A 66,260-nucleotide genomic window follows, 5' to 3' on the forward strand; every position below is an offset into this window, starting at 1 on the left:
CCAATTTACTATTATTTCTTCCAAAGTGGATAACCTCACATTTGCTAATGTTATATTCCATCTGCCAGATCCTCGCCCACTCGCTCAGCCTATCCAAATCTCTCTGCAGACTTTCCGCGTCCTCCACGCAATTCGCTTTCCCACTCACCTTCGTGTCATCAGCAAACTTGAATACCCTAGATTCAGTCCCCTCCTCCAGATCATCTATGTAAATGGTAAACAATTGAGGCCCCAGCACCGATCCCTGCGGCCCAGCACCGATCCCTGCGGATAGCGAATAGAGTCAACATTTTGAGTCTAGATTACCCTTCGTCAGAGAGGAAAGAGACCATACTTTTAGTCAGACAAATAAATGTGTCACAAAAACAAAAAATGCTGAAAAATCTCAGCAGGTCTGACAGCATCTGAGGAGGCATGGTGGCACAAATAGCTCGTGGGCCTAAAGGGATATGGGGAGAGAACCGGGATCACGTATTGAATTTGCTGATCAGCCATGATCATAATAAATGGCAGAGTAGGCTCAAAGGAGTGAATGACCTACCCCTGCTTCTAGTTTCTATGTATGTTTCAATGTAACAAGGCCTTTAACTCAAATATAACTGTTAATTATCAATGGCTGGGGAGTTAACAGTTCCAGACCTTAGCTCATCCAGACTTGATGGGATTCACAGTCCGTACTCTGTAATTAAACCATAAAAAGTGTAACTCTGCACCATCCACGGGCCATGTGATGTATTTCGCTTGTCAAATAAGGATGCAGCTACAGACAAAGAGCCAGTCACATGATACTAATGTCTTACACCGATTCCAATTGAGCAGAATATCACATCAGGTTAAATGATTAATATAATTCAATTACTTGATCATTACACATAGCAAGTATAAACTAACTTAAACATGAGCTTTCCTCCAGTCTCTCAGTTGAGTCAAGCAACAGGTGGACACGGAGACAGGTAGGAAAGCAAGTTGTGAGGAGGTTACAAAGAATCTGCTAAGGGACAAATATAGTTAAGTGAATGGGCAAAAATCTTAGCAGATGGAGTTTGATGTGGGAAAATATGAGAATGTCCACTTTAGCAGGAAGAATGGAAAAAAAACTGACTATAATTTAAATAGAGTGTCGAATGCTGCAGGGCAGAGGGATCTGGGTGAACTTCTAAAAGAATCACAGAAAAGGAACATGCAGGAACAGCAAGTAATTAGGAAGGTTTTCTGTAATGGGGATGGGAAATAAAAGTAAAGAAGTCTTACTACAACTGTACATGGAATTGGTGAGACTGCACCGAGACATGTGGAATTCACTTCCCCAGAGAGCAATGGAGGCTGTGGGTCATTGAACATATTCAAGGCTGAGTTAGACAGAGTTTTAATTAACAAGGAGTCAAGAATTATGGAGCAGCAAGAAAGTGGAATGAAGGCCACAGTCAGATCAGCCATGAGTCTTATTGAATTGTGGAGCAGGCTTGAGGGCTGAATGGCCTGCACCTACTCCTAATTATTGTGATCATATGAGACAAAGTCCCATCTTCACACTGAGAATACCCTCCATCATCTTGTGTGGCACTATCACCATGCTAAATGAGATAGATTCAGAATAGACATAGATCAAAACTGCACATCCATGAGGTGCTGTGGGTCATCAGCAGCACAATATTCAACCACAATCTGTAAACTCATGGCCCGGCACATCCCTCACTCTACCATCACCATCAAGCCAAGGGACCAACTCTGGTTCAACATGGAGTGTAGAAGAATATATATCAGGAGCAGCACCAGGCACCCTAAAACTGAGATTCCAATATGGTGACTATAACACGGGACTTTAAGCATGCTAAGCAGCGGAAGCAACATGTCCGAGGCAGGACCAAGCAATCCACAAACAACGGATCAGATCAGAGCTGCTGTCCCTTCACATCCAGTCGTGAATGGTGGGGGACAATTAAACAAATCACACAGAGAGTAAGCTCCACAAATATCCCCATCCCCAATGACTGGGGAAAGAAGCGGATCAGTACAAATATCTGTGTTTTGTCTTTAGTGACCGCGGATGTGTTACTGATACCTTCCCTAGATTCTGAGGCCAGGAAAGACACTCTGGAAGAGATGGGGAGCTGGGACTTGTCCATAAGAGTAACTGAAGGTGTGGGAACTGAAATAACCTAAAGTTAGAAAAGAGAAAAGGCCAGAAAATGCAACAATAAGTCACAAAACATTGATTAATCTCCTCTTATCCTGGAGAAATGAAGGTCCCAGCTTTGTGTCTTCAACAATACTAGTTCGTTTGAAATTTATCCAGAGTACTAATCTCCAGCTGAGTTATAGCGATCACTAACATCAGCAGAAACAAACCCCAACTGTCAGACATGGTTCAGTCCTGGATAACAGCAGAATCCAACCCCTCCAGACACTTGTCAATTTGCTGGTGAGTTGGAAGATGGGTTGACTGAGTGAACCCCATCTCACACTCAGAGAAGGTGAACGGTCTCTCTCCATTGTGAGTATGTTGGTGTCTCAGCAGGTGGGATGAATGAGAAAATCCCTTCCCACACTCAGAGCAAGTGAATGGTTTTTCCCCAGTGTGAATGTGCTGGTGTGATTGCAGGTTGGATGAGTGAGTGAATCCCTCTCCACATTCAGAGCAGGTGAACGGTCTCTCCCCGGAGTGAACTTGTTGGTGTCTCAGCAGAATACTTGAGGTCTTAAAGCTCTTCTCACATTCAGAACATTTGAAAGGTTTCTTATCCGAGTGAACAAGTTGGTGTGATCTGAGGCTGGTTAAGTAAATGAATCCTTTTCCACACAAGGAACAGGTGAATGACCTCTCCCCAGTGTGAACTCGCTGGTGTTTCTGGAGGCTGGATAACAGAGTGAATCCCTTCCCACACACTGTACATCTGAATGGCCTCTCCTTGTTGTGAACTCGCTGGTGTATCAGCAGATCACTTGTGGTTTTATAACTCTTCTCACATTCAGTACATTTGAAAGGTCTGTTATCAGTGTGAACCAGTCAGTGTGTAGCGAGGTGGGATGATCATGTGAATCCCTTCCCACACACAGAGCAGGTGAACGGCCTTTCCCCAGTATGAGTGCGTTTGTGTTCAATGAAATTCTGTGATCGCTTAAATAACTTCCCACAGTAAGAGCAGCAGAACTGTTTCTCGGTGTGAATAGATTGGTGCTTTACCAGGTCCTCAGAGCTTTTAGAGTTGTGATCACCGTCAGCATGGTTAAAAAGCCTCTCTTCAATGTGAACTTGCTGGTGGGTCAGCAGGTGGGATGACTGAATGAATCCTTTCCCGCACATGGAGCAGGTGAATGGTCTCTCCCCAGTGTGACTGCGCCGATGCATTTCCAGCAGGGATGGGTAACTGAATCCCTTCGCACAGTCCCCACATTTCCATGGTTTCTCCATGGTGCAGGTGTTCTTGTCTGTTCAAGTCTTGTCCACACACAACATGTGTATTGCTTCTAAGTAAGGCTATTAAGGGTTATGGGACAAGGCAGAAAATTGGATTGTCATATCAGATCAGCCGTGATCTCATTGAATGGAGGAGCAGACTCGATGAGTCCAATGGCCTAATTCTGATCCTAATTCTTATGGTCTTATTGTTCTCTGCTGTGAATGGTGTGATGTTTCTTTCAGGCTGTGTAACTGGTTAAAGCTCTTTCCAGTCAGTTCACTCTCACTCAGGTCTGTGTCTCGGTGCTTTTCCAGTCACACTGATGTTTGAAATTGTTCCCCACCGCCAGAACAGACAAACATTTCTCCTTCCACATTTAAAGGTCGATGATATTCAGGTTCTGATGAATTGAGTGACTCTGTCGGATCTTGATGTGATGTTTGGTTTCAGTTTCCCATCTGCAATTCATCGCCCTTGTGGACCTTGTAAAAGACATTGACAGAGTCAGTATCACTGTCAGCACAGGACAGAAATTCAGAACAAACAATTCTAGTTTCCATGGAATATTATATCAAATCTTGTTTCCCCAAATCTTGTGGTCCAATCGAACTTTCATCTGAACTAAACCAGAACTTTGTTTCCAGTGTTTGTGAGACACTCTGTACCCTGAGTTGTGGAAGATATCGAGTGTTCCAGTCGACACTGTCTGCTCCCTCTCCAGGACCACACGAGCACGGACAAGAAAGTTAAAGTTTATTTTTATTAGTCACAGGTAAGGCTTGCAGCAACACTGTAATGAAGTTACTGTGAAACCACAGAAGAGGGGCCCACAGCCAAGTTACCCTCTGCTGAACTACAAATTACTGTTTTAACCAGCCCCAAGAGCAGATCCAGGAAAAGATCCTCTGCCCTCCCCAGTCTCCTTCACTGGAGCATGGGGCAGAACAGAAGTGTAACTAAAAGTGGAAAAGCAGCTACTTCAGGGGTTGCAATCTCTCACACTGAATATGTACATGGCTCATGGATTTCTCGAGTCTGCAAATTAATTTAAAGAGGAGAAAAAACAGTGATAAACACAAAGGCAGGTTGTGAAATTGAGCTGAATGAATTTGGTAATTTGTGGAGCCGGCACAAGGAAGAAGTGACTCCGGAAGCTGCTGGATTGTGATTAAAAACCCAAATGGTTTGCTAATGTCCTTCAATGCAGGAAACCTGCCACCCATCCAGATCTACACAAGAATTCAGCCTCAATGAGAGGAGAAAGATGAAGATGAAACAGGGAGGGAATGAATGGTAAGGACTTTATACATCTACAACTGGACAAGAACTTTGACAGAACCTGCCAAACCACAACCTTCACCAACTCAAAGGATGCAGGAAAACTATCACCTCCAAATGTCGCTTTCAATCTCAAAACAACTTGTAATCCTGAGGTAACCTGCATCCCCCTGCATTTAAGGGGCAATTTAGCATAGCCAATCCACCTAACCTGTACTCCTTTGGGGTGTGGGAGGAAACCGGAGCACCTGAAGGAAACTCATGCAGTCACAGAGAGAACGTGCAAACTCCACACAGTCACCCAAAGCTGGAATCAAACCTGGGTCCCTGGTGCTGTGAGACAGGAGTGCTGACCACTGTGCCACCCTGTGCCACTGTACTGTGTTGCTCGGAAATAAGTTTTAGGATTTTGGCTGAGTGATTATGAAGGCAGAGCAGTATACTACTAAGTCAAAATAGTGCGAGATTCTGAAGAGTAAATGCAGGTAGTGGGGTTTCTGGGCATAAACTGCCCTTATCCATGTTGGAGAAGGTGCTGTCAAAGGAGGTTTAGCCAATTGCTGGTAATTCTAGTTATGTACATGTTCCGGTTACTTGTGAACTCGCTGGTGCCTTAGCAGTGTGGATGAACGACTGAATCCCTTCCCACTGAAAAATTTGAAATTCTTCTAACTGTAAATTTAATGAAAATACCCGACAGAACTACTTTTTCCATACTTGAAACACAGCTTTAAATGGTCCGTTTGTTTCTAGGCTCGGTTCCATGAGCAACGCCTTCAACTAAACAAAATCAAAACACTGCAGCTGCTGGAAATCTGAAATGAAAAGAGAAAACGTTGTAAATACTCATCAGGTTAGACAGCACCTATGGAGACAGAAGCAGAGTTAATGTTTGCAGTCACTGACGCTCCTCTAATGAAACACATACCAATAGCTGCTGTTTTATGGGGCCGTGAATCCCACAATCCCCTGTGCCCCAGAAACAGCTCTATCCATCACACACATTTCCCATTATGACACTTCTATGTCAACAGGGCAAGCTGTTTAAAAGTCATCAAGTTCCATTTTTGCGTGTTGATGTTCATTAAAGATACAGATCGACTTCCCCCTTATTATGTTATTATGTATCAATTTCAGATATTTTGGTCGGGAATTTCCATTCCCTTACTTTTTGGTGGATAATGAATGCCTTGAGTACTTAGGTTACAGTATAATTTGATTCCTAATGACTGCACCACGATCCCTAATTTTCACATCGCAGCAGGAAAAGTTCACTGTTCACAAATGAGGCGTCTCGATGGCGTGTGCTTTACCCACCATTCCTCGCGGTAGTGAATGTCCCCTATCCACAGCACGGGAGAGAGCTGCGCATCCGCAGTCAGGCAGTGTGTGGCGCATGCGCAGCGTGAATGATGGCAAAGGGGAGAGACATTCCTTTGTCTCATCAGCAACCGGTAAGGATGCGGATACATGGAGGGAGGATTGGAACCGGCAGATGGACGGAGAGGGTTTCTAAATATCTGCTGAAGGTCTCAAACCTCTAATAGTAATCCGCAGGTCCCGTGTTTGCAGCTTTGGATCTTTTTCCCGAGACGAGGCTCAGGTTAACAGCCGCCATCTTGATTCAGCAGGGAGCTCACAGGGAGCGCATGCGCTGGTGTCTTGATGACGCAACAATAAGGGGGTGGGGCTTCAGCGTTTTATGGTCCCAACCGGGTCCTAGTGACCGGATCGCACAGCAGTTTGAGCAACAGGTTTTCAACAGCTTCACCCACTCCCAGGGAAAATTGGAGTATGGAAGTAAGCTGGCAGGGAACATAAAAACTGACTGTAAAAGTTTCTATAGATATGTAAAGAGAAGAAGATTGACAAAAACGAATGTTAGAAATGGGAGAATTCATAACGGGGAATAAAGAAATGGCTGAGGGATTAAATTGGTACTTTGCTTCAGGCTTCACAAAGGAAGACGTGAATAATGTACCAGAAGTGCTGAAAGAAACATGTTTTAGTGAGGGGGCTGAAGGAAATCAGCATCTGTCGAGAAATGGCTTTGGGGAAATTGATGGGATTGAAGGTGGATAAATCTCCAGGTCCAGATAATCTTCATCCCAGAGTACTTAAGGAAGTGGTCCTGGAAATAGTGGTTATTTTCCAAAATTCTTTGGAATCGGTAATAGTTCCTACAGATTGGAGGGTAGCTAATGTAAACCCACTGTTCAAAAAGTGAGGGAGAGAGAAAACAGGGAACTATAGACCAGTGAGCCTAACATTGGTACTGGGGAAGTTGCTGGTGTCTATTATCAAGGATTTCACAACTCGGCATTTGGAAGGCAGTGGTATAATCAGACAAAGACAGCATGGATTTACAAAAGGGAAATCATGCTTGACGAATCTATTGGAATTTTGTAAGGATGTAAGGAGTAGAGTTGACCGAGGAGAACCAGTGGATGTGGTTTATTTAGATTTTCAGAAGGCTTTCGACAAGGTCTCACATAACAGACTGCTAAGTAACGTTAAAGGACATGGTATTGCAGGGAATGTCTTGAGATGGATAGAAAGCTGGTTCGCAGATGAGAAGCGAAGCATTGGCATAAATGAGTCTTTTTCTGATTGGCAGTCAGTGATTAGTGGGGTTTGGCAGGGATCTGTGCTAGGACCCCAACTCTTCAAATTATATATTAATGATTTGGACGAGGGAACTGAATGTATTATCTCCAAATTTGCAGATAATACAAAGTTGGGTGGGAGGGTGAGCTGTGAGGAGGCTGCAGAGGTGCTTTAGCGTGATTGGGACTGGCTGAGTGTGTGGGCATCTGCATTGCAGATGCAGTATAGTGATGATAAATGTGAGATTATCCACTTTGGCAGCAATAATAGGAAGACAGATTATTACTTGAATAGGTGTAAATTGAGGGAGGTGTATACTCAACAAGATGTTTGATTCCTCGTGCATCAGTCGCTGAAAGTAAGCGTGCAGGTACAGTAGGCAGTAAAGAAGGCAAATGATATGTAGGCCTTCATAGCGAGAGGATTTGAGTATAGGGATAGGGATGTTTTGCTGCAGTTGTATAGGGCATTGGTGAGGCCACACCTGGAGTATTGTGTACAGTTTTGGTGTCCTTATCTGAGGAAGGATGTCCTTGTTATAGAGGGAGTACAGCGAAGGTTTACCAGGCTGATTCCTGGGATGGCAAGTCTGTCACATGAGGAGAAACTAAATTGGTTAAGATTATATTCACTAGAGTTTGGAAGAGTGGGATCTCATAGAAACTTATAAAATTGTAACAGGGTTAGAAAGGGTAGATTCAGAAAGAATGTTCCCAGTGGTGGGGGGAGTCCAGAACGTGGGGTCATAGTTTGAGGATAAGGGGTAAACCTTTTAGAACTGAGGTGAGGAGAAATTTCTTCACCCAGAGCGTGATGAATGTGTGGAATTCACTGCCTCAGAATATAGATCAAGGAATATGGGGGAACGGGAGTGGGGTGGGGGGGTGGGGATTAGGATATTGAATTTGATGATCAACCATGACCATAATGAATGGCGGAGCAAGCTCGAAGGGCTGAGTGACCTACTCCCACTTCTAGATTCTATGTTTCAGTGAGAGAAGTTGCCTGAAGCGGTGGCAAAATATTTGGTTACACTTCAGGCTCCTCGTGTTTACATAGAAACATACGAGAAAATAGTGAAGTTCAACCGGGATATTGGGTTCATGTCACACTATTTGTAACTCCCACAGTTGCGTGGACCTGCAGAGTTTCACTGGCTGTCTTGTCTGGAGACAATACACATCTTTTTAGCCTGTCTTGTTGCTCTCTCCACTCACATTGTTTTGTCTCTTAAAGACTTGATTAGTTGTAAGTATTTGCATTCCAACCATTATTCATGTAAATTGAGTCTGTGTCTTTATAAGCTCTGTTTGTGAACAGAATTCCCACTCACCTGAAGAAGGGGCTAAGAGCTCCGAAAGCTTGTGTGGCTTTTGCTACCAAATAAACCTGTTGGACTTTAACCTGGTGTTGTTAAACTTCTTACTGTGCTTACCCCAGTCCAACGCTGGCATCTCCACATCGTTATTATATGGGACAGATTTACTTCTGGTCCTGTAATAAATGCATTTATTATTTCCAGTCTTGTAATATAGTCCTGTAGCTACGTTATATATTTCCAGTCATAGAGTCATTCCAGCACAGAAGGAGTCCATTGGATAACTCGAGTCCATACTGACTCTCACAGTAATTTCATAGTTTTTCATGATATTCACAGTGACTTCATTGCAGTGTTAATGTCAGCATCCTTGTGACACTAGTTAATAAATTATCAAAAATAAACTGTAAACTGTCTGTCGAGCAATTCTGTCCGTCTGGAGTGGGTCCCATTCTGTAACCCTGCAGCACCCATCCAATCTCATTTAGAAATTATTGATCATCTCTGCTTGACTACCCCCACAGGCAGCAAGTTCAAGACCATCATCAATCGCAACCCCCTGTATCTTCATCAACTGGAGCCATCCTATCCATTAAATATATTTTTAGTTCAATCATAGCTGAGGTATTTGTATCATCGATAGTCACAGGTGAGGTGCCTGAAGATTGGAGGGTGGCAAATGTTGTGCCTTTGTTTAAAAAGGGCTGCAGGGAGAAGCCTGGGAACTATAGGTCAGTGAGCCTCACATCTGTGGTGGGTAAGTTGTTGGAAGGTATTTTGAGAGACAGGATCTACAGGCATTTAGAGACGCAAGTACTGATTAGGGACAGTCAGCATGGCTTTGTGAGTGGAAAATCATGTCTCACAAATTTGATTGAGTTTTTTGAAGGGGTAACCAAGAAGGTAGATGAGGGCAGTGCAGTCGATGTTGTCTACATGGACTTTAGCAAGGCCTTTGACAAGGTACTGCCTGGTAGGTTGTTGCATAAGGTTAATTCTTACGGGACCCAGGGTGAGGTAGCTATATGGATACAAAATTGGCTTCTTGACAGAAGCCAGAGGGTGGTTGTAGAGGGTTGACCAGCGGTGTGCCTCAGGAATCCGTGCTGGGTCCACTGTTATTTGTCATTTATATTAATGATTTGGATGAGAATATAGGAGGCATGGTTAGTAAGTTTGCAGATGACACAAAGATTGGTGGCATAGTGGACAGTGAAGAAGGTTATCTCAGATTGCAATGGGATCTTGATTTATTGGGCCAGTGGGCTGACGAATGGCAGATGGAGTTTAATATAGATAAAGGCAAGGTGATGCATTTTGGTAGATTGAACCAGGGCAGGACTTACTCAGTTAATGGTAGGGCGTTGGGGAGAGTTACAGAACAAAGAGATCTCGGGGTACAGGTTCATAGCTCCTTGAAAGTGGAGTCACAGGTGGACAGAGTGGTGAAGAAGGCATTCGGCATGCTTGGTTTCATTGGTCAGGACAATGAATACGGGAGTTGGGATGTCTTGTTGAAGTTGCACAAGATATTGGTAAAGCCACACTTGGAATACTGTGAACAGTTCTGGTCACCCTATTATAGAAAGGATATTATTAAACTTGAAAGAGTGTAGAAAATACTTACTAGGATGCTACCCAGACTTGGTGGTTTGAATTATAAGGAGAGGCTGAATAGACTGAAACTTTTTTCTCTGGAGCGTAGGAGGCTGACGGGTGATCTTATAAAGGTCTATAAAACAATGAGGGACATAGATCAGCTAGCTCGTAAATATCTTTTCCCAAAGGTAGGGGAGTCTAAAACTAGAGGGCATAGGTTTAAGGGGAGGAAGGAGAGATACAAAAGGGTCCAGAGGGGCAACTTTTTCACACAGGGTGGTGAGTGTCTGGAACAAGCTGCCAGAGATAGTAGTAGAGGCGGGTACAATTTTGTCTTTTAAAAAGCATTTCGACAGTGACATGGGTAAGATGGGTATAGAGGGATATGGGCCAAATGCGGGCAATTGGGATTAGCTTAGGGGTTTAAAAAAAAGGTGGCATGGACAAGTTCGGCCAAAGAGCCTGTTTCCTCTATGACTCTACAAAGACATATATCTGTCTGGCCACCTGCATGGAGATTTTCAGCTCTCTGTGTCCAGGACAGGAAGCAGTGAGCATGGATCTGTCAATCAGCCTCAATCAGCCCCTTCAGGAGAATTGGGAGGGTGAATATTAGATACAGCAGAGTGAGAATGGAGGGAGAGTGTGTGGGATGGAGATTTACAACTTTGGGAATGAGATTAGTATTAGTGAAAAAGTAGCACTGGAGAAATTAATGGGGTTGGAAGTGAATAAATCCCCAAAAAACTGCTGATCTACATCCCAGAGTGTTGGAAGAGGTGGCTGTGGAGATAGTGGATACATTGGTGGTCATCTTTCCAAATTCTATAGATTGTGGAATTTTTGCTGCAGATTGGAAGGTGGTAAATGTAACCCCACTGTTTAAGGAGGGAGAGAGAAAACGGGGAACCACAGACCCATTAGCCTGACATCAGCCGGAGGGAAAATGCTACAATCTATTGTACAGGATGTGATAACAGATGAATATGCATATTCAGAACAGGGGTACGTCCCTCGCACCTGCTCCACCATTCAATACGTGCACAGCTGATCTGATTGTAACCTCAACTTCACATTCCCGCCGACCCCCTGATAAACTTTCACCCCCTTGCTTATTAAGAATCTATCCAGCTCTGCCTTCAAAAGATTCAGAGACTCTGCGTCCACTGCCCTTTAAGAAAGAGAGTTCCAGACATTCAGACCCTCTGAGAGGAACAAGTTCTTCTGTTATTTGTTTTAATCAAGCCGCCTCTTACTCTTCTAAACTCCAGTAGATACAAGTCTAGCCTGTCCAATCATTCCTCATTAGACAAACCAGCCATTTCAGGTATTAGTCCAGTAAACCTTCTCTGAGCTGTTTCCAATGTGTTTACATCTTTCCTAAGTGAGAGCCATACTGTACACAGTACTCCAGATGGTTTCACCAATATCCTGTATAACTGAAGCATAATCTCCCTACTTTTTTATTCAATTCCCTTCACAATAAACATTCTATTAGCTTTCCCAATTCCCTGCGGTACCTGTATACCGGTCTTTTGTGATTCATGCACTGGGACACCCAGATCCCTCTGCAATCCCAGCTCGGCAATCTCACACCATTTAAATGATAAGCTTCTCTTTTATTCTTCCTGCCAAAATGGATGATTTGACTTTTTGCCACATTATATTCCATTTGGCAGATCTTTGCCCCGGTCTTAACATGTCTATATATTTTTGTAACCAAAAAGAGAAGATGCTGGAAAATCTCAGCCGGTCTGGCAGCATTTGTAAGGAGAGAAAAGAGCTGACGTTTCGAGTCCAGATGACCCTTTGTCAAAGCTAAAAGGCAGAGAAAGTGGGAGATATTTATACTGCCGGGTGAGGGAATTAGAAATGAATCATAGCCACAGAAACCAGGGGAAAAGACTGCTCATAGCTGTCCACAGAGAGAATAAAGGGTATGAATGGCCAAAAGAGAGAGGGGGTGGCTGGGGGGGGGGGGGGGGGGGGGGGGAGGGGGGAGGGAGAATGAATGGGACAAGGTAAGATTTAGGAAAGGGGGAGAAAAGGTAAGGGAAGGGGAATAAATTAGGGGGAAAGAGTGGGAGGGGGGAAGAAAAATGAAGAAACACAATAAAGAAATAAAAAGAAATTAAAGAAATAAAAATACATATTTTTGTCGTCTCCTTATGTCATCTTCACAACTTTCCTACCTATCTTTATGCCATTAGCCAAATTAGCAACCACCCACTCAGTCCTTTCACCGAAGTCTAAGGGCTAAAAGGGGTCACGAGAAAGCATTGGGCAGCAGGATTAAGGAAAATCCCAAGGCTTTTTATACATATATAAAGAGCAACAGGGAGAGGGTCGGCCCACTCAAGGACAGTCGAGGGAATCTATGCGTGGAGCCAGAGGAAATGGCGATGTATTAAATGAGTACTTTGCGTCCGTATTCACCAAAGAGAAGGACTTGGTGGATGATGAGTCTGGGAAAAGGTGTGTGGATAGTTTGAGTCATGTTGAGATCAAAAAGGAGGAGGTATTGGGGTTCTTGAGAAACATTAAGTTACTCAAGTCCCCAGGGCCTAAAGGGATATACCTCAGAATACTGAGAAAGGCAAGGAAGGAAATTGCTGGGGCCTTGAGAGAAATCTTTGTATCCTCACTGGCTGCAGGGGAGGTTCCAGAGGATTGGAGAATAGCCAATGTTGTTCCTTTGTTTAAGAAGGGTAGCAAGAATAATCCAGGTAATTACAGGTCGGTGAGCCTTACATCAGTGGTCGGGAAATTATTGGAGAGGGTTCTTCGAGACAGGATTTATTCCCATTTGGAAATAAGTGGACGTATTAGCAAGAGGCAACATGGCTTTGTGAAGGGGAGGTCGTGTCTCAGTAACTTGATCGAGTTTTTCAAGGAAGTGATGAAGATGATTGATGAGGGCAGGGCAATGAATGTTGTCCACATGGACTTCAGTAAGGGTCCCTCATGGCAGACTGGTGCAGAAGGTGAAGTTGCATGGGATCAGAGGTGAGCTGGCAAGGTGGACACAAAACTGGCTCGGTCATGGAAGACAGTGGGTAGCAGTGGAAGGGTGCATTTCTGAATGGAGGGCTGTGACAAGTGGTGTTCCTCAGGGATCAGTGCTGGGACCTTTGCTGTTTGTAATATATATAAATAATTTGGAGGAAAATGTAACTGGTTTCATTAGTAAGTTTGTGGACGACACAAATGTTGGTGGATTTGCGGATAGTGATGAGGACCATCAGAGGATACAGCAGGATATAGATCGGTTGGAGACTTGGGCAGAGAGATGGCAGATGGAGTTTAATCTGGACAAATGTGAGGTAATGCATTTTGGAAGGTCTATTACAGATAGGAAATATACAGTAAATGGCAGAACCCTTATGAGTATTGATAGGCAGAGGGATCTGGGTGTACAGGTACACAGGTCACTGAAAGTGACAACGCAGGTGGAGAAGGTAGTCAAGGAGGCATACGGCATGCTTGCCTTCATCGGCCGGGGTATTGAGTTTAAAAATTGGCAAGTCATGTTGCAGCTTTATAGAACCTTAGTTTGACCGCACTTGGAATATAGTATTCAATTCTGGTCAGCATACTACCAGAAGGATGTGGAAGCTTTGGAGAAGGTACAGAAAAGATTACCAGGATGTTGCTTTGCATGGAGAGCATTAGCTATGAGGAGAGGTTGGAGAAACTTGGTTTGTTCTCACTGGAACGACAGAGGTTGAGGGGCAACCTGATAGAAGTCTACAAGATTGTGAGAGCGGATAGTCAGAAGCTTTTTCCCAGGGTGGAAGAGCCAATTACTTAGGGGGCATAGGTTTAAGGAGTGAGGGACAAGGTTTAAAGGAGATGGATGAGGCAGGTCTTTTTACACAGAGGGTGGTGAGTGCCTGGAACTCGCTGCCGACGGAGGTAGTGGAAGCAGATACAATAGTGACTTTTAAGGGGTGTCTTGACAAATACACGAATAGGATGTGAATGGAGAGATATGGTCCCTGGAAGGGTAGGGGTTAAGTCGGGCAGCATGGTAGGTGCAGGCTTGGAGGGCCGAAGGGCCTGTTCCTGTGATGTAATTTTCTTTGTTCTTTGTAAGTCATCTATATCAATTATAAAACATTGGAGCCCCAGCACTGTAGTCTTTGACAGAGCACTCATTACATCTTGACAACCAGATAACGACCTACATATGTCGAGTGTTTCCTGCTAGCTAGCCAATCTTCTATTCACGTCAATATGTTATCCCCACAGCATGAACTTTTATTTGTTGCAATAACCTTTGATGTGGCACCTTATCAAATGCCTTCTGGAAATCTAAGTACATTAAAATATACTTTAGGGAAGGAAATCTCCCATACTTACCGAGCCTGATTCTCAACTGTGCTCCAAGGGCACCTGGGGATGGGCAATAAATGCTGGCCAGCCAGCGACGCCCATGTCCCACGAATGGATAACAATGTGTGGAATGTACAGACTGGGGGAACAATGGGTGGGGGCGGGGCTCCCGGGTCCGCGCGCCTGAACCCGGAAACGTCAGCGCGGAGCTGAGTGATTGCTATTGGCTGATTCAGGCAGAGCTCCATTGTGCCCTCACAATGAGAAGTTTAACAACACCAGGTTAAAGTCAAACAGGTTTATTTGGTAGCAAAAGCCACACAAGCTTTCGGAGCTGCAAGCCCCCCACTCACCTGAAGAAGGGGCTTGCAGCTCCGAAAGCTTGTGTGGCTTTTGCTACCAAATAAACCTGTTGGACTTTAACCTGGTGTTGTTAAACTTCTTACTGTGTTTACCCCAGTCCAACGCCGGCATCTCCACATCATGACCGTCACAATGACTCAGAGGGGCGTTCCCAGCACACACTGTCCCATTGACAGCAATATCACTGGTTACAGAAGCAGCACACTGCGGATTGGACACCAGCTCAGCGCGGCTGGCGGTCACCGCCCCGCCCACCCCCACGTGGGCTCGGGTTCCGCCCCCTCATTGTCCACATGCGGCAGATTGACCAATGGCAACGCCTGGAGGACCGGATGAACGCTGGTCCTCCAGCCAATCAGAGTCTGGGTCTTGTGTTAGTGGCTGCATGGAGCTTCCATTGTCTGTCGAACAAAGCTGCTGCTCTCTGTCTGAATGAAGATTGAGCTTCAGACAGACTCAAACCTCCTGTCGCCAACACCTGTGAGTAAAACACTTTTCTCCCCTTTCCATTTCTTTTCTCATTCTGGGGGAAATTGGGGACTTGCAGCAACTGAAGGGAAAGGAAGTGAATCCAGGGAGGCTGCAGACTCTGGAAAGATTGGCCCAGGTCTGTCTGTCTCTCTTTTTTAAAGACATTGACATCCTTTGCTCCCTCAGCTTGACTCATTTATTTGTCTGGATAAAGCATGGTCTCTTTCCTGATGTTCACAATTAAAAGGATGTTTTCTCCAGGAGATGGCTGACATTTAAGGGCACAGTAAATTAATATTGTGCACATGAATGACCGAGACATGTCAGACTTATGATCAATAGAATCATAGAGTAATCGAATCCGACAGTCCAGAAGGAGGCCATTCGGCCCATCGAATCTGCACTGACCACAACCCATAGAGGTTTACAGCACGGAAACAGGCCCTTCGGCTCAACTTGACCATACCGCCCTTTTTTTTTAAACCCCTAAGCGAGTCTCAATTGCCTGCATTTAGCCCACATCCCTCTATATCCATTGTAACCATGTAACTGTCTAAATGCTTTTTAAAAGACAGAATTATACCCGCCTCTACTACTACCTCTGGCAGCTTGTTCCAGACACTCATTATCCTCTGTGTGAAAAAATTGCCCCTCTAGACCCTTTTGTATCTCTCCCTTCTCACCTTAAACCTATGCTCTCCAGTTTTAGACTCCCCTACCTTTGGGAAAGATATTGACTATCTAGCTGATCTGTGCCCCTCATTATTTTATAGACCTCTATAACATCACCCCTCAGCCGTCTACACTCCAGAGAAAAAAGTCCCAGTCTATTCAGCCTTTCCTTATAACTCAAACCATCAAGGCCTGGTAGCATCCTAGTAATTTTTTTCTGCACTCTTTCTGGTTTAATATCCTTTCTATAATAGGGTGACCTGAACTGAACATAGCATTCCAAGTGTGGCCTTACCAATGTCTTGTACAACTTCAACAAGACGTCCCAACTTCTGCATTCAATGTTCTGACTGATGAAACCAAGCATGCCGAATGCCTTCTTCACCACTCTGTCCACCCGTGTCTCCACTTTCAAGAAGCTATGAACCTGTACCCCCAGATCTCTTTGTTCTGTAACTCTCTCCAATGCCCTACCATTAACTGAGTAAGTCCTGCCTTGGTTCAATCTACCAAAATGCATCACCTCGCATTTACCTAAATTAAACTCCATCTGCCATTCGTCAGCCCACTGGTCCAATTGATCAAGATCCCATTGCAATCCGGGATAACCTTCTTCACTGTCCACTATGCTACCAATCTTGGTGTCATCTGCAAACTTACTAACCAATGCCTCCTATATTCTCATCCAAATCATTAATATAAATGACAAATAACAGTGGACCCAGCACTGATCCCTGAGGCACACCGCTGGTCACAGGCCTCCAGTTTGAAAAACAACCCTCTGCAACCACCCTCCGGCTTCTGTCATCAAGCCAATTTTGTATCCATTTAGCTACCTCAGCCTGGATCCCGTGAGATTTAAACTTATGCACCAACCTACCATGCGGTACCTTGTCAAAGGCCTTGCTAAAGTCCATGTAGACAACATCAACTGCACTGCCCTCATCTACCTTCTTGGTCCTTCAAAAAACTCAATCAAATTTGTGAGACATGATTTTCCACTCACAAAGCCATGCTGACTGTCCCTAATCAGTCCTTGCGTCTCTAAATGCCTGTAGATCCTGTCTCTCAAAATACCTTCCAACAACTTACCCACCACAGATGTGAGGCTCGCTGGCCTGCAGTTCCCAGGCTTTTCCCTGCAGCCCTTTTTAAACAAAGGCACAACATTTGCCACTCTCCAATCTTCAGGCACCTCACCTGTGACTATCGGTGATTCAAATATCTCTGCTCGGGGACCCGCAATTTCCTCCCTAGCCTCCCACAATGTCCTGGGATACACTTCATCTGGTCCCGGGGATTTATCTACCTTGGCCCTATCCTCTTAACTCCAACTAGCTTTTACCCTACTAGTCCCCCAACACTAAGGGGCAATTTAGAATCCACCTAACCTGCACATGTTTGGGAGGAAACCGAAGGACGCGGAGGAAACCCACGCAGACATGAGGAGAACGTGCAGACTCCACACAGACAGTGACCTAAACCGGGAATTGAACCCATGTCCCTGGCGCTGTGAGGCAGCCGTGCTAACCACTGTGTCACTTTGCCGCCCTCTAATTTCACTGATGTCACCAAAATTGATGATGTGATAAATAGTGAGGAGCAAAGCCTTAGATTACAGGAGGATGTAGACAGGCTGGTTCGATGGACAGAGCAATGGCAAATGGAATTTAACCCTGGAATGTATGAGGTAGTTCATTTATGGAGAACTAACAAGACAAGGGAATATACACTGAATGGTCGGATGCTAGAAGTACAGAGGACCAGAAGGACCTTGGGGTGCATGTCCATAGGACCCTGAAGGTGCCAGGACTGGTAGATGAAATGGTTAAGAAGGAATATGGGATACTTTCCATTCTTAGCTGAATATAAGAACAAGGAGGTTATGATGGAGTTGTGCAAAATGCACACAGCCAGAGTTCTGTGTGCAAATCTGGTCACTACACAAGAGGAAGGATGTGATTGAATGAGAGAAGGTGTGGAGCAGATTCGCCAGGAGTGTTTGCCTTGGCTGGAGTGTTTCAGGTATGAGGAAAAGATGGTCAGGCTGGAGTTGTTCTCCCTGGAGCAGAGAAGACTCAGGAAGGGATTTGATTGAGGTGTACAAAATTATCAAGGCCGTAGATCGGAAGGAACTTTTCCCTTTGCAAACGGGTCCATAACCAGGGGGCAAAGATTTAAGGTAAGGGGCAGAAAATAAAGAGGGGATTTGAGGAAAAACATTTTCACCGAGAGGGTGGTGGGGATCTGGAACTCTCTGCCTGAAAGGTTGGTAGAGGCGACAACCTTCACAACATTTAAGAAGCATTTAGATGAGTAATTGAAACATGATAGCACACCAGGCTATGGAGTAAGTGCTGGAAAATGGGATTGAAATAGATAGGTGCTTAATAGGCGGCACAGACAAGATGGGCCAAAGGGCCACTTGCTATGCTGTAAAATTGTATGACTTTATCAAGACAGAGATGTGTCTAGTGTTCTTATATGGCACAGATTAGATAGATTATTCATGGCTTCGTAATAAAGTACATTCTGATTATTTCTAGTCATGGTCAGTACAGCACAGGAGTCCATTCAGCAACCTGAGTCCTTGCTGACTGTCTGTCGAGTAATTCTGTCAGTTTGGAATGGCTTCTGTAACCTGGCAGCACCCATCCAATCTCATCTCGAAATTATTGATCATCTCTGCTTGACTACCCTCATAGGCAGCAAGTTCAAGACCATGATCAATCACAACCCCCTGTATCTTAACCAACTGAAGGAATCCTAGACATTAAACACATTGTTAGTCCAGTCAGATAGACATATATCTGTCTGGCAGCCTGCATGGAGATTTCCAGCTCTCTGTGTCCAGGGCAGGAAGCAGTGAGCATGGATCTGCCAATCAGCCTCAATCAGCACCTTCAGGAGAATTGGGAAGGGTGAATATTAGATACAGCAGAGTGAGAATGGAGGGAGAGTGTGTGGGATGGAGATTTACAACTTTGGGAATGAGAGAGAAAATAATGTTCTGTCCTGAATTTCTATCCTGCACCAACAGTGATGACTTTTGTAAACTCCTTTTACTCCTGTATCAGAAGGTGAGGATTTACAGACAGAAATCTCAAACCAAACCATCAACATCTGACAGAGTAACTCATTCATCAGGACCTGAATATCATTGGCCTTTGAATCTAGAAGGAGAAATGTTTCTCTATTCTGTCTGCTTCATAAAAGTTTAAACATCAGTGTGACTGGGATAGCACCGAACAACACACACACACCCGAGTGAGAGTGTTCCAGTGCACTGAGTGTGGAAAGAGCTTTAACCAGTTACACAGCCTCAAAATACATCGCAGCATTCACAGCGGGGAGAGACTGTACCCACGTTCTGTGTGAGATTTAAGTGATTGTTTAACCTGGAGAGTCACAAGGACACCCGCATCATGGGGAGACTGTGGAAATGTGAGGACTGTGGGAAGAGATACAGAATTCCATCTGAGCTGCAAATTCATGAATGCAGTTACAAGGCGGGGACACCATTCACCTGCCCTGACTGTGGGAAGGGATTCACTTTGTCATCCAGCTTGCAGAGACACCAGCGAGTTCACGCTGGGGGGACACCATTCACCTGCTCTGACTGTGGGAAGGGATTCACTTTGTCATCCAGCTTGCAGAGACACCAGCGAGTTCACACTGGGGAGACACCATTCACCTGCCCTGACTGTGGGAAGGGATTCACTCTGTTATCCAGCTTGCAGAGACACCAGCGAGTTCACACTGGGGAGAGGCCATTCACCTGCTCTGACTGTGGGAAGGGATTCACTCAGTTATTCCAGCTGCTGAGTCACAAAGTCACTCACAGCCAGGAGAGACCCTTTAAATGCTCTGACTGTGGGAGCGGATTCAAAAGCTCTCGGGTACTGATTTCCCACCAGCGCATTCACACTGGGGAGAGACCGTTCAGCTGCACTCACTGCACAAAGAGGTTTAGAACATCATCCAACCTGCGCGTACACCGGCGAGTTCACACTGGGGAGAAACCATTCCTTTGTTCTGAGTGTGGGGTGGGATTCGCTCAGTTATCCACTTTGCTGAGACACCAGCGAGTTCATACCAGGGAGAAGCCGTTCACATGCTCAGTGTGTGGGAACAGCTATGTTCAATTATCCAGCCTGCTGAACCACAACGTCACTCACAGCAATGAGAGACCCTTTAAATGCTCTGACTGTGGGAGCGGCTTCAAAAGCTCTCAGGAACTGGTGTCCCACCATTGCATTCACACTGAGGAGAGACCGTTCAGCTGCTCTCACTGCACAAAGAGGTTTAAATGGTCATCCACCCTACGGACACACCAGCGAGTTCACACTGGGGAGTGGCCGTTCACCTGCTCTCAGTGTGGGAAGGGGTTCACTCAGTCATCCCACCTGCTGAAACACCAGCGAGTTCACACTGGGGAGAGACCGTTCACCTGCTCGGTGTGTGGGAAGGGATTCGCTCAGTTATCCAACTTGCTGAGGCACAATCTCACTCACACCAGTGAGAAACCCTTTAAATGCTCTGACTGTGAGAGCGGCTTCAAAAGCTCTCGAGAACTGAAGTCCCACCAGCGCATTCACACTGAGGAGAGACCGCTCAGCTGCTCTCACTGCACAAAGAAGTTTAAATTGTCATCCGGCCTGCGGGCACACCAGCGAGTTCACACCGGGGAGAGGCCATTCACCTGCACCGTGTGTGGGAAGGGATTCACTCAGTTCTCCAGCCTGCAGACACACCAGCGAGTTCACACCGGGGAGAGACCATTCACCTGCTCCGTGTGTGGGAAGGGATTCACTCGGTCATCCCACCTGCTGAGACACCAGCGAATTCACAAGTGATGACAGGGGTTGGATTCTGTTGTTATTGCTGCTGTTAATCACATCCAGGACTGAAGCATGTTCATTCTGACAGTGGGTGAAGTGGGAGGGTTGGAGGGTATCTTTCTGCTGGACTGGCCGGTCTCATGACTTTGCTTCCAATGGGCTGATGCTCTTTGAGCCTGGGAGAGCACATTTCCACTGAAATGCTCCACAAAGGCTGATGAAAGACATATATTTTATCCTGGATGTAAATAGTTTTTCCCACCACTACAGACAGATCTAAAATAAATAAACTTGTCTCTGTTCCATTGAGTCGACAGCACCGGGCCGGGTCAGTCGTGTAACTAAGTCTGCACGCTAGATTTTAGTGAAACCCAACCATTTTCAGGTTAATTTCAATTACATTCACAGAAATGAAAGGTCAAAATGTCATTTTGTTCTTGCACTGAGATAAGAAGCCGTTTAATGTTCAGTATAATCACTCGCATGTATTCATGAAGGGTTATTACATCAATAGGAATCAGCCAGAAACAGGCGACTGACCAAATAGTGAACCTCAGTTAAGTTTCAATTGAAGGATAAGTTATTAATAATCAGCAGTTAATGGGAAGTCACTTTGGGATATTTCTGTATTTCTCCATCAGCTTTTCTTATGAGGACATGAAGGTGGTGTCAGAGCTGGGAAAGAAATGGGATGAGCCTTGGACTCTCTCCCTATCAGGAACACACACACTGTCCTTGACTGTTGAGTCTGTCTGAATGAATGGAACTCCTGTAAAGACATCAAGATAACAGACAGAGCTGAAAGGAAGGCATTGTCCTAAGTTGAAGAGCTTGTGAGTGATTAGCTGGAACCAATGGAGTTGACTCTATTGACAAATTATAGACCAATTAGCCGTTTCCAACCACTTAGAGTCATAGAGGTTTACAGCATGGAAACAGGCCCTTTGGCCCAACTTGTCCATGCCGCCTTTTGTTTTTAAAAAAACCCTAAGCTAATCCCAATTGCCCGCATTTGGCGCATATCCCTCGATATCCATCGTACCCATGTAACTATCTAAATGCATTTTAAAAGACAAAATTGTACCCGCCTCTACTACCACTTCAGGCAGATTGTTCCAGACACTTATCACCCTCTGTGTGAAAGAATTGCCCCTCTGGACACTTCTATATCTTGACATGTGCCTGAGGTGGGCTCACAACATCTTTTGAGTGTAAAGAGAGGGATCCACCTTTGTGAACATGGAGTGTGGAGAAGCGATTTGGATCTTCAGGGACAGTTGAGCTTCCTCCTATCAGCGTGAAGGTTGTTTCCAATACAGCTCAGGGGCAGATGAGTAGTTTGTCCTGGCACTGGTTCAGTGATGGGTTCCCTGCCAGTCGAAACCCCAGGAAGGTGCCGCCTGTGCTTCTCAGAGGCAGTGACTGTTTCTCTGTCAGCCCCAGGAGTTCACGTTGTCGTCCACTTCTCTTGGATTGATCACTGATTAGAAAGTGTGGAGTTGGTAGAGTTTCATTGATGAGTAAACTTTACCTTATTTCCCACTCCGTTAGTTAGGTGATAAAGAACAAAGAAAATTACAGCACAGTAATAGGCCCTTCGGCCCTCCAAGCCTGCAACGACCATGCTGCCCACCTGAATGAAAACCCTCTGCCCTTTCCGGGACCATGTCCCTCTATTCCCAAGTTATTCATTTATTTGTCAAGACACCCCTTAGAAGTCACTATCGTATCTGCTTCCACTACCTCCCCTGGGAAGGGAAGTTTCTAAATGTTACATATAAACAATAAACTTTGATAGTATTGACTGATTTGGTGTCTGACTCTTTGCTTGATGGTTGAGTCGGTGCAGACTCAATGGGCTGAGTGGCCTCCTTCCGCACTGGAGGAATTCTATGATTCTCAATGGAGATCACAAATGCTGACAATACCGGAGATGAGGGGTTTGGATTATGAGGAGAGGCTGAGGAGACTGGGTTTGTACTCGTTGGAGTTTAGAAGGATGAGGGGGGATCTTATGGAGACTTATAAGATAATGCGGGGGCTGGATAGGGTGGAGGCGGAGAGATTCTTTCCACTTAGTAAGGAAGTTAAAACTAGAGGACACAGACTCAAAATAAAGGGGGGTCGGTTTAAGACAGAGTTGAGGAGGAACTTCTTCTCCCAGAGGGTGGTGAATCTCTGGAATTCTCTGCCCACTGAGGTGGTGGAGGCTACCTCGCTGAATATGTTTAAAGCGCGGATGGATGGATTCCTGATCGGTAAGGGAATTAAGGGTTATGGGGATCAGGCGGGTAAGTGGTACTGATCCACGTCAGATCAGCCATGATCTTATTGAATGGCGGGGCAGGCTCGAGGGGCTAGATGGCCTACTCCTGCTCCTATTTCTTATGTTCTTATGTTCTTAATACTCCCAGTGCAGTATAACCATGCTTCTAAACAAGTTGAATATAACATCCCTGCTGTTCAATTCTATCTCTCGAGAATAGAACCCTATTTCTGGGCCCCAGACCTGAGGGAAGATGTGAAGTTCTTAGAGAGGGTGCAGACGAGATTTGCACGAATGGCAACTCACATCATTAAAAAGTAGCTGGATCAGCACTTGGCAAGTCAGAACATTTAAGGCTATGGGCCAGGTGCTGGTAAATGGGATTTGGTGGGAGGTCAGGTGTTTCTTGCGTGTCAGTGCAGACTCGATGGGCTGAAGGGCCTCTCCTGCACTGCACGATTCAATGATGAGGCAATTCAGTTCGTTGGAGAGACTGGAGCAGCTGAAATTTCTCTCTTTAAATCAGTCAAAACATTAGGGTCTAGAATGGGGTCATTCAATGCTGGCACTTTGCATGTCAAACTCTTGTCCGTTCTATTTATTGACAGATCCATGCTCACTGCTTCCTGTCCTGGAGTGGAGATGCCGGCGTTGGACTGGGGTAAACACAGTAAGAAGTTTAACAACACCAGGTTAAAGTCCAACAGGTTTATTTGGTAGCAAAAGCCACACAAGCTTTTGGAGCCTTAAGCCCCTTCTTCAGGTGAGTGGGAATTCTGTTCACAAACAGGGCATATAAAGACACAAACTCAATTTACATGAATAATGCTTGGAATGCGAATACTTACAACTAATCAAGTCTTTAAGGTACAAACAATGTGAGTGGAGAGAGCATCAAGACAGGCTAAAGAGATGTGTATTGGACACTTTCAGCTCTCTGTGTCCTGGACACAGCTGGAAATCTCCATGCAGGCGGCCAGACAGATATATGTCTATCTGACTGGACTAACAATGTGTGGAATGTACAGACTGGGGGAACAATGGGTGGGGGCGGGGCTCCTGGTTCCGCGCGCCTGAACCCGGAGATGTCACCACGGAGCAGAGTGATTGCTATTGGCTGATTCAGGCAGGGCTCCATTGTGCCGTCACAATGACTCAGAGGGGCGTTCCCAGCACACAGTGTCCCATTGGCAGCAAACGCACCGGTTACAGAAGCAGCACACTGCGGATTGGACGCCAGCTCAGCGCGGCTGGCGGTCAAAGCCCCGCCCACCCCCCACGTGGGCTCGGGTTCCGCCCCCTCATTGTCCACATGCGGCGGATTAACCAATGGCAACGCGTGGAGGACCGGATGGGCGCTGGTCCTCCAGCCAATCAGAATCCGGGCCCTGTGTCAATGGCTGCGCGGAGCTTGGTCCATTGTCTGTGAGTAAAGTGTTTGAATTCTGCGCTCCAGAGGACTGCGGAGCTTCAGTCATCAAATATTTTCAAGAGAGAGATTGGTAACTTTTGAGGCATTGAGCAACCTGGGGGATAGTTTGGGAAATATTGGCCCTATGGAAATAGTGTGAGGTAGATCAGCCAATTCTCAATCAATGGTTGAAGCAGTTCGATGGGCTGAATGGCCAACTGCAGCTCCAATTTGTTATGATTTCTGTGCTGGACAGGAAGCAGTGAGCATGGATCTGTCAATCAGCTTCAATCAGCACCTTCAGGAGAATCGGGAGGGTGAATATTAGATACAGCAGAGTGAGAATGGAGGGAGAGTGTGTGGGATGGAGATTTACAGCTTTGGGGAATGAGAGAGGAAAGAATGTTCCATAGAAACTAGAATTGTCTGTTCTGAATTTCTATTTCTATTTCTAACTCATTTTACAGGATATTGAAAGAGGAATTACAGACTGAAATCTCAAATGTCACGTCTCGATCTGGCAGTCATATTCCTTGGGAGCAAAATATCATCGGCCTTTGAATCTGGAAGGAGAAATGTTTGTCCAGTCTGTCGATTTGAAAAAAAATTCAAACATCAGTGTGACTGGAACAGCAGCAACACACTGTCACACTCGAGTGAGAGTGTTCCAATGCACTGACTAAAGAGCTTTAACCAGTTACACAGCCTGAATAAATATCACACCATTCACAGTGAGGAGAGACCGTACTGGTGTTGTGCCTGGCCGAGGCTTCAACTGATTGTCCACCCAAGAGAGTGGCAAGGACACCTGCACCATGGAGAAACCATGGAAATGTGTGGACTGTGGGAAGAGATACAGAGCCCCATCTCAGCTGGAAGCTCATCGGCGCAGTCACACTGGGGAGAGGCCGTTCATCTGCTCTCAGTGTGGGAAGGGATTCGCTCTGTTATCCACGTTGCAGAAACACCAGCGAGTTCACACTGGAGAGAGACCGTTCACCTGCTCTCAGTGTGGGAACAAATTCACTCGGTTATCCAATCTGCAGGCACACCAGCGAGTTCACACTGGGGAGAGGCCGTTCACCTGCTCTCAGTGTGGGAAAGGATTCAGTCAGTTTTCCAGCCTGCGGACACACCAGCGGGTTCACACTGGGGAGAGGCCGTTCACCTGCTCTCAGTGTGGGAAGGGATTCAGAGCTTCATCCAGCCTGCTGATACACCAGCGAGTTCACACTGGGGAGAGGCCCTTCACCTGCTCTCAGTGTGGGGAGGGATTCAGAGCTTCATCCAGCCTGCTGATACACCAGCGAGTTCACACTGGGGAGAGGCCGTTCACCTGCTCTCAGTGTGGAAAGGGATTCACTCGGTCATCCAGCCTGCGGACACACCAGCGAGTTCACACTGGGGAGAGACCGTTCACCTGCTCTCAGTGTGGGAAGGAATTCATAACTTCATCCAACCTGCGGACACACCAGCGAGTTCACACTGGGGAGAGGCTGTTCACCTGCTCTCAGTGTGGGAAGGGATTCACTCAGTCATCCCACCTGCGGAGGCACCAGCGAGTTCACACTGGGGAGAGGCCATTCACCTACTCTGTGTGGGAAGCGGTTCAGTGATTCATCCAGCCAGCAGAAACACCAACAAGTTCACACTGGGGAGAAACCGTTCACCTGCTCTGTGTGTGGAAAGGGGTTCTTTCGGTTATTCTGCCTGCAGACACACCAGGGAGTTCACACTGGGGAGAGACCGTTCAGCTGCTCTGTGTGTGAGAAGAGATTCATTCTTTCATCTCAGCTGTTGGTACACCAGCGAGTTCACGAGTGGTTCCAGTGGTCGATTTTGCTGTTATTGTTTCTGCTTTCAATTATATTGGTCAATGGGGAGGGTCAGAGGGTTTCTTTGTGCTGGACTGGCCGGTCTCACAACTTTGCCTCCAGTGGGCTGATGCTCTTTGAGTCTTGTTGCGAATACCTGGTTTCAAATTTCACACGGATCACAGAGTGACAGGGTGCTCGGAAGTTCTGAGATATTAAGTCAGCATTTCTGTTTGAAACCTCCCAAATGCCCATCCAATTTCCTTTGTAATTGTTTATTGTCTCCACTTCCTCCTCCCTCGTAGGCAGCGAGTTCCAGGTCATTACCATTCACTGCATCAAAATATTCTTCCTCACATGGGCAGCACAGTAGCACAGTGGTTAGCACTGCTGCTTCACAGCTCCAGGGACCTGGGTTCAATTCCCGGCTTGGGTCACAGTCCGTGTGGAGTTTGCACATTCTCCTCGTGTCTGCGTGGGTTTCCTCCGGGTGCTCTGGTTTCCTCCCACAGTCCAAAGATGTGCGGGTTAGGTTGATTGGGCATGCTAAAAATTGCCCCTTAGAGTCCTGAGATGCGTAGGTTAGAGGGATTAGCGGGTAAATGTGTAGGGATATGGGGGTAGGGCCTGGGTGGGATTGTGGTTGGTGCAGACTCGATGGGCCAAATGGCCTTTTTCTGCACTGTAGGGTTTCTCTGATTCTATGATCCCACCCAAATCTTTAAATTTGCTTGTCATCCTTGTCCCATCAGCTAATAGGAACAGATTTTCTTTGTCCACCTTATCTAAACCTGTCAGAATCTTGTCCACCTCTATCAAATCTCCCCTCAACCTCCTTTGCTCCAAGGGGAACAACCCCAGCCTGACATTGACAATACAGATCAATCCAACAGAATATGTTACCTTCTGAAATCAAATGGGAATGTTCAATTTCTGTTTTAAAGATACTGTGAATATATTGTCCTGGACAATAAAGGAATTGGAATAACTCACCTTGGCTGTGGTTGAATGGAATATATCAATCTGGGACCCACTTACATTCTAATGAAAGTCTGGAATGTGTAGCTGGAAATCCCTCCCGAACAGCACTTTGGGTTACCTATACCTCAGGCATTGTAGCAGTTCAAGAAGGCAGTGTTGGGGTTGACCACGGCCGAGGCAGCTACATACAGCCACAGATTCTGTGATAATTGATGGACTGTAGTTTGAATGTGAGGCATTATGGGACTGGACTATGGAGTCATAGAGGTTTACAGCATGGAAACAGGCCCATCGGCCCAATTTGTCTATGCTGCCCTTTTTTTAAAACCCCTTAGCTAATCCCAATTGCCCGCATTTGGCCCATATCCCTCTATATCCATCGTACCCATGTAACTATCTAAATGCTTTTTAAAAGACAAAATTGTACCCGCCTCTACTACTGCCTCTGGCAGCTTGTTCCAGACACTCACCACCCTCTGTGTGAAAAAATTGCCCCTTTCGACACTTCTGTATCTCTCCCCTCTCACCTTAAACCGATGCTCTCTAGTTTTAGACTCCCCTACTTTTGGGAAAAGATATTGACTATCTCGCTGATCTGTGCCCCTCATTATTTTATAGACCTCTATAACATCACCCCTCAGCCTTCTACGCTCCAGAGAAAAAAGTCCCAGTCTATCCAGCCTCTCCTTATAACTCAAACCATCCAGTCCCAGTAGCATCCTAGTAAATCTTTTCTGCACTATTTCTAGTTTAATAATATCCTTTTCTATAATAGGATGACCAGAACTGCACACAGTATTCCAAGTGTGGCCTTACCAATGTCCTGTACAACTTCAACAAGACATCCCAACTCCTGTATTCAATGTTCTGACTGATGAAACCAAGCACGCCAAATGTCTTCTTCACCATTCTGTCCACCTGTAACTCCACTTTCAAGGAGCTATGAACATGTACCCCTCAATCTCTTTGTTCTGTAACTCTCCCTAACGCCCTACCATTAACTGAGTAAGTCCTGCGCTGGCTCAATCTACCAAAATGCATCACCTCGCATTTGTCTAAATTAAACTCCATCTGCCATTCGTCAGCCCACTGGCCCAATTAATTAAGATCCCATTGCAATCGAAGATAACTTTCTTCACTGTCCACTATGCCACCAATCTTGGTGTCATCTGCAAACTTACTAACCATGCCCCCTATATTCTCATCCAAATCATTAATATAAATGACAAATAACAGTGGACCCAGTACTGATCCCTGAGGCACACTGCTGGTCACAGTCCTCCAGTTTGAAAAACAACCCTCTACAACCACCCTCTGGCTTCTGTCAAGAAGCCAATTTTGTATCCATTTAGATACCTTACCCGGGGTCCCGTGAGATTTTAACCTTATGCAACAACCTACCATGCGGTACTTTGTCAGAGATCTTGCTAAAGTTCATGTCGACAACATCAACTGCACTGCCCTCATCTATCTTCTTCGTTACCCTTTCAAAAAACTCAATCAAATTTGACTACAGCTCAGCTTCTGCAATCATGGACCATTAAAGCTGCTTAGCAGTGCCCTGACAGAGGACCTGGTGAGAATATTTCCTCATTGAGTTAGAATTAAACTTATTCCAGGACTGGCTGGTGTTCAGCGGCTGAGATACCTGAATCTGTGAAAAGGGGGTCTGACCAATCAACAAACAGTGGTAGGTAGTTGATTAAGAAGTTAAGAAGCGTTCTCAGGCATTGTTTAAATCAGGGGTCTCCAAACTTTCCAGTACGAGGGCCACATCGTATATTTCACACATTCTCGGGGCCCAAAGAAAAAAAATTAGTTAATAAATGAATGAATAAAATTTAAATGAATGAATAAGTTTTACTTGGATCACCTTTGTAATCAGCATGATATGATTCAGAACAAAAGAGAAATGTGACAATTACAAAGAAACAATGCCGTGCTTACACTGAGAAATGCTATATAATGAGTAAAAATGTCAAACATTAGCAAATGCTCTGACAAAATAATCAATTACTTAACGGCAGATGAGAAAAGCAGGCTATTCATTTTTAATTAATTTTATTTACTGAAATTTTACAAATGTTTATTGAAATGAGAATTTGCCCCATTTTGTGGCACACAATAAGAAAAATAAACTCGCCCCAAGAAAGAACTTCAGTAAAACAAAGCAAAGAAATTCAAAATAAACTTGAACCATTAATAAAGGTCGAACAAAAATAAATTCAGTCTGCACCTTTCTACACAATTCTGGCAATTGGAGTTTTCAATCGTCACCAACAAATCATGACGTTTTGCACAAGATTAATGGGAATGATGGAACTGCTTTTTTAATTTCAAAATATTGCTGAACTGAGGTTTCAAGCTTGAGGAGCTGTGGTGAACCATCGTTGGTTCCCACTGTGGGTTATTCCTATGTTACTGTTGGGTTAGGGTGTTGCCACTGTGAGGGTTGTATAATGTTGTTGGGTTAGGGTGTTTACCTGTGGTAGATGTTGTTATGGCACATCCCGGTCGGGCCCCGCCTCCTGGGGAGAGGTATAAGACCCTCTGCTCAGGCGGGACCCCTCCAGTCTGAATTGGTGTATTCGTGTTAGTTAGTTCCATTGTTTGCTAATAAAAGCCTTCAATAGCTGAAGCCTTGTACCTCGTGCTTGATTGTCGCGTATCAGGAGCCAATTATTAGAATGGACTTCAAATGCTCATCAGATAAATTTGCTCGATATTTGGACTTGAGATACTTCATTTTTGAAAATATTTGTTCACACAGGTACGTTGTACCAGAAACCGATACAAATCCACAAGCAAATCGCTTCAAATTTGGAAACTGCTCAGGCTGCAAAGATTTATAAAATTGGATCAGATTTCCTTCTTTATACTTGTCTTTCAGCGTGTCATCCGATTGGAGATCAATAATTTCCATTTGAAACTGACTTAGGAGTGTTTCAACATTGCAGTCAAATGGATTTTGAAACAGCTTTATTTCATCTGTGTTTCCATCAAGATCAGAAAATTGTTCCTGAAATTGTTTTTGCAAGTCCTTAATGATTTCTGTTGCAAATGAAGGAAATTCTGCTTCACTTTCTTCATGAAATTTTTCACAACATGGAAAATGAACCAAGTTATGAACTTTCAGCTGTCCTTGAAATAGCATCAGTTTTGCCCTGAATGCCTTGACATGCGCGAATAAATTTGCTGATGACACCAAGATTGGTGGGGTAGTGGATGAGGTGGAGGGGTGTTGTAGGCTGCAAAGAGACATAGATAGGATGCAAAGCTGGGCTGAAAAATGGCAAATGGAGTTTAACCCTGATAAATGTGAGGTGATTCATTTTGGTAGGACAAATTTAAATGTGGATTACAGGGTCAAAGGTAGGGTTCTGAAGACTGTGGAGGAACAGAGAGATCTTGGGGTCCATATCCACAGATCTCTAAAGGTTGCCACTCAAGTGGATAGAGCTGTGAAGAAGGCATATAGTGTGTTAGCTTTTATTAACAGGGGGTTGGAGTTTAAGAGCCGTGGGGTTATGCTGCAACTGTACAGGACCTTGGTGAGACCGCATTTGGAATATTGCGTGCAGTTCTGGTCACCTCACTATAAGAAGGATGTGGAAGCGCTGGAAAGAGTGCAGAGGAGATTTACCAGGATGCTGCCTGGTTTGGAGTGTCGGTCTTATGAGGAAAGGTTGAGGGAGCTGGGGCTGTTCTCTCTGGAGCGGAGGAGATTGAGGGGAGACTTAATAGAGGTTTATAAAATGATGAAGGGGATAGATCGAGTGAACGTTCAAAGACTATTTCCTCGGGTGGATGGAGCTATTACAAGGGGGCATAACTATAGGGTTCATGGTGGGAGATATAGGAAGGATATCAGAGGTAGGTTCTTCACGCAGAGAGTGGTTGGGGTGTGGAATGGACTGCCTGCAGTGATGGTGGAGTCAGACACTTTAGGAACATTTAAGCGGTTATTGGATAGGCACATGGAGCACACCAGGATGGTAGGGAGTGGGATAGCTTGATCTTGGTTTCAGATGAAGGTCGGCACAACATCGTGGGCCGAAGGGCCTGTTCTGTGCTGTACTGTTCTATGTTCTATGTTCTATAAATCAAATTTGTTTCACCTTGCAACTTCAGATTCAATTGATTCATATGGCCTGTCACGTCTGCAAAATATGCCAATTTCCAAAGCCAGTCAGTGTTTGATAAAAGTGGTTCGGGTCGATTCTTCTGTTGGAAAGGAATCAATTTCCTCTCTGAGCTGAAAGAACCATGATAGAACCTTTCCACAACTAAGCCATCGAACTGCTGTATAATAAGGCAAGTCACCGAACTCAGAATCAGTTTCTTTCAGAAAATCACAAAACTGGCGATGATTAAGTCCGTGAGATCGAATGAAATTCACTTTTGAAACAACAGGTTTCAGAACGCAAGACATATCCACATATTTTCCGCACAATGCTTGTTGATGGATAATGCAATGCAGAAACATGGGCTTTGACAATCCACCAACCTCACAAGCTTTTGTGATTTGTCCAACCAAACCTTTCTTCACCCCAGACATGTTCTTTCCTCCATCAAGTGTCACACATTGCAGTTTATTCCACTCCAGGTTATATTCTAACACAGTTTTTTGCAATTCTTTGAAGATGTCTTCTCCAGTTACTGTGCTGTGCATGCTATGCACTGATGCTAATTCTTGTGTCACATTAAATTCACTGTCGACGCCACGGATGAATACTAGGAGTTGTGATGTGTCACACACATCAGTCGATTCATCAAGTGCGAGAGAATACAACTGAAAAGGTCTTGCTTTGTCTGCAATTTGATTAAATATATTGCTTCCTATATCCTCAATTCTACGAGCAACAGTATTTGGCGCAAGACTGATGATTTTGAACAGATTTGCTTTTTCTGGGCATAACTCTTCCACTGCTTCCATCATACACTCTTTGATGAGATCTCCATCGGTGAATGGCTTTCCTCTTTTAGCCAACACATAAGCTAGTTTGTAACTGGCCCTGGTTAAAGCTTCATTTTCAGTTCTCTTCTGCGTAAAAAAAGCTTGTTGGGAAAGCAACCTGCGTTGCATTGATTCAAATTGTTCTGAACGCTGTGTTCCTGTGAATTGGGAATAACTTGGTTCATGTTTGGTCTCATGGTGCCGACGTACATTGTACTCCTTCAAAACTGCAACAGTTTCATTGCATATGACACACAAGGCTTTATCACCTGCTTGTACAAAGAAGTACTTCACACCCCATTCTTCATTAAACAGGCTGCACTCACTGTCCACTTTTCTTTTCTTTTTTCCTTCCATAACTGAATTGGTCTGAATCCGTCATTGTTCTCGCTCATTTCAGACAGATGGAGCTTACGGATTGGATAAAGCAGCTGTCACTCAGTCAATGCAGAGCGGCAATTGGATAACAGATGTCTCAATTGCTGATTTGTTTAATGAACTGTCAGTCACAGGACGGCAGCTCTGATTGTACAATCGGCCGGTAAAGAGGGCAGGGATTCCCATGGGTCCATCAGACACTGCGCGGAGCGGCAGCAAATGTCCGGCCTGTGGCTTCCGTCCCCGTGTCCGGATCCTGAGTCAGCGGCGGGGTTCCGGACGTGGGAGTATTTTCGGCAGCGGGAATCCCGTCCCGCCCCACTGGCTGTGGGCCAGATGTGGCCCGCGGGCCGTAGTTTGGAGACCCCTGCCTTGGAGCAAAGGAGGTTGAGGGGAGATTTGATAGAGGTGGACAAGATTCTGACAGGTTTAGATAAGGTGGACAAACAAAAGCTGTTCCCATTAGCTGATGGGACAAGGACGAGGGGGGTGCAGATTTATGGTTTTGGGTCAGAGAAGCAGGGGTGGGGGATTTGAGGAAGAATATTTTGATGCAGTGAATGGTAATGACCTGGAACTCGCTGCCTATGAGGGTGGAGGAAGTGGAGACAATAAACAATTACAAAGGAAATTGGATGGGCATTTGGGGTGTTCCAAACAAAAATGCTGACTAAATATCTCTGAACTTCCTGTCACTCTGTGATCCTTGTGAAATTTGAAACTAGGTATTCGCAACAAGACGCAAAGAGCATCACCCCACTGGAGGCAAAGTCGTGAGACCGGCCAGTCCAACAGAAAGAAACCCTCCGACCCTCCCCATTGACCAACTGTGAGAATGAACTAAATGCAGTCCTGGATGTAATTGAGAGCAGAAACAATAACAGCAGAATCCAACCCCTGGAATCACTCGTGAACTTGTTGGTGTCTCAGCAGGGCAGATGAAGCTCTGAATCCCTTCGCACACTGAGGGCAGATGAATGGTCTCTCCTGAGTATGAACTTGCTGGTGTATCCACAGGCTGGATAACTGAGTGAATCACTTCTCACATTGAGAGCAGGTGAAGGGCCTCTCCCCAGTGTGAACTCGGTGGTGCATCTGCAGGCTGGATAATTGAGTGAATCGCTTCTCACACTGAGAACAGGTGAACGGCCTCTCCCCAGTGTGAACTCGCTGGTGTATCCGCAGGTCGGATAACCGAGAGAATCCCTCCCCACCCTGAGAGCAGGTGAACGGTCTCTCCCCAGTGTGAACTCGCTGGTGTGTCCGCAGAGTGGATAACTGAGTAAATCCTTTCCCACAATCAGAGCAGGTGAACGGTCTCTCCCCAGTGTGGCTGCGGCGATGAGTTTCCAGCAGAGATGGGTAATTGAATCCCTTCCCACAGTCCCCACATTTCCACGCTTTCTCCATGATGCGGGTGTCCTTGTGACTCTCCAGGTTAAACAATCAGTTAAATCACACACAGAACACGGGTACAGTCTCTCCCCACTGTGAATGCTGCGATGTATTTTCAGGCTGTGTAACTGTTTAAAGCTCTTTCCACACTCAGTGCACTGGAACACTCTCACTCGGGTATATGTGTGTCTCGGCATTTTTCCAGTCACATTTATGCGAAAAAAAAGTCTGAAGCAGACAGAACAGAAAAATATTTCTCCTCTTAGATTGAAAGGCGGATGGTATTCAGGTCCAGATGAACTGAATGACTGTCGGAATTTGACATGACATTTGTTCGAGATTTCTGTCTGTAAATCCTCACCTTCTGATGTTCTGTGAAAGGAGTTTATAAAATGCATCAGTGTCAGTACAGATTAGAAATTCAGAACAGACAATTCTCGTTTCTATTGAACATTCTTTCCTCTCTCATTCCCCAAAGCTGTGAATCTCCATCCCACACACTCTCCCTCCATTCTCACTCTGCTGTATCTAATATTCACCCTCCCAATTCTCCTGAAGGTGCTGATTGAGGCTGATTGACAGATCCGTGCTCACTGCTTCCTGTCCTGGACACAGAGAGCTGAAAATCTCCATGCAGGCTGCCAGACAGATCTATGTCTCTAGGGGGGAAGCGGGGGGGGGGAGGGAGGGGGGGAGGGGGGGAGGGAGGGGGAGGGGGGGAGGGAGGGGGAGGGGGGGAGGGGAGGGGTGGGGGAGGGGGGTCTTTCTTGGGCTTTCTTTGTACATCGACTCCCTTAGTTAGAATTGGTTTGGATTAAAAGTTCTCAAATGGACGTCAGCACTCTTCCTTTGTTTTAATCTAATGACCACATGGTCTGGGAACATTTCTTATTAATAATCTCTCTTTATAAACTCTTTGCTTCAGTATCCAATTCCAGAATTTTCCTTTTCTTTGTGTTACTTGCGTCAGGAATAAATCTTTGGACCTGACAGGAAGTTTAACCCAAGATCAATCCAACACAGGATTGGTCAGAATCATTTCACGTGTCAAATTTTAAATAATCATTACAAATTAAAACTCTCATTCTCACATGGGTGATTTGTATCCGGAGTAAAATTCCCACATGTTTCGTAAAATATCCTGGAATCCTGTCTCTGGCCAGTAAATATGGCTCCAGGTTCATAACTTCTGAACAAAAAAAGTTTTTATTGATCACACTTCCTTTTTTAAAAATCTGTTTGATTTAAATCACAGACAGAAAACCTCAAAGCTTGAAGCGTTCATCCCACAAATATCATCCACACACAAACAGAGAAACTTAACATGTGCTTTACAACAACAATAACCAAAATTAATTACTTAAGCGTTCTTGTGATCCTGTTTTTAAACTTCCAAAAATGCCTTTAATTAAAGACTCACGGTAAGGTTAATTCTCTAGAAAGATAAACCTGAACAAATGTAGCCCAAAATAATGATAAAACACATCTACAAACATCCACATAAAACAAACAAAACACACAGATTCTCACAGCTGGTAAATTTCAAACAATGAATCCTCAGCATTCTCTCTCGCAGCGATAGCTTCTTAAAGCGACAGAGCACTACAAGCTCACAACTCCTTGATTAAAATAAGATCCAAGATCCTTCACGATAACTTCACCTTTTTTAAGCTAACCTACAATGACTGATTTTAGAGGCAACATCTTGTCTTTGGTGATTTAAAATCCCAAACACATTACCACCAGCAAAATCTTTGTTCTTTCTCTGGGGATAAAACTCTCAGTTATTCCAAATTCCTCCAGGCTGTGCTTAATATTTCCACAATTAACTTCCCAGAAATCCTCAATTATAAACTAAAATAGACACATGAATTTCCGGGCAGTCACAGGAATATGGTCAAGATAGTCCAGTCCCACAATGCCTCACATTCAATCTGCAGTCCTTCAATTATAACACAATATGTGGCTGTATGTAGCTGCCTTGGCCATGGTCAACCCCAAGGGTGCCTTCTTGAACTGTTGCAATGCCTAAGGTGTACGTACACCCACAGTGCTGTTAGGAAGGGACTTCCAGTTACTGAGAGAGACAAGAGATGAAATTGCTGGGCCTCTAACAGAAATCTTTTGTTTCTTCATTGGACACAGGTGAGGTCCCAGAGGATTGGAGAATAGCAAATGTGGTCCCGTTATTTAAGAAGGGTAGCAAGGATAACCCGGGTAATTATAGGCCAGTGAGCTTGACGTCCGTGGTAGGGAAATTGTTGGAGAAGATTCTTAGAGATAGGATCTGTACACATTTAGAACTGAATAATCTCATTAGCGATAGACAACATGGTTTTGTGCGAGGGAGGTCATGCCTCACAAATTTGGTTGAGATTTTTGAGGAGGTGACAAAAATGACTGACGAGGGAAGGGCCGTGGATGTCGTCTGCATGGATTTTAGTAAAGCATTTGACAAGGTCCCTCATGGCAGGCTGGTGCAAAAGGTTAAATCTCACGGGATCAAAGGCAAACTAGCGAGATGGGTACAGAACTGGCTTGGCCATAGAAGACAGAGGGTAGCAGTGGAGGGGTCTTTTTCTGATTGGAGGTCTGTGACTAGTGGTGTTCCACAGGGCTGTGTACTGGGACCTCTGCTGTTTGTGATATATATAAATGATTTGGAAGAAGATATAGCAGGTCTGATTAGTAAGTTTGCGGACGACACAAAGATTGCTGGAGTTGCGGATAGTGATGAACATTGTCAGAGAATTCATCAGGATGTAGATAGGCTGGAAAATTGGACGGAGAAATGGCAGATGGAATTTAATCGAGATAAATGCGAAGTGATGCATTTTAGTAGATCTAATGCAGGGGGAGCTATACAATAAATGGCAGAACCATCAGGAGTATAGACACGCAGAGGGATCTGGATGTGCAAGTCCACAGAACCTTAAAGGTTGCAACACAGGTGGAAAGGGGGGTGAAGAAGGCATATGGCATGCTTGCTATTTTTGGATGGGGCATAGAGTATAAAAGTTGGCATATGATGTTGCAGTTATATAGAACATTGGTTCGGCCACATTTGGAATACTGCGTCCAGTTCCAGTTGCCACACGACCAGAAGGACGTGGAGGCTTTGGCGAGAGTGCAGAAAAGGTTTACCAGGATGTTGCCTGGTATGGAGGGTATTAGCTATGAGGAGAGATTGAGTAAACTAGGGTTGTTCTCCCTGGAAAGACAGAGGTTGAGGGGCGGCCTAATAAAAGTTTATAAAATTATGAAGGGCACAGATAGGGTGAACAGTTGGAAGCTTTTTCCCAGGTCAGAAATGACAAACACAAGGGGTCACAAGTTCAAGGTTCAATACAGATATGTGGGGGGACGTATTTTACACAGAGGGTGGTGGGGGCCTGGAATGTTCTACCAAGCAAGGTGGTTGAGGCAGACACGCTTGGATCATTTAAGACTTATCTAGATAGCCACATGAACAGACTGGGAATAGAGGGATACAAACGGATGGTCCAGTTAGGAGCACATGATCGGTGCAGGCTTGGAGGGCCGAAGGGCCTGTTCCTGTGCTGTATTGTTCTTTGTACACATTCCAGACTTTCACTAGACTGTAGGTGGATATCAGATTGATATATTTCATTCAACCACACCCAAGGTGAGTTATTTCAATTCCTTTATTGTCCAGGACAATATATTCACAATATCTTTAAAACAGAAATTAAACATTCCCATTTGATTTCAGACAGTAACATATTCTGTTAGTTTGTTCTTTATTGTCGATGTCAGGCTGGGGTTGTTCTCCTTGGAGCAAAGGAGGTTGAGGGGAGATTTGATAGAGGTGGACAAGATTCTGACAGGTTTAGATAAGGTGGACAAAGAAAAGCTGTTCCTATTAGCTGATGGGACAAGGACGAGGGGGACACAGATTTCTTGTTTTGGGTCAGAGATGCAAGGGACGGGGCGGGGCGGGGGGGGGATGTGAGGAAGAATATTCTGATGCAGCGAATGGTAATGACCTGAAACTCGCTGCCTACGAGGGTGGAGGAAGTGGAGAAAATAAACAATTAAAAAGGAAATTGGATGGACATCTGGGATGTTCCAAACAGAACAAAGAAAATTACAGCACAGAAACAAGCTCTTTGGCCCTCCAAGCCTGTAGCAACCATGCTGCCCGTCTGAACTAAAACCCCCTACCTTTCCGGGGACCATATCCCTCTGTTCCTATGCTATTCATATATTTGTCAAGACACATCTTAAAAGTCACTATCGTATCTGCTTCCACTACCTTCCCCGGCAACGAGTTCCAGGCACCCACCACCCTCTGTGTAAAAAACCTGCCTTGTACATCTCCTTTAAACCTTGCCCCTCGCACCTTAAACCTGTCTCCCTAGTAATTGACTCTTCCACCCTGGGAAAAAGCTTCTGATTATCCACTCTGTCCATGACCCTCAGAATCTTGGAGACTTCTATCAGGTCGCCCCTCAACCTCCATTGCTCCAGTGAGAACAAACCAAGTTTCTCCAACCTCTCCTCATAGCTAATGCCCTCCACACCAGGCAACATCCTGGTAAATCTTTTCCGTACCCTCTCCAAAGCCCCCACTTCCTTCTGGTAGTGTGGTGACCAGAATTGAACACGAGGTTCCAAGTGCGGTCTAACTAAGGTTCAATAAAGCTGCAACATGACTTGCCAATTTTTAAACTCAATGCCCCGGCCGATGAAGGCAAGCATGCCATATGCCTTCTTGATTATCTTCTCCACCTCATTGCCACTTTCAATAACCTGTGCACCTGTACACCCAGATCCCTCTACCTACGAATACTCTTAAGGGTTCTGCATTTACTGTATATTTCCCATCTGTATTAGACCTTCCAAAATGCATTACCTCACATTTGTCCGGATTAAACTTCATCTGCCATCTCTCCGCCCAAGTCTCCAACTGATCTATATCCTGCTGTATCCTCTGCCGGTCCCCATTGCTATCTGCAATTCCACCAACCTTTGTGTCGTCCACAAACTTACCAATCAAACCAGTTACATTTTCCTCCAAATCATTTATATATATTACAAACAGCAAAAGTCCCAGCACTGATCCCTGAGGAATGTCACTTGTCACAGCCCTCCATTCAGAAATGTACCTTTGCACTGCCAACTTCTGTTTTCTTCTGACTAAATATCTCTAAACTTCCTGACACCCTGTCACTCTGTGATCCTTATGACATTTGAAACCAGCTATTCGCAAAAAGACTCAAAGAGCATCAGGCCACTGGAGGCTGAGACCAGCCAGTCCAGCACAAAGAAACCCTCTGACCCTTCCCATTGACCAACTGTGAGAATGAACAAAATGCAGTCCTGGAGGCAACTGAGAGCAGAAACAATAACAGCAGAATCCAACCCCTGTCATCACTCATGAACTTGCTGGTGTCTCAGCAGCTCGGATGAAACTCTGAATCCCTTCCCACATACAGAGCAGGTGAACGGCCTCTCCCCAGTGTGAACTCGCTGGTGTCTCTGCAGGTTGGATAGTTGAGTGAATCCCTTCCCACACACACAGCAGGTAAACGGCCTCTCCCCAGTGTGAACTCGCTGGTGTGTCCGCAGGCTGGATAACTGAGTGAATCCCTGCCCACACTGAGAGCAGATGAATGGCCTCTCCCCAGTGTGAACTCGCTGGTGTGCCCGCAGGTCGGATGACCGAGTGAATCCCTTCCCACACTGAGAGCAGGTGAACGGCCTCTCCCCAGTGTGAACTCGCTGGTGTGACCGCAGGCTGGATAACTGAGTGAATCCGTTTCCACACTGAGAGCAGGTGAATGGCCTCTCCCCAGTGTGAACTCGCTGGTGTGTCTGCAGATTGGATGACCGAGTGAATCCCTTCCCACACTGAGAGCAGGTGAATGGGGGTTTCTCCCCAGTGTGAACTCGCTGGTGTGTCTGCAGGTGGGATGACCGAGTGAATCCCTTCCCACACTGAGAGCAGGTGAATGGTCTCTCCCCGGTGTGAACTCGCTGGTGTGTCAGCAGGCTGGATGACTGAGTGAATCCTTCCCCACACTGAGAGCAGGTGAATGGCCTCTCCCCAGTGTGAACTCGCTGGTGTGCCCGCAGGTTGGATACCTGAGTGAATCCCTTCCCACACTGAGAGCAGGTGAATGGCTTCTCCCCAGTGTGAACTCGCTGGTGTCTCTGGAGGCTGGATAACTGAATGAATCCCTTCCCACACTGAGAGCAGGTAAATGGCCTCTCCCCAGTGTGAACTCGCTGGTGTTTCTGCAGGGTGGATGACTGAGTGAATCCCTCCCCACACTGAGAGCAGGTGAATGGTCTCTCCCCAGTGTGAACTCGCTGGTGTGTCCGCAGGCTGGATAAATGAGTGAATCCCTTCCCACATTGAGAGCAGGTGAATGGCCTCTCCCCAGTGTGAACTCGCTGGTGTGTCTGCAGGTGGGATAACTGAGTAAATCCCTTCCCACATTGAGAGCAGGTGAATGGTCTCTCCCCGGTGTGAACTCGCTGGTGTGTCAGCAGGCTGGATGACTGAGTGAATCCCTTCCCACACTGCGAGCAGGTGAATGGCCTCTCTCCAGTGTGAACTCGCTGGTGTGTCTGCAGGTGGGATGACTGAGTGAATCCCTTCCCACACTGCGAGCAGGTGAATGGCCTCTCTCCAGTGTGAACTCGCTGGTGCGTCTGCAGGTGGGATGACTGAGTGAATCCCTTCCCACACTGCGAGCAGGTGAATGGCCTCTCTCCAGTGTGAACTCGCTGGTGTGACTGCAGGCTGGATAAATGAGTGAATTCCTTCCCACACTGAGAGCAGGTGAACGGCCTCTCTCCAGTGTGAACTCGCTGGTGTATCTGCAGGCTGGATAACCGAGTGAATCCCTTCCCACACTGAGAGCAGGTAAATGGCCTCTCTCCAGTGTGAACTCGCTGGTGTGTCTGCAGGTGAGATGACCGAGTGAATCCCTCCCCACACTGAGAGCAGGTGAATGGCCTCTCTCCAGTGTGAACTCGCTGGTGTCTCTGCAGGCTGGAAACCTGACTGAATCCCTTCCCACACGGAGAGCAGATGAACGGCCTCTCTCCAGTGTGGCTGCGCCGATGAGTTTCCAGCTCTGATGGGGTTCCGTATCCCTTCCAACAGTCCGCACATTTCCATGGTTTCTCCATGGTGCAGGTGTCCTTACCTCTCTCTTGAGTGGACAATTAGTTGAAACTTCATCCACACACAGAACAAGATTACAGTCTCTCCCCGCTGTGAATGGTGTGATATTTATTCAGACTGTGTAACTGGTTAAAGCTCTTTAGTCAGTGCATTGGAACACACTCACTCGAGTGTGGCAGTGTGTTGATGCATTTTCACTCACACTGACATTTCAAATCTTTTCAAATCGACAGACTGGACAATCATTTCTCCTTCTGGATTCAAAGTCCGATGATATTGAGGTCCCAAGGAATATGACTCTGTCAGATCGAGACGTGGCGTTTGAGATTTCAGCCTCTGATTCCTCTTTCAATGTCCTGTAAAATGAGTTTACAAAAGTCATCAGTGTCAGTACAGGATAGAAATTCAGAACAGACAATTTCATTGGAACATTCTTTCCTCTCTCATTCCCCAAAAGCTGAAAAGAGAGAGAGACCTGGGCCAACCTTTCCAGAGTCTGCACCTTCCCTGGATTCACTTCCTTTCCCTTCAGTTGCTGCAAGTCCCTAATTTCCCCAGAATGAGAAAAGAAATGGAAAGGGGGTTGAAAAGAAAGTGTTTCACTCACAAATGTTGGCCTCTTTTAAGGGTAGGAAGTTTGAGTCTGTCTGAAGATCAATCTTCATTCACACAAAGTCCACGCTCTGATTAGCTGGAAGACCAGAGTCCTTCCGGTCCTCCAACTCTTCCCATTGGTCAACACCTCAGCATGAAGATCAGAGGGTGGGTTCTCCCCCGCACATGCGCAGCTTCCCCTCTCCCTCGCACATGCGCAGTCCCGGGCCGGGGGGAGGGGGAGCTCACCGAGCGGCTTCTCGCTCTGGCCAGGGCCGTCAGCCGGTGCCTGGAAACCTTGGCTCGATGTGGTGTTGGGGGAGGGGAACAATGGGTGGGGGCGGGGCTCCCGGGTCCGCGCGCCCGGGCCTGCGCACTGGAACCCGGAGACATCACCGCGGAGCAGAGTGATTCCTATTGGCTGATTCAGGGAGGACTCTATCGTGGCGTCACAATGCGCAAGTTGTCCAATGAGCTTCAGAGTGAAACTTCCTCCTCTGGGCAACATCTGGGAGGAAATCAATGTTTCCCCCTTTCCATTTCTTTTCTCATTCTGGGGGAAATTGGGGACTTGCAGCAACTGTAGGGAATGAAGTGAATTTGGTCTGTATATTCCACACATTTTTACTCCAGTAATGTAGACATTTATCTGTCTGGCAGCCTGCATGGAGATTTTCAGCTCTGCGTCCAGGACAGGAAGCAGTGAGCATGGATCTGTCAATCACACATGAGGACGGCCTCAACCAGGATCTTGGGTTCATGTCACACTATCTGTAACCCCCACGACTTGCCTGGGCTTGCAAAATCTCACCCACTGTCCTGGCTGGAGACAATACACATCACTTTAACCTGTGCTTAACCCTCTCTCCACTCACATTGTCTGTGCCTTTAAGACTCGATTACCTGTAAATTCGCATTCGAACCATTATCTTGTAAATTGAGTTTGTGTCTTTATATGCCCTGTTTGTGAACAGAACTCCCACTCACCTGATGAAGGGGCAGCGCTCCGAAAGCCTGTGGCTTATGCTACTAAATTAACCTGTTGGATTTTAACCTGGTGTTGTGAGATTACTTACTGTGCTTACCCCAGTCCAACGCCGGCATCTCCACACTCTGAGTGGAAACAGAGACAAGTAGGAGAGGCCGGAGGTGAGGAGAGAGATTTTATACATCTACAACTCAACAGGAACTTTGACAGAATTTCCAAACCCTGTGAACACCATCAGCTCCAAGTTCCTCTCCAACCCACACACCATCCTGACTTGTCTGACATCCAGTACTGAAAGAACAGAAATTTATTTCATTTAAATACTGGGAAGACTGAACCCATTGTGTTCAGTCCCCACTACAAACTCCACTCCCTCGCCAACAACTATATCTCTCCTCCTGGCAACTGTCTGAGGCTGAACCAGGCTGTTCACAACCAGGATGAAATAGTGCATCCCAACATGAGCTTCCAGCCACATGTCCACATCATCATCAAGACCACTTTCATTCATAGAAGCATTAATAGTAATTAATTAATAATAATGAATAATAAAGTACAGTGTAGAAGGAGGCCATTCAGCCCATCGAGCCTGCACCGACAACAATCCCATCCAGGCCCTATCCACATATTTACCTGTTAATCCCCCTGATACCAAGTGGCAATTTATCGTGGCCAATCCGTCTAACCGGCACATCTTTGGACTGTGGAAGGAAACCGGAACACCCGGAGGAAACCCACACAGACACAGAGAGAATATAGAAACTCTGCACAGACAGTGACCCGAGGCTGGAATTGAACCCGGGTCCCTGGCGCTGTTAGGCAGCTGCACTAACCACTGTGCCACCGGGCCACATGTCAGTGCCATCGCCCGACTCCAGCCCAGTCTCAGCTCATCTGGAACCCTCACCCATTCCATTGTGACGTCACACTCTGACCCATTCCATTGTGACGTCACACTCCCACCCATTCCATTGTGACGTTATGGCTTCACTCCGATCACAATCCCTGCCGGCCTCCCACATGCAGCCTCAATGGCGGCAGTCAGCCCGGGTCCAACACTACAAGCTGCCGCTCCATTTGGTACAAAGGGGGGGACCGGGAAGTTCATTTCCGGGGTTTAGGTTTGAACAACATGTTTACAAAGTCTCTCCACCCACCCGCCACATTTATCATTCCCCGCACGCCGCCCTCTACCTCGTATTGATCTCGCTTCCGAGTTAAAACCATCCGTCTGTCCGTCGCCATTACCCGCACTGCGCATGCTTCAGGTCCCGCCCCTCATTCACTCTGATTGGTTGGAGGACCAGCCGCTCCCGCTCAGTCCTCCAGCCCCGCCCCCTCTTCCTATTGGTCCGGTGCTGCCGTCAATCAGCCCCGGGCATTGTGATGTGGAGCATGCGCAGTGTCATTGCTGTCCTTGGCGCTTGTTTGTCCCGGAGAAGCGGAGTCAGCGTTAGGCGGTGGCTGGGAGGGTTTGGAAACACTTTGTGGATCCGCAAACCCTTCAGAATCATTGTCAGCTCCCTGGTTTGCAGCTGCGGGGCTTCTCCCTCCCTCCCTCCCGGGAACAGGCCCAGGTTAACGGCCCCATCCTGGCTCAGCCACTGGAGGATGGTTCACATCAGAGGATGGGGGAGGGGGACAATAAATAAGAGGTTACACTTTGGCCTCAAATCAATGAGGACTCTGATCTCTGGGAAGGAAGGAAACCCTGGGAGGTGGGCGGGGAGGATTCACAAACACCCGCTGGAGGCCCCAACACCCCCAGTAAAAAGCTGCAGCTCCCTGCAGTGACCAGGAGAGAAAATAATTGATTTTATTTTCACTCTGTACAAAAGAGAACTGAACCCAGCCAGAATAGAGAGTGGGAGAAAAGATTTGTGAAGATATTTCACACTGGGTTTGCCAGGCTGACCAACTCTCTCAGAGAAAATGAAAGGACATCCTTCATGAGTCTGTCGGAGCAGGTGAGCAGTATTGTGTGCGGTGCTGCTGGAACTGTGTGGGTGGACAGGGGCTGGTTGGCAGCCAGAACAGTTGGAAGAGGGTGCTGCACACATCCATCTTATGGGTGAAACAGCGCCCATACACCATGCAGCCTGGCACAGTGGAGTCAAACACCCGCTGGAGGCCCATTGAAATATGAGCTGGTTGGTCAGTGTGGGAGTTGGTTGCAGGACAGGGAGGAGGGAAAGTGTTCAGGATGAGGATTTACTGCTGCACAGGAACAAGTGAGGAAACGATGTTCCACAGAACATAGTTTCAAATTCCAGCATCCGCAGTAATTTGCTTTGATTCCAAATAAACTTATTGGACTTTAACCTGGTGTTCTGAGACTTCTTACTGTGCAAACTCCACAGAGACAGTCACCCACCCTTGGAATCGAACCCAGACTCAGTGAGGCAGCAGTGCTAACCACTGTGCCACAGTGAAGGGAGTTTGCCGCAAATTTCGGGTGATAACAATGGGCTGGATGCTGCTCAGAATGTGGAGCACTGCAGCAAAGTACAGAGAGACAGAGACAGAGCAGCAGACTGGACTGAGAAATGGAGTCTGCAGACTGGAACTGGCAGCATGAGGAGAGGTTATTTAGTCTAACACCCACAGCAATCTACAACCCAACCCCATTACCGAGACAGTGAGACCGAGATTACAAACACTCACCAACACAGCTCCACTGAAACGTCCGAGGAAAAAGAGGGAACCTGTGGCAGTTCCTGTCCTGAAATAGCCCCAGGACTGTCACTCAAACCCCCAACCCGGCCCAGTTCACAGCTCAGCCTCTCAGCTTGCAGCTTCCTGCACCTTGAGCCAACCCTGCCCAGGTGTGGGAGGGATGTGGAACCACAGAGTGGGGGAAGGGGTGACCACCTGCGGTGCCCCAACTAGTTTCTCCTTCCCCTCCCCCTTGGCTCTCTAAGGTCTGAATGTGGATGTGTTGATGGACATTGCAGAGCCTCACTGAGCTTATCCTGGGTCACCCCCTCCCCCTGGGTTCAGTGTGTTCAGTTCGCTGCTTCTTTCCCTGCTGAACTTTCAGTTAATCAAAAACAGAAAGTGCTGGAAAACCTCAGCAGGTCTGATCGCATCTGTGATCATCCAGACTGGAAGCAGTAACTCCATTCTCTCTCCACAGATGCTGTCAGACCTGCTGAGATTTTCCAGCATTTTCTGTTTGTTTCAGATTCCAGCATCCGCAGTATTTTGCTTTTATCTTCATTTAAACAAACATTCTTTCATGGCCTTTACCCTCCGTGCTCCTTTCCAGAGCTTCCCACCTTCTGCTATTGTCCCTGACTCCCACATTAACTCTGTCATTCCTTCCCTTTATCCCGCTCACATCCCGCTCGAAACTCAGGCTCAGAGTTTTAGCGCCATCTCCCCCTCCCCCAGCTCCCACATCCCAACACCCGGAATCTCTCACCCAGCGGTTCCAGTTTGTCTGGTTTGAGTTCAGATTTGCCGCAGCACCGACAGGATTTCACTTCAAACCAGCCGGAACTGACTGCTCACAAATCCCCAAATGTTTCTCCAGCAGCCCGGGCTGGTTAACGTTGTTTAAAGTCAGCGCCCAAATGCAGTTACTCTCCTCAGTTTAAAAAACTTCTCCGTTTCATCTAAAGTATTATTCGCAGCAGACATAAACACAAAATTGTGAACGTTACCCACCGCCCCCCCCCCCCGCGCCGCCCGCCCCCCCCCCCCCCCCCCCGCCAACGAGACCCGAGCTGGGGTGTCCTGAGTAAGAGACATCTGTTTCGGGTGTGACAATTCTTACACATTGTCTGGTTGACATCAAACGGAAAACGCTGGAAATTGCCCCCATTACCGAGACAGTGAGACAGAGATTACAAACACTCACCAACACAGCTCCAGTGAAACGTCCCAGGGAAAAGGGGGAATCTGTGGCAGTTCCTGTCCTGATATCGCCCCAGGATTGTCACTCAAACCCCCAACCCGGCCCAGTTCACAGCAAATTGCTGCTTTTGTCAAAAGGGTCACTTGGACTCGAAACCTCAGCTCTTTTTGTCTCCTTACAGATGCTGCCAGACCTGCTGAGATTTTCCAGCGTTTTCTCTTTTGGCTGGAAATACTCAACAAGTCAGGCAGCCTCTGTGGAGAGAGAAACAGACTGAATGTGACCTGTCATCGGAACTGGGAAATATATTATTATTTCTCGCAACTGAAAGAGACACTTTACAGCCTTCAGAACAAAACTGAGCTCAACAATTTTACACCACAATCTCTGCCCCCATTGTGATCTGTGTTTCATTGCTGCTTTTTTCACCTCATTTCCCTCTTGTTTTCTTTACTTTACATTCAGACTATCGCTCACCGGCTATTCACACCTCATCCAGAACATCTTTTGTGTCTTTACTTGTCCCATTACCACTCGTTTTGGTCTTGGGCCGTGAAACATTTTGTCAGTTTGCAGATCTTTCATTTTGTTCTTCTCCACCTCCCTCTCTCAATTCTTCAGAGGTCAGTCTTTGACAAAGGGTCATCTGGACTCGAAACGTCAGCACTTTTCTCTCTTGACAAATGCCCGTGACCGCTGAAGTGCGTCATGGGCATTCAGCCTCTGATCTTTGGGTAAGCATTCTCCAAGGCGGCCTTCACGACACACGACAGCGCAGAGTCGCTGAGCAGAAACTGATAGCCAAGTTCCGCACACATGAGGACGGCCTAAACCGGGATGTTGGCTTTATGTCACACTGTCAGTAACCCCCACAGCTTGCCTCCTGGACTTGCTGGCTGTCCTGTCTGGAGACAATACACATCTCTTTAACCTGTGCTTAATGCTCCCTCCACTCACATTGTCTGTATGTTTAAGAACTGGTTGGCTGTTGAGATTTGCATTCTAATCAGTATTCTGTAACTTGATTTTGTGTCTCTGTGCCCTGTTTGAGAGCAGATTTCCACTCCATCTGACGAAGGAGCAGCGCTCCAAAAGCTAATGGTATTTGCTACCAAATAAACCTGTTGGACTTTAACCTGGTGTTGTTAAAACTGTTACTCTAAATATATCCCCATAGCTCCGGGTGGGAGTGGAATTGATGATTTCTTGACTGTCTGTCTGCACTGCTGCCTCACAGTGCCAGGGACCCGGGTTCAATTCCCAGCTTGGGTCACTGTCTGTATGGAGTCTGCACGTTCTCCCCGTGTCTGTGTGGGTTCCCTCCGGGTGCTCCAGTTTCCTCCCACCGTCTGAAAGATGCGCTGTTTAGGTGCATTGACCCAAACAGGTGCTGGAGTGTGGCGACTCGGGGAATTTCACAGTAACTTCATTGCAGTGTTAATGTAAGCCTTACTTGTGACTAATAAATAAATTTAACTTTTAACTTTAATTTTGTGAACTCATAGAATCGTAGAATCTTACAGTGAAGAAGGAGGCCATTCAGCCCATCGAGTCTGCACCAACCACAATCCCACCCAGGCCCTATCCCCGTAACTCCACATATTTAACCTGCTAATCCTCCTGACACTAGGGTCAATTTTGCATGGCCAGTCAACCTAAGCAGCACATCTTTGGACTGTGGGAGGAAACCGGAGCACCCGGAGGAAACCCACGCAGACACAGGGAGAATGTGTAGACTCTGCACAGACAGTGACCCAAGCCAGGAATTGAACTCAGGTCCCTGGCGCTGTGAGGCAGTAGTGCTAACCGCTGTGCCACCATGCTGCCCTCATCTCCTTGAACAAATAGTAAATTGTAGAGATTATAAAGTTTGAATTGTAATATCTAATGGTGTAAAGTATCTGGGAGCAGAGTGGATGTGATAAAGGCTGGAATACAGACTGTGGGAATGAGGCTGAAACTGCTGTGCTCAGTGAATGGTTCTTATTGGAGGGAGGGATGTAACGGGATCTTCCTTGTTACTCCACTTACAGGCCGATGTTTGAGGGTCTGCCGATAGCTGCGAGTGTCTCTCTCTTACAGGCCTTGAAATTTCAAAGGCCGGGGAATGCTGCACTGGGGCAGCTCCACAGGAGAGAGCGCTGAACCAGGCTCACCGTTTATACCTGACCGGTAACCTGATACTTATATCACACAGCCATCCCAAAACCACCACCAAGGCCTGAGTGATTCTCTCCCTTGTCGGTGGGACAATGGCCACCCTGCACCCACTCCACTCGAGTAGGTCTCCAAGAGAGAGAACAGAGAGACTCCGTTCTTTATCTCCTGACCAGCAGTCTCCCTTGAGTGAGTGGGTTTGAATCGCTCAGATCACCCTCGGTTCCAGACTCCGGATTTATGGTAAGGGATATTGAAGCTGTGACCTCGTCAGAGTGCGCTGATGAGAGAACAAGAGGCAAGACAAACTCCAAATGAGTTTCAAAACTTACAGTGATTTATTTAACAATACAATCAACCTCTTCAATACCCCACCACACAGGAATAAAACTTATACTTTATACTACACTATGGGAGAAATGCTAATGGGTACAATGTATTACTGAACTTTAAAATTACAATACACCACCCCTCCCCTTGCCTCAACCTCTATCCTATCCTCGGGAGCTTCGCATGGTTGGCTGGGATACTCACAATTCTAAAAGGGGTTCCTTTGTGGTCGGCTCAAATGTCTTAGTGCAGGGTCGAAACTGAAGAGAGCTCGGTCCTGCTTGTCTGCTTCTCAGCTTGCGATTCTGGAAGAGAGCTTGGTCCTGCTTGTCTGTGTCACTGCTTGCGATTCTGGAAGAGAGCTTGGTTCTGCTTGTCTGTGTCACTGCTTGTGATTCTGGAAGAGAGCTTGGTTCTGCTTGTTTGACTCTCAGCTCAATTTAACAAAAACACCTTCCCTGCCCCAATAGGTGATTTTCAAGGACAATGGGGCTTTCGATCACCGGCAGTTTCAGTTTAATTCAGTCAAGTCCACACACAAAAGGCTGGAACTGCCTTGACCCCCCGTGGGTCGTTATTTCAATGTCTTCTGTGGATGGGCCGATTTCTGTGGTCATGGACTCCCTGCTGGTCTGTTTACTGTCCTTTGTCCTTCTGATGATTCGATCACTGGTGTGTCTGCCTTTTTGGCCACTTGCATATTCAGGGGGCTCACACCTTTTTTTCTCTTCGCACAGTCCACCGACAGGTTATGTTTGTCCTGCCGAACCTTCTGGGAGGTTTTTATCAGCCAGCAGCCAGAGTTGGCCACTTTTAAACTGCTGCGACAACAGATCATAGAAATCATAGAAACCCTACAGTGCAGAAGGAGGCCATTCGGCCCATCGAGTCTGCACCGACCACAATCCCACCCAGGCCCTACCCCCACATATTTACCCACTAATCCCTCTAACCTACGCATCTCAGGACTCTAAGGGGCAATTTTTAACCTGGCCAATCAACCTAACCCGCACGTCTTTGGACTTTGGATGAATGAACACCGCTCGACAATCATCAGGCAAGACTGTTCTCTTCCTGTGGGGGAGCACTTCAGCAGTCACGGGCATTCAGCCTTGGATCTTCAGGTAAGCATTCTCCAAGGCGGCCTTCACGACACACGACAACGCAGAGTCGCTGAGCAGAAACTGATAGCCAAGTTACACACACATGAGGACGGCCTCAACCGGGATGTTGGATTTATGTCACATTATCTGTAACCCCCACAGCTTTCCCCCTGGACTTGCAGAATCTCACTAGCTGTTCTGTCTGGAGACAATACACATCTCTTTAACCTGTGTTAAATGCTCCCTCCACCCACATTGTCTGTACCTTTAAGACCTGGCTGGTTGTAGGGATTCGCATTCTAATCAGTATTCTGTAACTTGATTTGTGTCTCTGTGCACTGTTTGAGAGCACATTTCCACTCCATCTGACGAAGGAGCAGCGCTCCGAAAGCTTATGGTATTTGCTACCAAATAAACTTGTTGGACTTTAACCTGGTGTTGTGAGACTCACTGGAGCCCCAGGCCATTCTTGCCATCCTGCCAGGTCTCGGGTACTGAGGCCAGTAGTAAAGTTTATTAATGCGTCACAAGAAGGTTTACATTCGCACTGTAAGTAAGTTACTGTGAAAATCCCCGAGTCGCCACACTCCGGCACCTGTTCGGGTACACTGAGGGAGAATTCAGCATGGCCAATGCACCTAACCATTATGGTATTTGCTACCAAATAAACCTGTTGGACTTTAACCTGGTGTTGTGAGACCTCTTACCGTGTTCACCCCAGTCCAACGCTGGCATCGCCACATCATCCCCTCCTGTCCACCAGAGGTCGCTGTAGGCCTCCCAGCTGCTGCTCCTCCCAGTGTCACCTCTTGCCCACTCCAGCCCCTCCAGTACACCTCACTGGAGCCCCAGGCCATTCTTGCCATCCTGCCAGGTCTCGGGTACTGAGGCCAGTAGTAAAGTTTATTAATGTGTCACAAGAAGGTTTACATTCGCACTGTAAGTAAGTTACTGTGAAAATCCCCGAGTCGCCACACTCCGGCACCTGTTCGGGTACACTGAGGGAGAATTCAGCTTGGTCAATGCACCCAACCAGCACATCTTTTGGACTGTGGGAGGAAACCGGAGCACCTGGAGGAAATCCACAGACACGTGGAAAATGTGCAAACTCCACACAGTGACCCAAGCCGGGAATCAAATCCAAATCCCTGGCGCTAACCACTGTGCCACTGTACCACCCAGTGCTCTGAGGTTAAGTTTCTTCTTCAAACCTAAGAAGATTCAGTGTCACATCAGGGCGGGGAAAAAGGAGTCCATTGGCTTCAGATGGATAATGGTAAAAGTTAATATCCCAATTTATTCACTTTATTCCTTCAAGCTGAGGTTTACAAAGTGAGAATTCCGCTGTTTATAGCAGTGACTAAATAAGCAATGACACTGATCCTATATTTAAATTAGTCTGGAATACACCTCAATTTCACACAGGTTAACATTTTTCAAGCATTTGGAACCCCAAATGTCTGCTGACGTGTCATCCAGAGCTGTTTTCCTGGCAGTTTGTGTCAGTAGTAGGCTGCCGTTACCATCCACTCTTGGGCAGGGTGAGGAGACAGCTCCGACACCGACCTCAGCTGGAATGGGGATTGAACCATACATTAGTCCGCAGGCCAGCAATGCTGCAGGAATTGCAAAGGGGCTGCACAGAGGTCCAGAATTAGAAGAGGGGGTTGTGAAGATGGAGGAAGCGTCTGCAAGACATGGGGACATTTTGGATTATCTCAAAATTACAGAATGTGGGAGACCAGTCAGGAATGTGTTGAAATTGTCAAGTCTGGCAGTAATGTGTGGATGTGGGATTCAGCAGCAGATGAAGGGCTGCACGGTGGAACAGTGGTTAGCACTGCTGCCTGACAGCAGTGGGTTTCTGTGTACGTTCTCCCTGTGTCTGAGTTTCCTCTGGGTGCTTCCGTTTCCTCCTACATTCCAAAGATGTGCAGGTTAGGTGGATTGGCCATGTCAAATTATCCGTTAGCGTCCAAAGATGTGTAGGTTAGGGGGGGTTAGCAGGGTAAATGCACAAGGGTACAGGGCCCATTGAGTCTGCACCGACTCTCCAACAGAGCATCTTACCCAGGCCCTATCCCCGTAACCACACATATTTACCCCGCTGTTCCACTGTGTTACTTATTCATTACAAAAGGACCAGAGTCTGAGGTTATAAATGGGTGAGTTTACTCCAATAGTAATTCCTTAACATCTGACAAGTTTACAGCTATTAACATCCCACCTATCAAATAGCTCCAGCCTACAGATGAGAGGACCAACATTCAGAGCTTTCAAATCCTCATCCTGAAGTTACAAAACAGACTTTAGTCATCGGCCTGCTGATACATCGGCACATTCACACAGGGGTGGATTGGACTGTGATCTGTTTATTGTTCATCTTAGTTCAATACAGTTTCTGAGTGATTTAAATTTAAAACAAGGTCTGCAGGCGTGAAGATTTATTGACATATGAATGAGAGGTGCTGTGGGGCATTCTACAAGCCCAACAGGGTTGATTTACATCAGAAAAACTCCAACTATCAGTATAAACATAATTCAGTCTGGGATGTAATTAACAGCAGCAATAACAGCAGAATCACACCCCTGTGATCACTGGTGAATTCGCTGGTGTCTCACCAGGTTGTATGACTGGGTGAATCCCTTTCCACACATTGAACAAGTGAACGGCTTCTCCTCACTATGAACTTGTTGGTGTCTCAGCAGAATGGATGACCGGGTGAATCCTTTCCCACACTCAGTGCAGGTGAACGGTTTGTCCTCAGAGTGATTTCGCTGGTGTGCGAGCAGAAGTTTTCTGCTTTTAAAGCTCTTCTCACAGTCAGAACATTTGAACGGTCTCTCATTTGTGTGAACAAGTTGGTGTGAAGTGAGAGAGGATAAACAAGTGAATCCCTTCCCACACACAGGGCAGGTGAACGGCCTCTCCCCAGTGTGAGTTCGCTGGTGTACAGTGAGGTCACCTGATCGCCTGAAGCCAGTCCCGCAGTGAGAACACATGAATGGTCTCTCGTCAGAGTGAACACGTTGATGGTGACGCAGTTCCTCAGAACTTTTATAGCCCTTCCCGCAGTCTGGACATTTAAACAGTCTCTCTTCACTGTGAACTCGTTGGTGTTTCTGCAGGTTGAATGATCGGTTAAACCCCTTCCCACATTCAGAGCAGGTGAATGGCCTCTCTCCAGTGTGAATGCGCTCATGTGCCACAAGGTGGAATGATGTCCTGAACCCCTTCTGGCAGTGGGAGCAGCTGAACGGTGTGGAACCGGTGTGAATGTACTGGTGCTCCCGGAGTGTGCGTGGAGTTTCAAAACTCTTTCCACACTCAGTGCATTTAAACTCTCTCCTGTCGGTGTGAACTGGCTGGTGTCTCTGCAGGGCAGAGAAATCTGTGAATCCCTTCCCACACTCAGAGCAGGTGAATGGCCTCTCCCCTGTGTGAATGTGCTGATGTATCAGCAGGGCCGATGACTGAGTAAATCCTTTTCCACATTCGGAGCAGGTGAACTGCCTCTCCCTGCTGTGAATGCGCTGGTGAATCAACAGGCCAGCTGTCTGAGTGAATCCCTTCCCACACACAGGGCAGGTAAAAGGTCTCTCTCCAGTGTGAGTGCGTTGGTGATTTTGCAGGTCAACTGGATAATTGAATCCTTTCCCACAGTCTCCACATTTATACGGTCTCTCCCTGGTGTGACTGCGCTTGTGTCTCGACAGGCCAGATGATCGATTGAAGCCTTGTCCACACACAGAACACGTGTACGGTTTCTCCTCTCTGTGAACGGTGCTTTTTCCTTCCATGTTCAAAGGCCGATGATGTTTAGATCCTGATGAATCAAAGCTCTGTCTGATCTTGATGTGATCCTTGATTTACAGTTTTCTGTAATTCCTCACCTTCTAATCCCCTGAAAAATGAATTGAAAACAGAAAGAGGCAACATGAGAGACAAGCCATAAATATACAAAGACAAAATGTGAAATTGAGTTGAACTAATCTGGTAAATTGTGGGATTGGGACTAGGAAATACTGGATATGAAAGCTGCTGGATTGTGACAAAGCCTCAAACTGTTTACCAGTGCACTGAGGGAAAGGAACCCTCCACCTCTTCAGAGCCAACAACAAGAATCCAGCCTTTATGCGTGAAGAGGGAGAGGTCGGGAGGAGGGTGACGGAGAGAGACTTTATACATCAGCAACTCAACCAGGATTTTGGCAGAATCTCCTAAACCCACAATCTTCCCCACCTGGAAGTACCAGAGCAGCTGCGACATGGGAAAACCACACAACTCCCTGACTTGGACAAATATCACTGTCCCTTCAACGTGACTGGGTTAAAATTCTAATACTCTTGCATTGTGGGAGCACCTACGGACTGCAGAGGTTCAAGAAGAAGGCCAACTATCACCATCACAAAGGACAATTGGTGATTGGTAACATATGATAGTAATAGAAGCAGTCCGTGCAGGGATCCCCGGTGGTCGTTCCCCTTAGCAACAAGTATTCCGCTTTGGATACGGTTGAGGGGGATGACATACCAGTGGGGAGCCGCAGTGAGAGGATCTCCAGCACTGTGTCCGTCTCTGTGGCTCGGGAGGGAAAGGGGGAGAGCGGGAGGGCGATAGTTATTGGGGACTCGTTAGTTAGAGGGATAGATAGGAGGTTCTGTGGCAGCAAAAGAGACTCACGGATGGTATGTTGCCTACCGGATGCCAAGGTTCGTGATGTCTCAGACCGTGTTTTCCAGATTCTGAAGGGGGAGGGGAAACAGTCACAAGTCGTGGTGCACATTGGTACACATGACATAGGTAAGAGAAGGGACGGGGATTTAAAGCAAGAATTTCTGGAACTGGGCTGGAAGCTGAGAGCCAAGACGAAACATGTGGTCATCTCTGGTACGTTGCCGGTACCACGTGATAGCGAGTTGAGGAACAGGGAGAGAGTGCAGTTAAATATGTGGTTGCAGGGATGGTGTAGGAGGGAGGGTTTCAGATACGTGGATAATTGGAACACGTTCTGGGGAAGGTGGGACCTGTACAAACAGGACGGGGTGCACCTGAACCAGAGGGGCACCAATATCCTCGGAGGGAAATTTGTTACGGCTCTTCAGGGGGGTTTAAACTAATTTGTCAGGGGAGTGGGAAAGGGAGTTGTAGTCCAGAAGTCAGTGAGGGTGGTGAGGCATTGGGGAAGGTATCAGGGTCAAGGGTGGGTACTGGTAGACAGGAAGGTGGGTTGAAGTGTGTCTACTTCAATGCAAGGAGCATCCGGAACAAGGTAGATGAACTTGGGGCGTGGATTGGTACTTGGGACTACGATGTTGTGGCCATTACGGAGACGTGGGTAGAACAAGGACAGGAATGGTTGTTGGACGTTCCGGGGTATAGATGTTTCACTAAGTGTAGGGAAGCTGGTAAAAGAGGTGGAGGAGTGGCATTGTTAATCAAGGATAGTTTAACGGCTGCGGAAAGGCACTTCGTGGGGGATCTGCACACTGAGGTAATATGGGCTGAAGTTAGAAATAGGAAAGGAGCGGTCACGTTGCTAGGAGTTTACTATAGGCCCCCAAATAGTAATAGAGATGTGGAGGAAGAAATTGCTAAGCAGATTATGGATATGTGTGGGGGTCACAGGGTAGTTGTCATGGGGGACTTTAACTTTCCAAATATTGATTGGAACCTTTGTAGGTCAAATAGTTTGGATGGGGCAGTTTTTGTGCAGTGTGTGCGGGAGGGTTTCCTGACACAATATGTGGATGGGCCGACTAGAGGTGAGGCCACATTGGATTTGGTACTGGGAAATGAACCGGGCCAAGTGTTAGATTTGGTTGTGGGAGAGCAATTTGGAGATAGTGACCACAATTCGGTGTCTTTTGTTATTGCAATGGAGAGGGATAGGGCCGTACAGCAGGGCAAGGTTTACAATTGGGGGAGGGGTAATTATGATGCGATTAGGCAAGAATTAGGGGGCATAAGTTGGGAACAGAAACTGTCAGAGAAAGGAACTAATGAAAAGTGGAATTTTTTCAAGGAACAAATACTGGATGTCCTTGATAGGTATGTTCCTGTCAGGCAGGGAGGAAATGGCCGAGTGAGGGAACCATGGTTCACAAAAGAGGTGGAATGTCTTGTGAAAAGGAAGAGGGAAGCTTATGTAGGGATGAGGAAACAAGGTTCAGATGGCTCGATTGAGGGTTACAAGTTAGCAAGGAATGAGCTGAAAAAGGGGCTTAGGAGAGCTAGGAGGGGACATGAGAAGTCCTTGGCGGGTCGGATCAAGGAAAACCCCAAGGCTTTTTACTCTTATGTGAGGAATAAAAGAATGACCAGGGTGAGGTTAGGGCCGGTCAAGGACAGTAGTGGGAACTTGTGTATGGAGTCAGTAGAGATAGGCGAGGTGATGAATGAATACTTTTCTTCAGTGTTCACCAAGGAGAGGGGCCATGTTTTTGAGGAAGAGAAGGTGTTACAGGCTAATAGGCTGGAGGAAATAGATGTTCGGAGGGAGGATGTCTTGGCAGTTTTGAATAAACTGAAGGTCGATAAGTCCCCTGGGCCTGATGAAATGTATCCTAGGATTCTTTGGGAGGCAAGGGATGAGATTGCAGAGCCTTTGGCGTTGATCTTTGGGTCCTCGCTGTCCACGGGGATGGTGCCAGAGGACTGGAGAATGGCGAATGTTGTTCCTCTGTTTAAGAAAGGGAATAGAAATGACCCTGGTAATTATAGACTGGTTAGTCTTACTTCGGTGGTTGGTAAATTGATGGAAAGGGTCCTTAGGGATGGGATTTACGACCATTTAGAAAGATGCGGATTAATCCGAGATAGTCAGCACGGATTCGTGAAGGGCAAGTCGTGCCTCACAAATTTGATAGAATTTTTTGAGGAGATAACTAAGTGTGTTGATGAAGGTAGGGCAGTTGATGTCATATACATGGATTTTAGTAAGGCGTTTGATAAGGTCCCCCATGGTCGGCTTATGATGAAAGTGAGGAGGTGTGGGATAGAGGGAAAGTTGGCCGATTGGATAGGCAACTGGCTGTCTGACCGAAGACAGAGGGTGGTGGTCGATGGAAAATTTTCGGATTGGAGGCAGGTTGCTAGCGGTGTGCCGCAGGGATCAGTGCTTGGTCCTCTGCTCTTTGTGATTTTTATTAATGACTTAGAGGAGGGGGCTGAAGGGTGGATCAGTAAATTTGCTGATGACACCAAGATTGGTGGAGTAGTGGATGAGGTGGAGGGCTGTTGTAGGCTGCAAAGAGACATAGATAGGATGCAAAGCTGGGCTGAAAAATGGCAAATGGAGTTTAACCCTGATAAATGTGAGGTGATTCATTTTGGTAGGACAAATTTAAATGTGGATTACAGGGTCAAAGGTAGGGTTCTGAAGACTGTGGAGGAACAGAGAGATCTTGGGGTCCATATCCACAGATCTCTAAAGGTTGCCACTCAAGTGGATAGAGCTGTGAAGAAGGCCTGTAGTGTGTTAGCTTTTATTAACAGGGGGTTGGAGTTTAAGAGCCGTGGGGTTATGCTGCAACTGTACAGGACCTTGGTGAGACCACATTTGGAATATTGTGTGCAGTTCTGGTCACCTCACTATAGGAAGGATGTGGAAGCGCTGGAAGGAGTGCAGAGGAGATTTACCAGGATGCTGCCTGGTTTGGAGGGTAGGTCATATGAGGAAAGGTTGAGGGAGCTAGGGCTATTCTCTCTGGAGCGGAGGAGGCTGAGGGGAGACTTGATAGAGGTGTATAAAATGATGAAGGGGATAGATAGAGTGAACGTTCAAAGACTATTTCCTCGGGTGGATGGAGCTATTACAAGGGGGCATAACTATAGGGTTCGTGGTGGGAGATACAGGACGGATATCAGAGGTAGGTTCTTTACGCAGAGAGTGGTTGGGGTGTGGAATGGACTGCCTGGAGTGATAGTGGAGTCAGCCACTTTAGAAACATTTAAGCGGTTATTGGATAGGCACATGGAGCACACCAGGATGATAGGGAGTGGGATAGCTTGATCTTGGTTTCAGATAAAGCTCGGCACAACATCGTGGGCCGAAGGGCCTGTTCTGTGCTGTACTGTTCTATGTTTCTATGTTAATAGTCTGTGATAGTAATTCATGATGTGGAGATGCCGGCGTTGGACTGGGGTAAACACAGTAAGAAGTTTAACAACACCAGGTTAAAGTCCAACAGGTTTATTTGGTAGCAAAAGCCACACAAGCTTTCGGAGCTCTTAGCCCCTTCTTCAGGTGAGTGGGAATTCTGTTCACAAACAGAGCTGATAAAGACACAGACTCAATTTACAAGAATAATGGTTGGAATGCAAATACTTACAACTAATCAAGTCTTTAAGAGACGAAACAATGTGAGTGGAGAGAGCATCAAGACAGGCTAAAAAGATGTGTATTGTCTCCAGACAAGACAGCCAGTGAAACTCTGCAGGTCCACGCAACTGTGGGAGTTACAAATAGTGTGACATTTTATAGTAATAAAATTCATTACAGTAATTATAGTAATTCATTACAGATACCTGGGTCTTGTCAGTAATGTCCACTTCCAAAGAATTTTTTGTTTATTTGCAAATCTGTATGAAACCTGCAAGTTCATACGTTCACAAGATATAGGAGCAGAATTAGGCCATTCGGCCCCTTGAGTCCGCTCCGCCATTCAATCATGGCTGATATGCTTCTCATCCCCATTTTCCTGCCTTCTCCCATAACCTTTCAACCCATAACCAATTAAAAATCTGTCCAACTCCTCCTTAAATTACTCACTGCCCAGCATCCACCGCACTTTGGGGTAGCAAATTCCACAGATGAAAGGAAAACAAGGAAACAAAACCAATGACCGCTACAATCTAGGAGGACAAGGACAGTGGACAGATGGGAAAACCACCACCTGGAAGTCCCCCTCCAAGCCACTCAGCATCTTGACTTGGAAATATGTCACTGTTCCTTCAATGTCATTGGATCAAAATCCTGGAATTCCCTCCCTAACAACACTGTGGATGTACCTCCACCACATAGACTGCAGCGATTCAAGAAGGCAGCTCACCACCAGCTTTTCAAGGGCAATTAAGAATGGGCAATAAATGCTAGTCCAGCCAATGACTAGAATCAATTGAACAATTTTAAAAATGACTTGGAATATCCATCAGAAAACAATCCTGACAGTTACTCAAATAAATACTTCACTCAGTCACACCAGCTTCTGAGGTTATATTTGACTGAAGTGGTTGGATTTTGCTGTTGTTTGTGGAAAACTTTGGGGCATTTGCCCAGTTCATTACGCAAACTAGCCTCCCATCTATTGACTCCATCTACACTTCCCGCTGCCTCGGAAAAGCAGCCAACATAATCGAGAATGTCACACACCCCGGACATACTCTCTTCAACCTTCTTCCGACAAGAAAAAGGTACAAAAGTCTGAGATCATGTACCAACCGATTCAAGAACACTTTCTTCCCTGCTGCCATCAGACTTTTGAATAGACCTACTTCTCATTAATTTGATCTTTCTCTACAGCCTAACTGTGACTGTAATACTACATTCTGCACTCTCTCCTTTCCTTCCCTATGTACAGTATGCTTTGTCTGTATAATGCACAAGGAATAATGCTTTTCACTGTACACTAATACATGTGACAATAATAAATCAAATCAAAAAAGAACCCCACACACTCCGGACACACTCTCTTCCACCTTCTTCCATTGGGAAAAATGATACAAAAGTCTGAGATCAGGTACCAACTGACTCAAAAACAGCTTAATCCCTGCTGCCATCAGACTTTTGAATGGAGCTGCCTTATATTAAGTTGATAATTTGCTACACCCTGGATATGACTGTAACACTGCATTCTGCACCCTTTTCTTTCCTTCTCTCCTATCTGCTCTATGAATGGAATGCTTTGTCTGTACAGTGTGCAAGAAATAATAATTTTCACTGTAAACCATAACGTGACAATAATAAATCAAAATTATCCACCAGTTCCCACTTCTGTTCTTTCTGATGAATGAAGGATCTGTGCACAGCTTTTTCGACCCTCCTCCCAATCTCCACATCACAGGAAAAAGATCACCAGTCAACAATAACTACTTTCAATGACGGAGGGTTTACCCAGCATTCGCCGCGGTGGTGAATGTCCCCTATTTACAACAGAGGAAAGCACTGCGCAGGCGCAGTATCACCAGTATTGAAGCATGCGCACCGTCAGTCATGGCGATGGGGTGAGTCTTTTTGTCTCTTTGCCACGAGGAAGGAAACGGAAACTCTGAGGGAGCGATGGAGCCGGCTCTGGATAAGGAGAGTTTCTAAACACCTGGTGGGTGCCTCAAACCCCGATTGAGACTCTGTGCTTCCGTGTTTGCAGCTCCGGATCTTTTTTCGCCCGAGGCCCAAGTCCAGGTTAACGGCCGCCATCTTGGATCAACGAGAGGCGCATGCGCCAGGGGTCTTCGTGACGCAACAGTGAGGGCGGGGCTTAGATTTTACAGTTCCCACCGGGTCCTAGTTTCCAGTACATCAGAATTCAAATTATTTATTCGTGTCAGAAGTAGCTTTACATTGACACGACAATGAAGTTACTGTGAAAATCCCCTAGTCGCCACACTCCGGCGCCTGTTCGGGTCCACTGAGAGAGAATTTAGCATGGCCAGTGCACCTAACCAGCACATCTTTCGGACTGTGGGAGGAAACCTGAGCACCTGAAGGAAACCCACACAGACACAGGGATAATCTGCAAACTCTACACAGACAGTGACCCAATCCGGTCCAGGTCCAACCACTGTGTCACCGTGCCTCCCAGCAAACTGGGCAACAGGTATCTAAACAGTTTCACCCACTCCCAGCCGGCAGCTGATGTTTGCAGGAGTCCATGAACCATGTACATATTCAGTGTGAGAGGTTGCAGTTACTGAAGGAGCTGCTTCTCCACTTCTAGTTCCACTTCTATTCTTCCCCACGCTCCTAATCATTGGCTTCCCATGTGGAGAAGGCTTGGGAGGTCAGAGGATCTTTTCCTGGACCTATACTCTTGGGGCTGGTTTAAACAGTGATTTGTAGACCAGCATGGGGCAACTAGGTTGTCAGCCTCTCTTCCGTGTTCTTGTCCATGCTCGTGTGGTCCTCGAGAAGAACCATGCAGTGTCGACTGGAACACTCGATACCTTCCACAACTCAGGGTACAGAGTGTCTCATAGACACTGGAAACAAAGTTCTGGTTTAGTTGAGATGGAAGTTTGATTGGACCACAAGATTGGGGAAACAAAAGATAAAAGAATATTCCATGGAAACTAGAATTGTCTGTTCTGACTTTCTATCTTGTGGTGACAATGATACTGACTCTGTCAATGTCTTTTACAAGGTACACAGATGGGAAACTGAAACCAAACATCACATCAAGAGCTGACAGAGTCACTCAATTCATCAGAACCTGAATATTATTTACCTTTAAATGTGGAAGGAGAAATGTTTTTCTGTTTTGGCGGTGAGGAAAGATTTCAAACATCAGTGTGACTGGAAAAGCACCAAGACACACACACACCTGGGTGAGAGTGTTCCAGTAAACTGACTGAGGAAAGAGCTTTAACCAGTTACACAGCCTGATTTTAAAAAAAATCTCACTATTCACAGCAGAGAGCCAAAGGATGAGAAGATCTTGGAGCAGAATTAGACCATTGGGCCCATTGAGTCTGCTCCACTATTCACTGATCTGATAAAATCCTGAACTCCACTTTCCTGCCTTATCCCCATGACCCTTGATTCTCTTACTGAGAAATAATACACAAGTTCTTTATGTGGACAAGGCTTGAACAGATTGTTTAACCGAGAGGGACACAAGGACACCCGCACCATGGAGAAACCATGGAAATGTGTGGACTGTGGGAAGGGATTCAGTTACCCATCACTGCTGGAAATACATCGCCGCAGTCACACTGGGGAGAGACCATTCACCTGCTCCGTGTGTGGGAAGGGATTCATTCAGTCATCCCACCTGCTGACCCACCAGCAAGTTCACATTGAAGAGAGGCTTTTTAGCTACTCTGACAGTGATAACAACTCTAAAAGCTCTGAGGACCTGGTCAAGCACCAGATTGTTCACATTGCGGGACAGTTCAGTTGCTCTCACTGTGGGAAACTGTTTAAACGATCACAGAACCTCATTGAACATGAACGCACTCACACTGGGGAGAGGCCATTCACCTGCTCTGTGTGTGGGAAGGGATTCACACGATCATCCCACCTCGCGACACACCGACTGGTTCACACTGATAACAGACCTTTCAAATGTTCCGAATGTGAGAAGAGTTATAAAACCACAAGTGATCTGCTGATACACCAGCGAGTTCACAATGAGGAGAGGCCATTCAGATGTACGGTGTGTGGGAAGGTATTCACTCTGTTATCCAGCCTCCAGAAACACCAGCGAGTTCACACTGGGGAGAGGTCGTTCACCTGCTCCTTGTGTGGAAAAGGATTCATTTATTTAACCAGCCTCAGATCACACCAACTTGTTCACTCGGATAAGAAACCTTTCAAATGTTCTGAATGTGAGAAGAGCTTTAAGACCTCAAGTATTCTGCTGAGGCACCAACAAGTTCACTCCGGGGAGAGACCATTCACCTGCTCTGACTGTGGAAAGGGATTCACTCGCTCATCCAACCTGCAAACACACCAGCACATTCACACGGGGGAGAGACCGTTCACTTGCTCTGAGTGTGGGAAGGGATTTTCTCACTCATCCCACCTGCTGAGACACCAACACACTCACAATGGAGAGAGACTGTTCACCTTCTCTGAGTGTGAGATGGGATTCACTCAGTCAACCCACCTTCTAACACACCAGCAAATTGACAAGTGTCTGGAGGAATTGGATTCTGCTGTTATTGCTGCTGTTAATCACATCCAGGACTGAATAGTCTTCATTCTGACAGTTGGGGTGTGTTTTTGCTGATGTTTGTGATTGCTATAACTGGGCTGGAGTTTATTACTCCGGATAAATGTCAAATTAACTCATATTGTTTAAGACACAAAGCTGAGACCTTCATTTCTTCAGGATAAGAAAATATTAATCAATGTCTTGTTACCAATTGCTGCATTTTTGTGGCATTTTCTCCTTTCTAACTCTGGATTATTTCAGTTTTCATACCTTCAGTTACTCTCCTGGGCAAGTCCCAGCTCCCCATACCTTCCAGAGTGTCTTTCCTGGCCTTAGAATCCATGGAAGGCATCAGTAACACATCCGTGATCACCAAACACTAATCACAGTTCCAATCATTCAGGATGGTGATGTTTGTGGAGCTTTCTCTCTCTGTGATTTGTTTAATTGTCCCCCACCATTCACGACTGGATGTGGGGGGACTGCAGCTCTGATCTGATCCGTTGTTTGTGGGATCGCTTGGCCCTGCCTGGAACATGCTGCTTCTGCTGTTTAGCATGTTTATAGTCTCATGTTACAGAGTAATCAGGTTGGAATCTCAGTTTTAGGGTGCCCAGTGCTGCTCCTGACTTGTTCTCCTACACTCCATGTTGAACTAGGAGAGGTGATGACTGGTGGTATTATTGCTGAACTATTAATCCAGAAACTCAGCTAATGATTTGGTATGGTACATTGGGGAAACCATGCAGATGCTACGACAACGGATGAATGAACACCGCTCGACAATCACCAGGCAAGACTGTTCTCTTCCTGTGGGGGAGCACTTCAGCAGTCACGGGCATTCAGCCTCTGATCTTCAGGTAAGCGTTCTCCAAGGCGGCCTTCACGACACACGACAGCGCTGAGCAGAAACTGATAGCCAAGTTCCGCACACATGAGGACAGCCTAAACCGGGATGTTGGATTTATGTCACGTTATCAGTAACCCCCACAGCTTGCCTCCTGGACTTGCAGGCTGTCCTGTCTGGAGACAATACACATCTCTTTAACCTGTGCTTAATGCTCCCTCCTCCCACATTGTCTGTATCTTTAAGATCTGGCTGGCTGTAGGGATTCGCATTCTAATCAGTATTCTGTAACTTGATTTTTGTGTCTCTGTGCCCTGTTTGAGAGCACTTTTCCACTCCATCTGACGAAGGAGCAGCGCTCCGAAAGCTAATGGTATTTGCTACCAAATAAACCTGTTGGACTTTAACCTGGTGTTGTTAACACTCTTACTCTGCTCCCTCTACTCAGGTCTGAACTGCTGGTCGGACAGCACATTTTGGCAGGAAGAATAAAAGGGAAGCAGATTATCTAAATGGTGAGAGATTGTAGAGCTCTGAGATGCAGAGGGATCTGAGTGTTCTAGAGATTGAATAAACTGGGATTGTTCTCCCTGGAAAGACGGAGGCTGAGGTGCGACCTGATAGACGTTTATCAAATTATGAGGGGTATGGATAGGATGAACAGTTGGGATCTTTTTCCCAGGGCAGAAATGACAATTACAAGGCGGCACAAGTTCAAGATAAGGGGGAAAGGTTCAGTGGAGATGTGCGAGGGATGTTCTTTACACAGAGGGTGGTGGGGGCCTGGAATGCGCTGCCAAGTGAGGTGGTTGAGGCAGACACGTTAGTGACATTTAAGACTTATCTGGATAAACATATGAACAGACGGGGAATAGAGGGATATAAGCGGTTGGTCTCGATAGGACAATGTGATCAGCGTAGACCGAAGGGCCTGTTCCTGTGCTGTTCTTTGTTCTTTGCATGAATCACAAAAAGCTCGTAAGCAGGAAAAGCAAGTAATTAGGAAAGCTATCATTTGTGAGGGGAATTAATTACATAAATATGGAGGTTATGCTTCAGTTATCCAGAGCACCAGTGAGACCACATCTGGAGTACGGTGTACAGTATTGGTCATCTTGTTTAAGCAAGGATGTAAATACATTGGAAGCAGTCGATTGACCAGACTAATGTCAGAAATGTGTGGATTATGGGTAAAGCTTGGACAGGCGAGGTTTGTGTCTGCTGGAGTTTAGAAGAGTAAGATAAATTTGATCGAAACATGGAAGATCCTGAAGGGTCTTGACAGGTTGATGTGGAGAGGATGTTTCCTCTTGTGTGAGAATCTAGAGCTAGGGGTCCCTGTTTAAAAATAAGGGTTCACACATTTAAAACGGAGATGAGGTGAAATATTTTCTTTCAGAGGGTCGTGAACCTCTGGAACACTCTTCTGAAAAGGCAGTGGAAGCAGAGTCTTTGAATATTTTTAAGGCAGATGTAGATAGATTCTTGGCAAGCAAGTGGGTGATAGATTATTGGGGGTCGGCAGGATGCAGATTTAAGGTTACTATCAGATCAGCCCTGATCTGATTAAATGGTGGAGCAGACTCAAGGGACCAAATAGCCGAATCCTGCTCCTTGTTCCTGTGAGACATTGGCAGTAAGATATGATTCAAAGTATGACTGTGTCAGCCTGTTGCTTGACTGGACTGTTTGACTGTAGGAATGGTCATGTTTAATAGTTTGTAGCTTAGTTATGTGTAATGATCAAGTAATTGAAGTTTATTAATCAATTAACCTGATGTGATATTCTGCTGAATTGTAATACGTTAGTATCATGTAACTGGCTTTGTCTGTAACTGCATCCTTGTTTGACAAGTGAAATACATCACATGACCCGAGGCTGGTGTAAAGCTACACTTTTATACTTTAATTACAGAGTCCTGTGGATCCCATCAACTCTGGATGAGCTAAGGTCTGGAACTGTTACCCGTCAGCCATTGACAATAACAGTTATACTTGAGTTAGAGGCCATATTGTGTGAAGAAACCAGCTGTGAAGTTTCAAACCTTCAGCACTGTGTCATAAATTAATGTATCCTTTTAACTTGTAATATCTTAAAAGAAGCAGTGACTTTCCTTCAGACTATATAACCGTCTTTGATTTGAAAAATTAAAGATTTCAGTTCTCCAATCAGTTTTCATAGCGTAGTGGTTATTCTGACTCATTACTTTTGAACATTTATCAATTGAATGTATCATACTGTATTTGTGTTTCTTGCTGT

General features: G+C 46.2%; 2 protein-coding genes and 1 pseudogene across 2 annotated transcripts; 2 read left to right on the forward strand and 1 right to left on the reverse strand.

The window, feature by feature from the left end:
- The first annotated feature begins 19,469 nt into the window (after nt 1-19,469).
- On the forward strand, nt 19,470-20,900 carry LOC144485774 (uncharacterized). The gene is made up of 2 exons (XM_078203856.1): nt 19,470-20,213; nt 20,382-20,900. The coding sequence occupies exons 1-2, from the start codon at nt 19,470-19,472 to the stop codon at nt 20,898-20,900; spliced, it is 1,263 nt and encodes a 420-aa protein (XP_078059982.1).
- A 4,369-nt stretch (nt 20,901-25,269) lies between these two features.
- LOC144485778 (uncharacterized) lies at nt 25,270-33,469 on the forward strand (annotated as a pseudogene).
- A 126-nt stretch (nt 33,470-33,595) lies between these two features.
- LOC144485779 (uncharacterized) lies at nt 33,596-60,630 on the reverse strand. Its single transcript, XM_078203863.1, is given in 4 exon segments — nt 33,596-34,025; nt 39,486-41,242; nt 52,885-54,182; nt 60,484-60,630. Coding segments are annotated over 3 exon segments (3,381 nt in total). The 5' UTR covers nt 54,079-54,182; nt 60,484-60,630.
- Nucleotides 60,631-66,260: the final 5,630 nt, after the last annotated feature.

Source organism: Mustelus asterias, unplaced genomic scaffold (assembly GCF_964213995.1).
Source record: "Mustelus asterias unplaced genomic scaffold, sMusAst1.hap1.1 HAP1_SCAFFOLD_220, whole genome shotgun sequence".
Lineage (NCBI taxonomy): Eukaryota > Metazoa > Chordata > Chondrichthyes > Carcharhiniformes > Triakidae > Mustelus > Mustelus asterias.

Coding starts and splice junctions, on each gene's coding strand:
- LOC144485774 (XM_078203856.1), top strand. CDS start 19,470: ATGGGGAGACTGTGGAAATGTGAGGACTGTGGGAAGAGATACAGAATT. Junction 20,214..20,381: donor CCAGCCTGCTGAACCACAAC/GTCACTCACAGC, acceptor CGGACACACCAG/CGAGTTCACACTGGGGAGTG.